The 69,563-nt window shown below is 48.8% G+C and overlaps 3 protein-coding genes across 4 annotated transcripts in view; all 3 read right to left on the bottom strand.

The window, feature by feature from the left end:
- Window positions 1-4,091: 4,091 nt before the first annotated feature.
- On the bottom strand, window positions 4,092-9,633 carry Znf436 (zinc finger protein 436). Its single transcript, XM_045149091.1, has 6 exons — window positions 9,578-9,633; window positions 9,431-9,469; window positions 9,119-9,168; window positions 8,962-9,015; window positions 8,635-8,748; window positions 4,092-5,003 (listed from the first exon to the last, which is right to left on the bottom strand). Exons 1-6 carry the CDS (start codon window positions 9,631-9,633, stop codon window positions 4,222-4,224), a joined length of 1,095 nt encoding a protein of 364 aa, XP_045005026.1. The 3' UTR covers window positions 4,092-4,221.
- Window positions 9,634-15,965: 6,332 nt separating this feature from the next.
- On the bottom strand, window positions 15,966-50,919 carry Tcea3 (transcription elongation factor A3). Of its 2 annotated transcripts, XM_004657528.3 has the most exons (11): window positions 50,792-50,919; window positions 42,807-42,869; window positions 42,057-42,162; window positions 41,484-41,622; window positions 33,936-33,998; window positions 24,471-24,634; window positions 24,265-24,321; window positions 23,068-23,222; window positions 21,319-21,465; window positions 19,040-19,111; window positions 15,966-16,085 (listed from the first exon to the last, which is right to left on the bottom strand). In XM_004657528.3, exons 1-11 carry the CDS (start codon window positions 50,858-50,860, stop codon window positions 16,077-16,079), a joined length of 1,044 nt encoding a protein of 347 aa, XP_004657585.1. In that variant the 5' UTR covers window positions 50,861-50,919; the 3' UTR covers window positions 15,966-16,076. The 2 variants fall into 2 exon arrangements, with proteins under 2 accessions (XP_004657585.1, XP_045005680.1); XM_045149745.1 differs by lacking the exon at window positions 33,936-33,998.
- A 5,048-nt stretch (window positions 50,920-55,967) lies between these two features.
- The window catches only part of Asap3 (ArfGAP with SH3 domain, ankyrin repeat and PH domain 3), a 15,237-nt gene continuing 1,641 nt past the window's right edge, over window positions 55,968-69,563 (bottom strand). Inside the window, exons 4-18 of the mRNA XM_045150118.1 lie at window positions 68,286-68,355; window positions 67,938-68,025; window positions 66,388-66,436; window positions 66,089-66,279; window positions 65,868-66,001; window positions 65,665-65,759; window positions 65,291-65,468; window positions 63,035-63,120; window positions 62,688-62,803; window positions 62,008-62,075; window positions 61,821-61,928; window positions 61,533-61,728; window positions 60,390-60,609; window positions 59,794-59,884; window positions 55,968-57,233 (exon numbers count right to left, since the gene is read on the bottom strand). Coding sequence (XP_045006053.1) covers window positions 57,159-57,233; window positions 59,794-59,884; window positions 60,390-60,609; window positions 61,533-61,728; window positions 61,821-61,928; window positions 62,008-62,075; window positions 62,688-62,803; window positions 63,035-63,120; window positions 65,291-65,468; window positions 65,665-65,759; window positions 65,868-66,001; window positions 66,089-66,279; window positions 66,388-66,436; window positions 67,938-68,025; window positions 68,286-68,355 — 1,765 coding nt within the window. The 3' untranslated portion in view covers window positions 55,968-57,158. The remainder of the gene's footprint in view (window positions 57,234-59,793; window positions 59,885-60,389; window positions 60,610-61,532; window positions 61,729-61,820; window positions 61,929-62,007; window positions 62,076-62,687; window positions 62,804-63,034; window positions 63,121-65,290; window positions 65,469-65,664; window positions 65,760-65,867; window positions 66,002-66,088; window positions 66,280-66,387; window positions 66,437-67,937; window positions 68,026-68,285; window positions 68,356-69,563) is intronic.

Here is a 69,563-nt window from a genome sequence, read left to right on the forward strand (position 1 = left end):
ATTTCAAGGGGCCTTACCCCTCCCCCCTTCTCATGAACAGGAACACTTTTTTTTTCTTTTTGGTTTTTCGAGGTAAGGCTTCACTGTACTTCAGACTGACCTGGAATTCACTATGTAGTCTCAGGGTGGCCTTGAACTCATGGTGATCCTCCTACCTCTGCCTCCTGAGTGCTGGGATTAAAGGCATGCACCACCACACCCACCTAGGAGCTCTTTGTACTCTTTTCTTTTTCTTTTCTTCATAAGGAAGCTTCACACTTCATGAATTTGCATGTCATACTTGCTGCGGGGGGGGGGGGGTGGGGGGGGAGGATGCTAATCTCCAAATCATTCCAATCTTAGTATATGTGCTGCTGAAGTGAGCACACTCCTCTTAATCTAACAAAAATCTCTCTAGCCCCTTACAAAGAAGGAAGCGAGTATAAAACAGGGATAAAGAACTTTGGGATAAACCCAGGAAAAACAGAAAAGGAATGCAGTCCAGGCCTGGGGGATCAAGAAAGATTTGCTGGGATAAGTCAGGTTGGACATACAGGAATACATATATCTGCAACCCCAGTGCTCAGGAGGTGGAGGCAGAAGGATTGAGGGTTTGGCTCCTGACAAAAAGTAGAAATGTGGGGGGGAGCTGGAGAGATGGCTTAGTGGTTAAGGTGCTTGCCTGCAAAGCCAAAGGACCTTGGTTCAATTTTCCAGGACCCACGTAAGCCAGATGCACAAGGGGGCGCATGTGTCTGGAGTTCACTTGCTGTGGCTGGAGGCCCTGGCATACCCATTCTCTCTCTCTGTCTGTCTCTCCTTCTCCCTCTTAAATAAAGAAATAAATAAAATACATTTTTTTAAAAAAGTAGGAATTGTCCCAGCAAGAGGACAGAAATGCACCTAAGGCGGGGAACTAGACCATGATGGCTTCCTACTCACAGTGAAGGAGCAGCCCTGGGTGCTGATGGCAATGGGAGACAGGACAGGCCCTCATTTTATTTGTTATTGTTATTAATATTTTTATTTATTTGAGAGAGAGCTTTTATTAATATTTTTTATTTATTTGAGGGAGAATGGGTGTGCCAGGGCATGCCAGTGGCCTCTGGCCACTGTCCACGAACTCCACACACATCTGGGTACTGGGGGAATTGAACCCAGGACCCACAGGCATTGCAAGCAAGCAGCTTTAAGTGCTGATCTGTCTCTCCAACCAAAGGACTTTATTTGAAGTTTTCATTTATTTATTTGTAGTGCTTAGGATCAAATCCTGGACCTCATACATGGTAGGCAAGTGTTCTGTCACTGAGCTACGTCCCCAGCTTATTCCTCTCTTTCTCTCTCTCTTTTTCAAGGTATGGGCTCACTCTAGCACAGGCTGACCTGGAATTCTCTATGTAGTTTCAGGGTGGCCTTAAACTCATGGCTATCCCTCTACTTCTGCCTCACAAGTGCTGGGATTAAAGGCGTGCGCCACCATACCAGGCTCCTTTCTCTCTCTTTTTGAGGCAGGATCTCACTCTAGCCCTAAGTTGTCTGGAACTCATGGTGATTCTCCTACCCTAGCCTCCAGAGTGCTGCTATTAAAGGGGTCCAATGACACCCGGCTTTCTTTTCTTTTTCTTTTTTTCCTTTAGTACTAAGGATCGGGTTTAGGACTGCGAGAGGGTTTTACACAAAGCATGGCATAATGGCGGTGGCCTTTTGGAGGCCCAGTAGAGAGAGACTGAGAGGGATCAAAATGGGTGAGATGCATTAGGAGTGCTTGGAGCACGTGCAGAAGCAGGCAGGGACGTGTGAAGAGAAGGCATGCAAAACGCATTAGCGCACAGGGACAGATGTGTGACTGCTACACCAAGTTCAGCACAGCCAACGGGCACCATCGGCAGAAAGAGAGGAGATAGAGCTGGCATGCCCATTGCCTCTGCAGCCTCCCAGCTGGAGTGCACATGTATGGAAAGAGGACTAGGCACACAGAAGCCTTCCCGGAGCCCTTCACTTCTAAGGAGCCAAAAGCAACAAGACCAGCATCACCTTCAGAGGAAGGTGGGGGTGGGGCGAGATATAATCGTTGCCTTCATCGTGCAGAATCCTGTGCACAAGAAGATGGAAAGATAGTATGTGAGTTCCTAGATGAAAAAGCCTTAAAGAGGCTATTCCAGTCACTTATTTCCCCTTGCAGTGTTTTTCGGGCCAAGGATAGGAGCAATAACTTTTTTCTTTTTAAAATTATTTTATTTGGGGCTGGAGGATGGCTTGGTGTTTAAGGTGCTTGTCTGCAAAGCCAAAGGGCCCAGGTTCGATTCCCCTGGACCCACATAAGACAGATGCAGAAGGGGGCGCACGCATCTTCTCTCTCTCTCTCTCTCTCTCTCTTTCCCTGCCTATTTCTCTCTCTCAAATAAGTAAAGAAAAACAAGATAAAATACATTATTTTATTTAGTCAGGCATGGTAGCACATGCCTTTAATCCCAGCACTCAGGAGGCAGAGGTAGGAGGATCACCATGAGGTCAAGGCCACCCTGAGACTACATAGTGAATTCCAGGTCAGCCTAGACTAGAGTGAAACCCTACCTAAAAAAACAAAATAAAACAAAATTTATTTGAGAGAGGCAGATAGGGAGAATGGGTGTGCTAGGGCCTCTAGCCACTACAAATGAACTCCAGATGCATGTGCCATCAACTTGTGCATCTGGCTTTATGTGGGTACTGGGGAATAGAACCTGGGTCCTTAGGTTCTACAGGCAAGCACCTTAACCGCTAAGCCAATCCCCCAGCCCAGGAGTAATAGCCTGACGTGGTGGCACACAGCTTTAATCCCAGTACTCAGGAGACAGACGTAGGAGGATCACTATGAGTTTGAGGCCACCCTGAGACTACATAGTGAATTCCAGGTCAGCCTGAGCTAGAGTGATGCTCTACCTCAAAAAGCACAACAAAACAAAACAAAAAAACAAAAACAGATTCTATCCATCTCCAGGCCTAAGCATTCATCAGCATTTGTCCTCAGGTAACAGGTTACTCTGATGAAGTAATCTACTAATAATGAATGAATCAAAATAATTTAACTGGGTGTAGTGGTGCATACCTTTAATCCTAGCACTCAGAAGGCAGAGGTAAGAGGATTGCTGTGAGTTCAAGGCCACCCTGAGCCTGAATAGTGAATTCTAGATCAGCCTGGGCTTGAGTGACACCCTACCTTAAAAAAAAAAAAAAAATTCACGATGTAGAAGGGAAGAACATGTTCCCAGAGCTGTGGGTCAGAACACTGGAGGGGCTGTCTTCTTCCTTCCTTCATGTTTCACATGGTGGTCTACAGCCAGAAATATCAGGCGAGTGAAAGGAGCTCTGTCTTTAGGAAGCTGTTTTCAAAAATATTTGTTTAAAAAGCCATTCATGGTGGCGCATGCCTTTAATCCCAGCACTTGGGAGGCAGAGATAGAAGGATTGCCAAGAGTTTGAGGCCACCCTGAGACTCCATAGTGAATTCCAGGTCAGCTTGGGATAGAGTGAAACCCTACCTCGAGAAACCAAAAGGGAAAAAAAAAGTTTTTGTTTATTTGAGAGAGAGGCAGAGAGAGAGAGAATGGACATGCCAGAGCATTTAGCCACTGCAAATGAACTCCAGACGCATGTGCCACTTTGTGCATCTGGCTTATGTGGGTCCTGGGGACTCCAACTGAATTGTTAGGCTTCATAGGCAAGTGCTTTAATTGTTAAGCCATCTCTCCAGCCCTAGGAAGTTCTTAATAGCAAACAGAATTTTACCTTCAAAGGAGTCAAAATAACAGGAAAGACTCAGTCACTATGAATCCTGCAGTGTCTAATAAGAGCTGCGCTGTCTGAAACTCCTATCATGTTGATTACATTCATAAGGCTTCTCTCCTGTGTGAACTTTCTGATGTGCGGTGAGAGAAGAGCTTTGAGCGAAACTTTTCCCACACTGCACACACTCAGAGGGCTTCTCTCCCACGTGGGTTCTCTGGTCCTTAATTAGAGCTGTCCTTTCACCCAAACTCTGCCAACACTTGTTACATCCATGGGGCTTCTGCCCAGTGTGAATCTTCTGGTGTGTGATGAGATGAGCGATCTGGTTGAACCTCTGCCCACAGATGGGGCATTCATAGGGCTTCTCTCCAGTGTGGGCCCTCTCCTGCTGAACCAGAGCTGAAATGTGGCTAAAGCTCTCCCCACATTTGTTACAGCGGTTCGGCTTTTCTCCCGTGTAGGCTCTGCGGTGTCCTACCAGTTCAGAGCTCTGACCGAAACTCTTCCCACACTCATCACACTTGGGATGAGATAGTGCTTGATGAGATCAGAGCTGTCGCTGAAGCCCTGTCCGCCCTCCTTACACTCATGAAGATTGTCACCCGCGTGTGTCCTCTGGTGCTGGGACAGGTGGGAGCTTCGGCTGAAGCTTTTCCCACATTCCTCACACTCGTATGGTTTCTCCCCATTGTGGGCCCTTTGGTGCTGGATGAGGTAAGAAATGTGGCAGAAGCTTTTCTCACACTCATTGCATTTGTGAGGCTTCTCACCCAGATGTCTGACACTGAATAAGGTAGGAGCTCCTTCCAAAACTTTCCCCACACTCACTACAGTCACATGCCTGCTCCCCATTGTGCACTCTCGGGTGCTGAAGAAGGTGGGAGCGATGGCTGAGCCCTTTCCACACTCGGAACATTTACGGGGTTTGTCTGCCTTGTGAGTTTTCAGGTGTCGATTAAGGTCTGAAATCTGACTGAAGGCCTTTCCACAATGAGAACATATGTGATATCGAATGCCTGTGTGGACTTCTTTGTGGACGAGCAGATCAGTGACTTGTTGGAGAGGGTAGCTAACCCACTCTTCTGCTGTCAAATCTCCCCACTGTCTTTCTGGCTTTTCCCCACTTTCAAAGGCCTCTTCACCTTCAGGATTTTCCTCAGCATTCCCCACGGGTCTTTCAGCTGTAGTGCCAAACTCCACATCTTCACTAATCTCCTGCTTTGGGTTCACTTCATTCTCACTCCTGATCTCAAAATCTGCAATAATGGATAAATAATAATAAGATTGGTGAGTGCACAAACAAATTAACTATTGTGTTCTAGGCATTATATTAAGGGTTTATAAAAATCCTTATTTATGGTGCTGGGACTGAATGGAGTATTTTGTGCATGCTAGGCAAGTGCTCTGTGACTGAGCTACATCTCCAGCCCCACTAATAAATTCTTTTCTTTTTTTCATTTTTGGTTTTTGAAGATAGGGTCTTTCTCTAGGCCAGGCCTACCTGGAATTCACTATGTAGTCTCAGGGTGGCCTCGAATTCATGGTGACACAACTACCTCTGCCTCCCCAGTGCTGGGATTAAAGGCGTGCACCACCCCCCCCAGCAACATGAAATATTTAATTAATGATTGCAGACAGACAGACAGACATGCAGACACTACACACACCCTACACACAGAGAAGCAAAAACAAAAATTTCTGATCCTCCTGGCTACTTCCTGAGCGTTAGGATTACAGGCATATGTGCCACTGCATCTGGTTTTATGTAGTGCTGAAGGAGCAAACCTGGAGCTTCTTGCTTTCAGGCAAACCCTATAACAAATGAATTCATTCCCCAACCCCATGAGTTGCCCTAATATTTTATATTGTTAATTTTTGTTGTTGTTGTATTTTCAATGTAAGGGTCTCACTCTAGCCCAGGCTGACCTGGAATTCATTATGTAGTCTCAGGGTGGCCTCAAACTCACAGAGAGCCTCCTACCTCTGGCTCCCTAGTGCTGGGATTAAAGGTGTATGCCGCTATGCCCAGCTCTCAATTGCCATTTTGATAGGATCTAGAATCACCTAGGAGATAAACCTCTGGGCATGTAAGTGAGAGATTAGCTTAATTAGGCTAGTTGAGGTGGGAAGACCCACCCTGTCAGCAGCACCATTCCATAAGCTGTTCTTGGACTGAATGAAAAGGAGAAAGGAGCCTGAGAAAGATGGCTTAATGGTTAAAGGTACTGCAGGCCAGGGTTCGATTCCTCAGTGCCCATGTAAAGCCAGATGCACAACATGGTGCGTGTGTTTGGAGTTCCTCTATACTGCAGAGTAGAACTCCACTGTATAAATGTGCCATATCTTCATTATCCACTCATCAGTTGAAGGACATCTAGGTTGGCTCCATTTCTCAGCTTTTGTGAATTGAGTGGCAATAAACATGGTTAAGCAAGTATTTCTAAGGTAATGAGATGATCCTTAGTGGAGTTCCTCTAGTACATCCATTCTCTCTCTCTCTCTCTTTCTCTCTCTCTCTCTCTCTCAAATAAAATGAGGGTTAGGGAGGTGGCTCTGCAGTTAAAGGTGTTTGCTTGCAAGCCTGCTGATCTGTGTTCAATTCCTCACTTCCCAAGTAAAGCCAGATATTCAAATAAAATGAATAAAATGTTTTTAAAAAGACAGAGAGCTGAACACCAGCAATCACCACTGTCTGCTTTTCTGACTGCAGACAATGCAATGAGACCAGCTGCCTTGCCTTCCTGTTTCCATTTCTTCCCACCATGAAAGACTGTAACCCTAGTACTGTAAGCAGAAATAAACCCATCCTCAAGTTGTTTCTTCTCAGGTCTCAGCAACCCGAAATGTAACTAATACATATAGCTCAGCTCCGAAGCACTTCCAGACCAGAACTCACCCAGGTAAAGAGCCTGAGGCAAAGCTGCCACTCCGGGGCCAAAACAAACACTAAAGGGTGGCTCCTGTCCTCCTGTAAACCCATTTCAGAACCCCTCATCGTCTAGTGCCCTAGAGAGAAAGCACCAGCTCCAGGGGCATCAACTCCTGGCAAGCACCTCTACGCCAGACCTGTTTGGCAGGCTGGAGAATGGCAAATGACTCAGGGCACAAGAAATCTGAATTCCTCTAAAATGCGCAGAAACTTTTCTTTCTTATTTATTTATTTATGAAAGAGAGAGAGAGAGAGTGCGAGCGAGAGAGCATGGGCATGCCCGAGCCTTCAGCATCTACAAACTAACTTCAGATGCCTGTGCCACCTTGGGCGTCTTAGGTGGGTCCTGGGGAATTGAACTTGGGTCCTTTGGCTTTGCAGGCAAGCACCTTAACCACTAAACCATTTCTCTAGCCCTTCTTTCCTTTTTAGACAACATGATTTGGAATGTTTCCATGTTCAAAGATTTGTCTGAGCAGTGAAGCTAATAACTAATCAATAATCCAACAACTAGGCTGTAGTCACAGGGGATGAAGCAATGAAGAAACCTTATCCAATGAGATATTTCCATAATTCCTCTGCATCGCATCCCTGAACAGGTCCCTTGGTGTAGGATTCAGAGGTCTCTGTTCCTCCTTGGTGAGACACACAGGCACCTGAAAGCACATAATGCCTCCTCACTACTTGCTATCTAGGAGTTTTACTTCTTGAAATTATCTCAACTGTAGAGTCCAAAGAAGAATCAAGAAAAAAGAAAAAAAAAAAAGACATGTGGTCAAAATGGGAGGGAGAAGGATAATTTTTTAGTTGGCTGCTCTGGAACCATGGATAGATATCCTACCCACTTGGAGAACTTTATGACCTTATCCTATATGTTGCAGTTAGCTTCAAGTTGTTGGCAGGAAATACCCTACCAAAAGTAGTTTATGGAAGGAGAGGGTTTATTTTGGCTTATAGATTGCAGGGCAAGCTCCACGATGGCAGGGAAAACAATGGCATGAGGAGAGGGTGGACATGACCTTCTGGCCAACATCAGGTGGACAACAGCAACAGGACAGTGTGACAAACACTGGCAAGGGGAAGTTGGCTATAACACCCATAAGCTTGCCCCCAACAATACATCATCATCAGAAGGATCCAATTCCCAAACGGCCAGCAGCTGCGGACCTAGCATTGAGAACACATAAATTTGTGGGGGACACCTGAATCAAACTGCCACACTAGAGCTGTGCCTTTTCCAAGACATTTCTAGAACTGATATTACCCCACATCTTTACATACTCTTCTTGGAGCATCCTTCTCAGGCTACTGTTTTTGGCCAGTAATGTGCATGGACTCCTTGCTTGAGTACAATAAATAGAATTTATCACTCACTCCTTTGCAGCCACGTTAAACCCTATTGCTATGGTAAACAGATCGTTTATCACAGAGCACCAAGGTTAACCAAATGCGTCTTTCTTATCACAGATTGTAAGGGGAAGAGATAACACCTCTCGGGCTGGAGAGATGGCTTAGCGGTTAAGCGCTTGCCTGTGAAGCCTAAGGACCCCGGTTCGAGGCTCGGTTCCCCAGGTCCCACGTTAGCCAGATGCACAAGGGGGCGCACGCGTCTGGAGTTCATTTGCAGAGGCTGGAAGCCCTGGCGCGCCCATTCTCTCTCTCTCCCTCTATCTGTCTTTCTCTGTGTGTCTGTCGCTCTCAAATAAATTTTAAAAAATTAAAAAAAAAAAAAAGAGATAACACCTCTCTAGTGCAGCTTTTGGCATTTTGTTTGGGCAGAAGTCAGAGAACAACTGGACGGGTTTTGTGCTCCACTTTCTTTGAGTCAGCCTCTCTGCTCCACTGCAAATGAGCTGCCAGACTGCCAACGACCAGCTGACCTGCTGCATTTCAGAATCTCCACTGAGTTTGGGATTCTCCTGGCTTCGCCTCCTATTATTTGGGTGAGTTGGACTCACAGGTGTATGCATCCAGCTGTGCGTGGGTGCTGAGGAATTGAAGCAGGGGCTGCAGGCTTTGTAAACAAGAGCCTTGAACCGCCGAGCCATAGTTCCAACTTTCTCTCTCCAGTACTTAAAGGCATACAGCAGAAATTCGATGCATGTTCGCTTCTGACTATCTTGTCCAGTACTAAGTCCCTAAGCAGAAGACCGAAGAGAGCCAATTACTAACTCCAGGGTATTTCCTAGAGGCTTTCAGAGAGGGGACGTGTTGGGCGAGGTCGGGGAAGCCACCCCAGGTTTAACTGAGACCCAGCTATTTATAAGCATGGTGGCTCAAGCTACAGGGGTTCGCCTCCCCGGAGGTGAGCGAGCAGGAGAAGCAGCTAGCAGACAGCGCTAGGGAGGCGAAAAGCAGGGCGTGAGGCTCGAGAACAGGCCCTGCCCACTCCCCAGGGCTGGAGTTCTGGCCACCTGGCGGCGGGGAGGGCCCTGCACCGGCCCGGGTCACGCTCCTCCCTGACCCCCGATCGTGGCCCGTCCTCGGTGTCTCTGCCACCACCGGGTGGAAGCGGTGCCAGAGTCCTCCAACACAATCCTCAGACGGCTCAAATTACGGCTCTCTGGGGCCGCGGGTCAGCTCCAAGCTATTTCAGGGAGGCGATCAACCCAGCCCTCGGTTCTTCCATCTGCAGGCTGGGTCCTTTCTGGCAGCCGCCTCAGCCAATCAGAGAACGAAACTCACAAGCCCTCTACCAATCAGAAGGCAAATCCTCGACCCGCCTCCTGCAGCGTGGCCGAGCAACTCTACTACGCCTGCACGCGCTGCGCCTGCCGGGAGTTGTAGTTCCACCTGGGCGTACAAAGGCCAGTTAGGGGCCACGAGCCAAAGGACAAAAGGGTGAGGGAAAGGAGCGGCGTCCTTCTAGCCAAGGCGAGTGTCTTCACTTTAATTTCTTGCATTTGATTGGTGCTGGCCAGCACGCGGACTACAACTCCCAACAGGTGCTGCGGCATTCGCACCCAGGCCGGATTCTGATCCTGTTAACCCTTGGAGGACGTCCAGCCTACTTTGGACCTGGGTTCCCAGTTGCACTCAGCGAAGAAACGAAACAGAACTAGAAGTCCGAGATGGGACAGGGAGGTCCTGTAAGGAGATAGCCAGGGCTCAGAGGAAGGCTTCCCCATCTCTGCGGGTCTTTTAGGCTCCTAGAGGCCTCCAAGAACAGAGACCCTGGGCCTTCGAGAGCCCGAACCCTGGCGGGTCCCTCAGTATATTAGCAGCCCCTGCCTGGCTAGGGTCGGGAAGCTGCAAACCCGAATTAAGGATGAACACACCTACCTCCAGTTCCACAAAAATCCACTGGATGGCTGGGTGCAAGATCCAAGAGGCCTGAGATCCCAAAGCCCCAGAGCTCTGGAGGCCAGAAGTGTAGCCAACGGTAGGGAAGGGTCTCTCTAAGGATCAGGTGTTTCCAGATTCTTGGCTGCTTTTTCAAAGAATCGAAAAAGTGCACACAAATAGCAAAGCAGCAAGAAGTTTTATTGAAAGACACAGTACAAGAATACACTGCAAAGTTGCAGTAAGTTACTTTAAACTGGCCTTGGTTACTGTTATGGACTTTTTATGGGGTGCAGGAGGAGGGGGAGGAGTTGGTTGCTAAGGGGCATGGTGTGACTATTTTGAATCCAGGCTTTCTACTCATGTTTGAATGGAAGAGGCAGTTGTCAATAAGGTTGCGAAAGGAGTAAGCTATTGCATTGTTTGAAGATGGATGGACAGACAGCTCAGTACAGATGCAGAGGTCTCAGGTTGCCAGGTTCATTGTTAGCAAAGACCCAAGCCCAGCAGAGTACTCATGGCCAAGTTATCCTTATGTTTGCCTGCCTCAGAAGATTCTAGAGATCATCAGCATGTCATGGAGATCTCAAACTGAGAGGTAGATTTTGAATTCATACACTTAGAAGAAAATGCCCAGAAATCCTCGGCTTGCCCCAAAGACGCATGGACAGCTCAGGGAATCCACAAGCTCACACCAACAGATCCCTGAAGCCTCAGCAGCTGGCCAAGAACCGCTAGCAGCAGCTAAGCTGCGTTCAGTCAGGAGTTCCTTCAGGCAGGAGTTCCTCAGAACGAAAGGACCTGCAGCCTGCCCTTTCCCCAGCCAGGATGAGGGAATTAAGACAATGGAAGGCGAGTGCTAGGCAAAGCAGGCATTCTGCATGGGGAAGAGCCTACTGTATGTAGCCTTGGAAAAGGAAGTTACTGAAAAAGAATATAACAGCTTATTAGGGACTCCCACCCTCTCCAGGTTACAAATATCCCTGGAATTTTTGGCTATGAGCCCAGAAGCTTGTAGTTTCTAATGGCACAGACTTCTTTTTGTAGACACATCCATCTACTGAAGGACTTGAATTGTTTTTCAAATATGACTCTTGTACATGCTTTCATTAGACTATCACTGTCCAGTTATTTATGTCTCAATTACTCGTGTCCAAAGTGATCCCAACTAAACATTATGCACTATCTTCACCTCGGCTTGTCTTCTCACAAAGATGGAGCTAGGAAGACTTTAGATGCCACAAAATCATATCATCTTACCTCGTCTAAAGTTCATCTGGAGCTGGGCGTGGTGGCGCACGCCTTTAATCCCAGCACTCGGGAGGCAGAGGTAGGAGGATCACCGTGAGTTCGAGGCCACCCTGAGACTACATAGTGAATTCCAGGTCAGCCTGAGCCAGAGTGAGACCCTACCTCGAAAAACCAAAAAAAAATAAATAAACAAAAACAAAATAAAGTTCATCTGGGAAGCTGGGAGATGGTTCAGTAGTTAGAGGCACTTGCTTGCAAAGCCTGATTGCCTGCCTGGGGTTTAACTCCCCAGCCACCAACATAAAGCCTGATGCAAAAAGTGGATAAGCATCTGGCATTGTTTCCAGTGGCAGGAGACCCTGGTGTGCCTACGTACACATACGTAAATAACTAAAAGTTTAAACATTGATCTTGGCACCCCATAAGTTAGAGTCCTGCTGAGGCAGGTCATTTCAGGAATAGCTTAGCAAACACCTTCCCCATCTACAGGGAGCCACACACACGTGCTTCCCAACAAAGCCATCTCCCACTCCTCCCTAGCAGCTCTCCATTTGTGGCTAGCTTGTGGTCAGACACATCCTGGTTTGTGTTCAAACACATCCTAGAACACACTGTGAAGCCGGAGGCCCTTCAAGCCTGAACCTGTGTTATGTCCACACACAGTTACCGCAGACTGTGTCCTCAGAGTGAAGATTTAGGTAAAGCTCCTATGTATCACCTCATGTTACACATTCTTGGGTGTACATATGATGGACACTATGGGCTACTGGCCACACTAGTGCAATTTGCCCAAGGCTGCATAACAGCCCATCTGTCAATCAGAGTACAAAACCACCCATGCCCTGCCCTGCACCTAATAACCAACTCTTCTTCAGTACCAGAATGAAGGAAGCCAGGGTCAGCTGGTGATAAGTATGAGAACTGGGGTTTGAACCAGAAAAGGCCAGGTTTTTTGGGGTGGAGGGGCTTTTTAAGGTAGGGTCTAATTCTAGCACTAGCTGACCTGGAATTCACTATGTAGTCCCAGGCTAGATTTGAACTCATGGAAATCCTCCTGCCTCTGTCTCCTGGGTACTGTGATTAAAGACTTGCACCATCAACCCTGGCTAAAGCCAGAGTCTATAGAAAGTGTCTGTAAACCCATCTGCAGGAGAGTCTGTTGTCAGCTCTTTCCAGGTGAGTTTTCTAGGACAACTTGGAAAGCCTTCTCTGTGCTCATCATTAGGTAAATAGAGTACCTACTGTGTGCAGACCCAGCAGTATAGGCTGTCCACTGGGAAAAGGACCAGGAGAGATGATTGTGCAGGGTTTCAAATTCAGCCTTATTTGCAGGGAGAAAAATAGAGTTAGAGGCAATAGGCATGCATGCACCATTTTGTGCATCTGACTTTATGCAGGTACTAGGGAATTGAACAAGGGCCATCAGACTTTGCTAGGAAGAGCTTTTAACCACTGAGCCATCTCTCCAACCCCAAATTCAGCCTTTTTTTTTTTTTTTCATTTTCTCAAGGTAGAGTCTCACTCTAGCCCAGGCTGGCCTGGAATTCACTATGTAGTCTCAGGGTGGCCTTGAACTCACAGTGATCCTCCTACCTCTGCTTCCCGAGTGCTGGGATTAAAGGCGTGTGCCACCACGCCCAGCTTAAATTCAGCCTTTTGGTATCGCCTCCAGATCAGGTTCTACCACCATGTGATTTGATGAAAGAGCCTCCTTGTATGTCCTTAACGTGTGTTCTGCTACCAGACTAGTATGCCTGGTGGGGAGGGAAGCAATGTAAATGATTAAAAAAAAAAAAAACCTTCTTAAATATTTTATTTATTTGAGAGAGATGCAGATAGAGAAAAATGGGCACATCAAGTCCTTCAGCCACTGCAAACAAACTCCAGACGCATGCACCACCTTGTGCATCTGGCTTATGTGGTTACTGGGGAATCAAACCTGGCTCCTTGGGCTTTGTAGGCAACTACCTTAACCACTATACCATCTCTCTAGCCTCTAAATAATTGTATTTTAATAAATCTTATCCTGTGAGCAGCCCAATTATAATGGAATTTTGTATCCAAGCATTGCTTTAAGGGTCTTATTTATTTATTTGGAAGGAGAGAGAAATGGGCACATCAGGGCCTCTTGAGGCTGCAAATGATCTCCAGACCCATCCATGCCACTTTGTGCACCTGGATTTATGTGGGTACTGGGGAATCAAATCCAGGCCTTTAGGCTTTTCAAGTAAGAGCCTTAAGCACTGGAGGGGGTTGGAGGGACAGCTTAGCAGTTTAGGTGTTTGCTACAAAACCAAAGGAGTACTTGGGAGACTGAGGCAGAATGATCAGTTCAAGGTCAGCCTGGACAATTTAATGAGACACTGTCTTAAAAAAAAAAAGTGCAAGCTGGGCACAGATTCATGCCTTTTAATACCAGTACTTGGGAGGCAAAGGTAGGAGGATCACCCTGAGTTCCAGGCCATCCTGAGACTACGTAGTGAATTCCAGGTCAACCTGGACTAGAGTGAAACCCTACCTTGACAAACCAAAAAATTGGGCTGGAAAGAAGGCTTAGTGGTTAAGGCACTTGCCTGTAAAACCTAAGGTCCCAGGTTTGATTCCCCAGTACCCACAAAAGCCAGATACACAAGGTGGCACATGCATCTGGAGTTTATTTGCAGTGGCTAGAAACCTTGGTGTGTCCATTCTATCTGCCTCTTTCTTTCTCTTTCTCAAATAAACAAAAAATAAGATATTAAAAAGAAAAGAAAAGAAAAACCAGGCTGGGAAAATGGCTTTTTTTCCCCCCAGCACTTGTCAGGCAGAGGTAGGAGGATTGTCATGAGTTTGAGGCCATCCTGAGACTATATAGTGAGTGAATTCCAGGTCAGCCTGGCTAAAGCAAACCCCTACCCTGAAAACAAACAAACAAACAAACAAATAAACAAACAAAAAAAGGTATACCATCATGCCCAGCTGTTTATGTATATATGTTTTTAGAGCACCTGTTTTCACTCTTCAGGATATACTAGGGATCAACTTGCTGGGTTAAATAGTAAATTCTAAGTTTAACTTTTTGAGGAACTGCCATACTGTTTTCCCACTCTCCAGGGTGAGTTTATTTTTCTTTTTTAAATATTTTATTTATTAGAGAGAGAGAGAGGGAGAGAAAGCAGATATACATATATAGAGAGAATGGGAGCACAGGGTCTCCAGCCACTGCAAACAAACTCCAGACGCATGCGCCACCGTGTGCAGCTGGCTAATGTGGGTCCTGGGGAATCAAACCTGGGTCCTAGTCATCACAGGCAAGCACCTCATCTGCTAAGCCATCTCTCCAGCCCTTTTTAAAAAAATTTTTTTTTACTTACTAGAGAGAGAGAGAAAGTGCGTTTCTTTTTGAGACAAGGTCTTACTCAGTTGACGGGTCGGCCTCACACTTCAGTAGTCCTCTTGCCTCTTCCCCAGTGCCAAGATGATTGTTATGCACCACTATATTCAGGGTTTTTTTTTTGTTGTTGTTTGTTTTTTTGAGGAAGGGTCTCATTCCAGCTCAGGCTGACCTGGAATTCACTATGTAGTCTCAGGGTGGCCTCAAACTCATGGTGATCCTCCTACCTCTGCCTCCCAAGTGCTGGGATTAAAGGCATGAGCCACCATGCCCAGCTTTCAGGTTGTTTTTATTTAAAATAAAACAGGGTGTTAGGATGGGAGTATGGCTCAGTTGGTAGAGTTCTTGCCTTGCATGCACAAAGCCAGGATTGGATCCCCAGCACTGCAAAAAGCTGGAGACATTGGCCTACACCTTTAATCCTTGCGCTTAGGAGGCTCGGAGTTGTTCAAGGTCATCCTCGGCTACATACTGAGTTTGAGGTAGTCTTGGCTACTTGAGACCCTGTCTCCAAACACACTAACAAACAAAAATTAGATTAACAAAACAAAACAAAACAAACAAACAAAAAAAAACAATCGAAGCACTCAGGAGGCAGAGCTAAGAGTATTGCTGAGTTTGAGGCCACCCTGAAACTACATAGTGAATTCCAGGTCAGCCTGGGATAGAGTGAGATCCTACCTTGAAAGATGAAAAAATAAAAAATAGAAAACCACACAAGGATTTTGCTATGTTGCTAAGGCTGGCTTTGAACTCCTGGGCTCAGACAATCCTCCTGTTTCATCCTCCCAAGCAGTTGGAAGTACAGGTATACGCCACCCACCAGTCTGCTTGGTTTATCACTCCCTTCCTTCCTCCCTCCTTCCCTCGTTTGACATGGAGCCCAGGGCCTGGTGCAGGCCAATCACAAGCTCTGTTACTGAGCTATGTTCCCAGGCTTGATCTGGGATTTTCTTTCACTGCAACGCCTATCAGGCTTTAATGGGCCACAGGGGAATTGAACCGGGTCTGGCAGGCTTTGCAAGAAAGTGCCTTTCACTGCTGGGCCATCTCCCCAGCCCCAGATCTGGAATTTTCAACAGAGGGAGAGGACTCTAAGCAAAGGTTAGCAGATGTCGTGAACCTGTGCTGTGAGGCTTCCTATAAGAGGTTTGTCAACACTGACGCATGCCATCCACCATACTTTAATCAGCCTCATAGGGTGAGTTCCTGGTCAGCCTGGGCTACAGTGAGACCCTACCTTGAAAAAGAAAAGACAAAAAAAGAAATTCCCAATGCTTGGTGTGGTGGTGCACACCTTTAGTCCCAGCACTCATTCGTGGCTGATAAGTAATTTGTGAAGGAATGCTCCCCTGATCCCTGTGCCTCCTCCACAGCTCAGGATTTAACTTCATTTAAACTTTTATTTTTGCTCCAGGTCAGATGGGTTATGCTTCCTCTTTGTTCTTCCTCACCTCGTTCAGGGGTTCAGGGCCATCCTGGAGACAGGGTCTGTCAGCAGAACTGCAAAACCAAAAGGCAGCCATGAGAAGTCTCCCTGAGTCACATGAGGAGGTCGCATGGGGCCAGAGTCACACAGGCCAGGGTTCAAAATCCCAGCTGTCTGTTATTGGCCAAATGACCTTGAGCCTATCGCTCGTCCATAAGATGGGGTCATAACTTTGGCCACTGTGAGAATAATGTCAAATAATGAACTTAATCCAATGCCAGGCACGTGGCGGGCTCCCAGATGAGGGAGCACATCACTACTGTTGGCCTGCAGGCCTCCGCCACAGCAATGGAAGCTTTATTGTCAGGGCTGGAAAGATTGCTCAGTGGTTGAAGGTGCATGCTTGCAAAAACTGCTGGCCTGGGTTCAGTTCCCCTAGTGCCCACATAAAGCCAGTTGCAGAAAGTGGCACATGCATCTGGAGTTCATTTGCAGCAGCAAGAGACCCTGACATGCCTATATTCACTCTCTCTCTCATAAATAAATAAAAGTTTTAAAAAAATACTGTCAGTAGACACAGCGGCAACAGGCAGGAAGAACTGGTTGGGAGCACACAGCACGCTCTTGCCCTTAGTGCCAGGCACAGTATTTAAACTCACTTTACCCTCAGGTTCCTCTATTGGGTAGTCACAGGAACAGGAGTAAGGCAGCCGCCATTGGGTAGGTGTTTAGTAATGGCCCCAAAGGAAAATCATTAATGACAACTCCACAGAACAGAGTCCCAGACTGAATTTCAAAAAGCCTTGACTCACCAAGATGTTGGGTGAACACCAACCCTGTACCCTTATTCCATTTTTAAAATTAATTTTTTGTTGTTGTTTTTCGAGGTAGGGTCACGTTCTAGCTCATGTTGACCAGGAATTCACTATGTAGTCTCAGGGTGGCCTTGAACTCATGGCGATCCTCCTACTTCTGCCTCCTGAGTGCTGGGATTAAAGGCATGTGCCACCATGCCTGGCTTAAAATTAATTTTTTATTATTGACAACTTCCATAATTATAGAAAATAAACCATGATAATTATCCCCCCTTCACAACTCCACTCTCCATCTTACCCCTCCCCCTCTCAATCACTCTCTCTTTTATTTATTGATTTATTGGTTTTTTGAGGTAGGGTCTCACTCTAGCCCAGGCTGACCTGGAATTTACCAAGGAGTCTCAGGGTGGCCTCGAACTCACGGCAACCCTCCTACCTCTGCCTCCTGCGTGCTGGGATTAAAGGCGTGTGCCACCACGCCTGGCTTCTCTTTTATTTTGATGCCATCATCTTTTCCTCCTATTATACTGGTCTTGTGTAGGTAGTGCCAGGCACTCGAGGTTATGGATATCCAGGCCATTATTTTAAAATATATATATATATATTTATTTATTTATTTATTTATGAGGAGAAAGCAGAGAGAGAATTGACACACTAGGACTTCTTGCCACTGTAAACAAACTCCAGATGTATACTCCACTTTGTGCTCATCTGGCTTTACCTGGGTACTGGAGAATCAAACCCAGGCCAGTAGGGTTTATAAGCAAGCACGTTTAACTACTGAGCCATCTTCCTAGACCTTTTATTCTTTTCTTTTTTACCAAAGCCCCAGACACATTCAAATCTACCCCAACTTGATTCCTAATTTACATCCCATAATCCATTTAAAAAAAAAACAAAAAAAACAATGTAGGCAGACAGACGTGGGTGGTGGCACACACCTTTAATCCCAGCAGTTAGGAGGCAAAGGTAGGAGGATTGCTGTGAGTGAGTTCAAGGCCAGCCTGAAATTACATAGTGAATTCTTGGTCAGCCTTGGCTACAGCAAGAGACCCTACCCCAAAACAAAACAAAACAAAACAAAAAAAGTAACCAATATAATATACCTTGACTTGATGCCTAATTTGTATCCCTAAGAGTAGGGTCCCCCAGTTCAAGTCACCAAGCAAGTTAAGGCCACTTTGTGGAATTTTCTGCTTTTCTTTCTTTTCTAAAATAAAATCTTAGCCGGAAAAAGAAAAAAAAAATCTTAGCCGGGCGTGGGCATGGTGGCACACACCTTTAATCCCAGCACTTAGGAGGCAGAGGTAGGAGGGTCGTCATGAGTTCAAGGACACCCTGAGACTACGTAGTGAATTTCCAGGTCAGCCTGAGCTAGAGTGAGACCCTACCTCAAACAAAGAAAAGAAACCAAGAAAATAAAGTCTTGCTTATCTTTCTCTTCTTCCATCATTCTTTGTGGATCACAGGACAGTGAACTCAACAGCCACTAGTGGATTTGGGGAATTTTAGTGACTGTTGAGTGTCCATTGCTCAACACCCAAGCTAAATTCCCGCAGAGCTGAGAATCGCTCCGCCACTCTCAGGACCTGCCACAGTTGAGGTACCTTTCCTTTCCTTCCTTTCTTCCCTCCGTCTCTCTCTTCTCCCCTCCATCCTCCCTCCTCCCTCCCGTGTGTGTGTGTGTGTGTGTGTGTGTGTGTGTGTGTGTGTGTGTGTGTGAACTCAGGGCTCCATGGATACAAGGAAGTGCTCTACCACTGAGCCACACCGCAGCAAGCAGCACTCAGAGTAGTCTAGTTTCCATGGCTGAAAACAAAAATCTCTGCCCTTGCAGAGCCGGGCCACAGCCTGAGAAGGAAAGGGCACCAGGGCCATTTGTGAACCACTTTTACCATGACAGGGCCTAGCATCCCCACCTCTCAGCCTCCTGTGAGCAGCCTCGAGGGCAGGGTCCTCTGCGCAGACACTTACTGGAAGCTGGTCCAAATGAGCGGTGCTGGGGCCTTTCCCCCGCTCTGTGGACCCAAGGAAGCTGAGCCCCTTCCAAAACCAACACTGCCCGCTGGTCCCAGCCTGGCACCGTCTGGTGCTGTAAGCTGACTCTGCGCAGGCTGGCACTGCCCTGCCCCTCCCTGCCTGTGGGCGTCACACTTCTTATGTGGGACGGGGTCTGGGGACGGCAGGGGAGGGAGAAAGATGGAGTTACAGACCTTCCACCGATTCCCGCACTCGTTGCACAAGACAAAGGTGGTCATGGGCTCATCGGCGCTGCGTGTCTGCACCTAAGAGAGAGAAGAGACACTGTGACGTCACTCCCCTGCTCTAGGGCCTTCCATGGCTCCTACTGTCTTTAGGGGCACGTCCACATCCTACAGATGGGCACTGGTATTTGCCCGACTTTGGCAATTCTCTTACCAAATGCTTTTAAGTGGGTGCTGGGATCAAAACTCGGGTGCTCATGTTTGCACAGCAATTACTTTTACTCACTGAACCATCTATCTCCCCAGCCCCCATGTTTTCTTTTATTTCTTTTTGTTTTATTTTTCAAAGTAAGGTCTCACGCTAACTCAGGCTGACCTGGAATTCACTATGTAGTCTGAGGGTGGCCTCAAACTCATGGCGATCCTCCTGAGCGCTGGGATTAAAGGCGTGCACCCAGCCCAGCCCCCATTTTAAAAAAAAATATTTTTTTTTATTTATGAGAGACAGAGAGAATGAGTCAGTAAGGATGGGCACACCAGGGCGTTTGCCACAGCAAACAAACTCCGGTGCATGCGCCACCATGTGCATCTGGCTTACATGGGTTCTGTGGAGTCAAACCTGGGTCCTTAGGCTTTGCAGGCAAGTGCCTTAACTGATAAGCCATCTCTCCAGCCCATTTTTTTTGGGGGGGTAGGGTCTTCTTCTCTAGTCCAGGCTGTCACAGAATTCACTATGTAGTCTCAGGGTAGCCTCGAACTCTCAATGATCCACCTACCTCTGCCGCCTGAGTGCTGGGATTAAAGGTGTGTACAACCACACCCGGCTCCATTTTGGGTTTTTTGATACAGGGTTTCATTACATAGAACAAGCTGGCCTTAACTCATATTCCAATCCTCTTGTCCTCCTGCCTCAGCTTCCCCAATGCTGGAATTACAGGCATGTGCCACCACATCTGGAAACTTTTATAAATCTTGCTTGCTGAGGTGATAGAGGAAGGAAGAGTGATCTAGAAAGACTAGAACATGTGTAACTCTGCAACAGGCCGTTCCCAGATCTTCCAGGAAGGGCCTTCCACAGCCCGCCATGGCTCCCTTGTATCTTCATCTTCCCCTCAGGGACCTATCACTGACCAAGTTGGATGGACTACAGCAGAAATGGTTGATCTACTAGCTGGACATAACAGTGCACACCTGAAATTCCAACCCTTGGGAGGTGGAGGCAAGAGGATTAGGAGTTCAAGGTCAGTTTCAGCTACATATTGAATTCAAGGCCAGCCTAGGTTACATGAGGCCCTGCCTTAAAAAATCAAAAACAATGGGCTTAGCGGTTAAGGCGCTTGCCTACGAAGCCTACTGACTTGAGTTCGATTCCCTAGTATGCATGTAAAGTCAGATTCACAAAGTGGCGCATGCATCTGGAGCTTGTTTGCAGCGTCTGGAGGCCCTGTACACCCATTCTCTCTGTCTCTCTTCTCTCAAAAGCCAGGTGTGGTGGCACACACCTTTCATCCCAGAACTTGGGAGCCAGAGGTAGGAAGACAGCTGTGAGTTTGAGGCCACTTTCAGACTACAGACTGAATTTCGGGTCAACCTGGGCTAGGGTGAGACCCTATCTCAAAAAACCAAAATACCAACAAACAAACAAAACACTCAAAAACAACAAAAGGAAAAGAATTTGAACATTGTTCTGTTAGTCTCCTTGGCATTGCCCTTGCTAGACCCTGAGCAAAGCTGGAGAGCCCATCAGTCCATCTGGGCCTCAGTTTCCCTGTCTGTATGATGAGAGCTGGGTTTCACATTTCCCATGCTCTCACAGTACAGGGGGACACGTGAGCCCAGCCTCATGGACACCCAGCAGTTCCACCCTTGGAACACTTTCCAGAGGCCACAAGCACCATAGCGGCGTCCCAGGCTTGCACTTCCCTCTGCAATCCAGAGAGTTCTAGCTGCTGCTCCCTGCAGCGCCTCCAGGGCTCCTCCACTCTCAAGCTGCCAGGTTCCGGGCCTTGCCCACCCAGGCCCTCTGCACATTGCCCATTCGGCCTTGTCCGCCTGGCTCTGAGCCTTGTCGACCCAGACCCCGTGTGCTGCCCACCTGGTTCTGCAGATTGCCCACTCTGGCCCCATCCACTGCCCACCTAATCCTGGGCTTAGCCCACCCAGGCCCTGTGCATTACCCACCTGGCTCTGAGCCTTGCCCACCGGGCCCTATGCATTGCCCACCCATGCCCCACATTCCACCCACCTGGTTCTGGGCCCTGCCCACCCAGGCCCCCTGTGCTGCCCACCTGGTTGTAGGTGCAGTTCTTCTTCTTGCACTTGCTGCACTGGAAGAGGTCGGTGGTGGTGCCGCCAGTCTTGGCCATCTGGTGCTCCCGGATGGCCTCCTGGGTCATGGCGTTCCTCAGCTCCCTGAGCTCATCACTGGCCATTTCCTGGTGAGAAAACAGTCTGTCTCTCAGAGGTGGGGTGTCCTGGGGCTCTACATCACTCCCAATTTCTACAGCCTAACTGAGCAGGAAGGCCAAGGCTGGGTCGAGAAAGAGGAGGCAGGACCCCCTGGCTTTGCACCTGCTGGGAAAAAGCGAGTCCTCCGGCCAGAAAGTCGAACCTGAGGGCTGTGGTTGGGCCAGGGTTACCTGGCCACATGGGGATGAGCACACCTCTGTGAGAGTTACTCTTTCTTTCTTTTTAATATTTTTATTTATTTATTTGACAGAGAAAGAGGGAGAGAGAAAGAGAGAATGGGCGTGCCAGGGCCGGCCTCCAGCCACTGCAAACAAACTCCAAACACATGCACCCCCTTGTGCATCTGGCTAATGTGGGTCCTGGGGAATGGAACCTGGGTCCTTTGTCTTTGCAGGCAAATGTCTTAATCGCTAAGCCATCCCTCCAGCACAGTAGTTCCTCTTTCTTAACATCATGACAAGGGATGCATGACATGTTTCATGAAGGAGCAGGTCATGTATTAATTTTGAGGGCAGACAGTTTTACATGTATTAACCTTTAACACCACACACAATTTAATCCTTTACTAAGCAGCTATGATTTATATCCTCAGTTTTTGTTTGTTTGTTTGTTTGTTTTCTTTTTCAAGATAGGGTTTCACTCTAGCCCAGGCTGACCTGGAATTCACTATGTAGTCTCAGGGTGGCCTTGAACTCGTGGCAATCCTCCTACCTCTGCCTCCCTAGTGCTGGGATTAAAGGCATGTACCACCATACCCAGCCTCACATGCTCGTTTTATACAGGGGGAAAACCAGAGACACGGAGGTTGAGCAGCCTGTGTGAGAAGACCACAGCGCCATGTGGCAGGAGATGAGTTCAAACTCAGGCAGCTGACCAGCTCCCCATGACGGCATGATAGGACCATTCCCCTTTCCTTCACTACTGACCCCTCCAAGCCTGATAGACCCCTTCTTTCTGGCAGTTCCTATGTGGACAAATACCCCATTTGCCTCTCTGTGGTGTCCATGTTTGTAAATCTGTCTGACTCCTTACCCAGGTCTCCTACCCTGGCTGGGCTGCGCTGGGTCTGGGATGAACAAGAGAAGAGGGGACGAAAACAAAGCACTGAGGAGCAGGTCTGCAGCCGCCCAGCTGCCTCCTTGGCTTCACTGTTCTCCGGCCCTGCATATGGGTAACTGTTTCCTGCCCTGGGCCTCCGTGTCCTCCGCTACAACATGGGATGACAGACATTTCTATCTGGGCAAAAGAGAAAACTGGACAGACAGCATGCTTTAAAAAAACAAACAAACCCAGTTACCACTGTGCCAGGCATGGTGGCACTCACCTTTAATCCCAGCACTTGGGAGGCACAGGTAGGAGGATTGCCACAAGTTCAAGGCCACCCTGAGACTACATAGTGAATTCCTGGTCAGCCTGAGCCAGAGCAAGACCCTACTTCGAAATAAAAAAAAACAACCCAGTTCCCTCCTTAATATATATGTATATATTAGCTGTGTTGGCTACCCAGCCAGTGGGAGGCTGAGGTGGGTCTGTTGGAAAAGGCCCTGCCCCATCCCCACGACCCTCACCTCTGCCGTCATCTTGGCAATGAGTCCTGTGGAAATAGCCCCACTGAGCACGTTCCGCCTCAGGCCCGGGTTCCTGGGGTCCTTGAGGTTGCTGATGCGGCTGCGCACGCGGTTCCGGTACTTCATGTCCGTGCTCCTGAGCTCTTGGTAGATATGTGACAGGGTCAAGGGCCAGCCAGCCACTCATGGAGGGACATTGAGGACGAGAGCCCTGGGCCATCCCTTCCTCTCCTTGGACTGCAGCAGGCATCATAGGGTTTTGTTTTGTTTTTTTCTTTTCCAGGTAGGGTTTCACTCTAGCCCAGGCTGACCCAGAGTGAGTATGCAGTATGCAGTATGAGACTACGTAGTCTCAGGGTAGCCTTGAACTCACAGGGATCCTCCTACCTCTGCCTCCCACGTGTTGGGATGAAAGGTGTGAGCCACCAGGTGTCATGTGTATTACTGTGGTCTCTGCCCAGTGGGGATCTCACTTGGCATTGGGGTCACTCACATATGAAACAGCCTTGAAGGTGACATTATTATGGTAAATTCCATGTCAGAGCCTCTCTTGTGACTTCAGGACATTGCACTCACCTCTGCTATCTCTGCAAGGCCAGTCTCAGATAAGCAGTGGGAGGTGGGGTGCATGCAGAGTTCAGAACCTGCAACCCACGACTAAAGCTTCCAGTTCAGCAGCCAGAGCTCCTGAGCCTCAGTTTTCTCATCTGGACAATGGAAACAACAGCCCCTGCCTCATCAGAAATCACTGGCAGCATTAGCGGAGGCAGGAAGTGCTAGTTGCCATGCACAGTGCCGGCCCGGTGACTTCAGGCCGTGAAGCATAGAAGCCGTGACCATCCAAGGAGAGAATGAGAGATGCCTGACCGTGAGGTGAGCTGTCCTTCTTCCACTAGGGCTAGAAATGTACCACAGGGCCTTTCGGACAGTGCAGCTGAGCCCTTAGGTTCTGAAGTCTGTAGCTCAGCATAGTTTTGTCAGGGGATGAACCCTCCCTGGGCTGCTGTGACCTCACCCAGTATCACATGGATCCCAGGAAACCATCTTGTGGGGTTGCTCTCAGAACCTACTGATTTGAAGGGGCAGCATGTAATGTGACAATGTCAGCTGCACTCAGGGGCAGAGCAGGGGGCTGTCCCCAGACACCCCATTACCACACGGTCCAGGCACCCACAGTCCCACAGGGCTCAAGGATATGATCTTCAATTTCTGATGCCAGCTTGTCACAGTTGACTCCATAGTCCTTGAAATCTTCTAAAAGATCCATAAACACACCCATCAGCCACACATGACCTCCCCAGTCCTGGGGACAGGGACACTCCTGTACCACTGATAGCACAGGAGACTGAGGGTATCCCATCTGTTGCTTCCCCGCCCCCCATCCTAGGCCCAAGTCCTCTCACCTTCTGCCCTTAGAGCGGCAGACAGCATCTCCACGCACTTGTCCCTCACCGAGTCCCCAGTGAGATAGCAAGGGGCCAGGAGGCAGACGGACGGAGCGAACGTGGGAGTCAAAGGGCTGCTGGGGGTCTTGGGGGTCTCTGCTTTCGATTTGCAGCTGTTTGATCTGTGGGTGACAATCAGTAATGGCAGGTCAACATGAAACAAACAACCCAATTATGGGGTAGCGTTCTGCACGGTCACATGCTTGTGTTCCTTTCATCCCTATAACAACCCTGTGAGGCAAGGGCTCTGTAATTGTGTGTGCGTGTGTGTATGTGTGTATGGGTGTGGGCGTGTACATGGAGAAGAGGTCAATTTCAAGTGCCTTCCTCAGTTGCTCTCCTACATTATAATTACTTTAAAAAATTTAACATTTGGGTTGGAGAGATGGCTTAGCGGTTAAGCGCTCGCCTATGAAGCCTATGGGACCCCAGTTCGAGGCTCGGTTTCCCAGGTCCCACGTTAGCCAGATGCACAAGGGGGCGCACGCGTCTGGAGTTCGTTTGCAGTGGCTGGAAGCCATGGCGCGCCCATTCTCTCTCTCTCCCTCTATCTGTCTTTCTCTCTGTGTCTGTTGCTCTCAAATAAATAAATAAAAAATGAACAAAAAAAATCTTAAAAAAAAAGACACCTGGAGCTACCTTGCCTTCAGGGAAGCCACTTTAAAAAAAAAAAATTTAACATTTATTTACTTATTTGAGAGAGATAAAATGGGTGTACCAGGGCCTCCAGCCACTGCAAATGAACTCCAGATGTTTGCACCACCTTATACATCTGGCTTACATGGGTACTGAGGAACTGTTCCTGGGTCCTTAGGCTTTGCAGGCAAGTGCCTTAACCACTAAGCCATCTCTCCAACTCAGTTGTTCTTTTTTGAAGCAGAGTCTCATTGTAGCCCAGGCTGGCCTGGAACTCACTCTGTAGTCCCAGGCTGGCCTCGAATTCATGGCATCCTCTTACTTCTGCTTCCCTGGTGCTGGGATTAAAGGTGTGTACCACCACACCTGGCCTACCTTATTTTTTGAGACAGGCTCTCTCACTGAACCAAGAGCTCACGGGTTCAGTTGGACTAGCTAACCACCAAGCCTCTTCATTCCTCCTTAGGCCTAGAACGACAGGCACACGTGGTATCACACCCAGCTTTTGTGTGTCCTTGTACTTGCTCAGGTCTGGACGCTCGCATGACCAGCACTTACCCACTGGGCCATCTCCCAGTCTAAGGGACCATTTTAGATACTTGACATAGATCGTCTCATCCAGTGTTCATAACAATCCTATGAGGTCCATGTTATTATCCCACAGCAGAGGTGCATCTTAGAAAGAGATGCATTTAGAAATGGGCTTGATGAGCTGGAAAGGTGGCTCAGCGGTTAAGTGATCTTCCGGAGCAAGCAAGAGGGCTTTAGACTGCCTGAGTTTGAAACTCCAGAACCCACACAAACAGCTGGGCATGGCCATACATGCCTGCAACCCTCATCCTGTAGTAGAGCAGGGACCAAGGAATTGCCAGAACTTAAAAAAAAAAAGAAAAAGAAAAAGAGAAAAAAAGAAAAGATTGAGCAGAGGAACAAGGATGGAGTAGAAGTCCTGACTTTCTGTTCCAGCCACTGCAGGTGAGTGCACCTCACCCCAGACAAGGGCACATATATGTGCATACACTGTAGCACGTACACACACACACACACACACTCTCACACACACATTAGCAAAAACAAATGAGCTTGATGTCAGTCACGTATGTGGGTGCTCAGACAAACAGAACAAAACTTTAATTAAGGCATTTGAACTCCTTGGCACCTCTACTCTTTTCTAAGTATTGTGCTCTACTTGTTACACAAATGGCCATGCTCCCATCTGCTATGTACTAGGCTGGTTTCTCTCATATATATAATATGGTCTTTTAAAAATATTTTATCTGTGGGCTGGAGAGATGGTTAGGGCACTAGCATGCAAAGTCTAACAACTGTTTGATTCCCCCATGTAAAGTACCCATGTAAAGCCAGATGCACAAAGTGGCACACTCATATGGAGTTCATTTGCAGCGGCTAGAGGCCTTGGCAAACCCCCTCCTTGCAAACAAGTCCATAAAAATATTTTTAAAATATTTTATCTGGGCTGGAGAGATGGCTTAGCGGTTAAGCGCTTGCCTGTGAAGCCTAAGGACCCCGGTTCGAGGCTCGGTTCCCCAGGTCCCACGTTAGCCAGATGCACAAGGGGGCGCACGCGTCTGGAGTTCATTTGCAGTGGCTGGAAGCCCTGGTGCACCCATTCTCTCTCTCTCCCCCTCCATCTGTCTTTCTCTCTATATCTGTCGCTCTCAAATAAATAAATAAAAAATGAACAAAAAAAATTAAAAAAAATATTTTATCTATCTACTTGAGAGACAGAGAATGAATATGGGCATGCCAGGGCCTCTTGCCACTGAAAATGAACTCCAGACACATGCACCACTTTTGTGTATTTGGTTTTATTCATTTATTTGGTTTTCTGAGATAGGGTCTTGCTTTAGCTCAGGCTGACCTGGAATTCACTATGTAGTGTCAGGGTAGCCTCGAACTCACAGCAATCATCCTAACTCTGCCTCCCAAGTGCTGGGATTAAAGGCGTATGTCACCACGCCTGGCCTTACATTTGATTTTAAGTGGGAACTGGGGAATTGAACTTGGGCTGGCAAGCTTTGAAAGCAAGCACCTTTAACCACTGAGCAATCTCCCCAGTCCTTCTATATTATGTTCTTATAAATACATGCATTATCCATCTACAATTAAAACATCCATCCATCTATCAAAACAGATTTAGAGAGTCTGGCCATGGAGATGTGCCCAGAATGATGCACCACAGGGACTAGAGCCCAGGGCCATGTGATTCTAACCCCTTCGTGCCCAGACACACTGCCTACAAATGATCCTGCCTTGCTTTTCTGGAGAAAGGGTCTCATATAGCCCAGGCTGACCTTCAACTTTTATGTAGCTGAGGATGACCAATAACTCTGATCCTCTTGACTCTACCTCCTGAGTATTGGAATTACAGGTATGTGCCAAAATACCTGGTTTGTAGAATTAAGAGGCTCATGTAAGCACTCTACCAACTGAGCTACATCCTCAGACTTAAATTTCTTTTTTGCTTTTTATTTTTAATTATTATTATTTTTGGGGGTGTTGAGGTAGGGTCTTACTCTTAACTCAGGCTGACCTGGAATTCACTATATAGTCTCAAGGTGGCCTTGAACTCAGGGTAATCCTCCTACCTCTGCCTCCCTAGTGCTGGGATTAAAGGCGTGAGCCTCCATACCTTGCAAGTTTTGCTTTTTAAAATATTTTTATTATTTATTTGCATGTATGTATATTCACACCAGGACCTCTTACCATTGCAAATGATCTCCAAATGCATATTGCCATTTTTGTGTCTGGCTTTAAGTAAGTGGGCTAGCAGACTTTGAAAGCAAGGACCTTTAACCACTGAGCCATCTCCCCAGCACTTTTTTTTTTTTTTTCAAGGTAGGGTCCTCACTCTGGAATTTACTATGTAGTCTCAGAGTGGACTCTAACTCATGGCAATCCTACCTCCCAAATGCTGGGATTAAAGGCATGCACCACCATAACTGGGTTATTTTGGCTTTAAAAAGACACAAATAATAGGCTGGAGAGATGGCTTAGCAGTTAAGGACACTTACTTTCACAGCCTGCTGGCCCAGGTTTGATTCCCCAGTACCCACATAAAGCCAGATGCACAAAAAGACACAAATAATATATGCATGTGTGCTCAAATAACTGGCAGGCTAACTAGTCAGCTCAACTTGCAACCATAAAATATGAAAGACTGGGCTGGAGAGGGCTTAGCAGTTAAGGCGTTTGCCTGCAAAGCCTAAGGATCCATGTTGTACTCTCCAGATCCCACGTAAACCAGACACAAAAAGGTGAGTCAAGCACAAGGTCATATATGCCCACTAGGTGGCGTTAAGTTTCTGGTGTTAGACTGCAGTGGCTGAGGCCCTGGCACATCAATTCTCTCTCTCTTGTTCTCTCTAAATAATAATAATAATAATTTTAAAAATATGAAAAACTGAGTGGCTTCAATAACAGAAATTTATTTCTCTGAAGTTCTACAAACTAGAAGCTCAACTGAAGCCCATGGACAATTTGGTTTTTGGAGACCTCACCTTCTGGCTCATAAATGTTCCCTTTCATATCTTTTAGAAATGATGCTGAAATAAAGATATCTAGCTGGAAAGCTGGATGGTTAATCCCCGAGTGCTTTAATCCCAGCACCTGGGAGGCAAAGGTAGGAGGATCGCCATGAGTTAAAGGCCACCCTGAGACTACCTAGTGAATTCCAGGTCAACCTGTACTAGAGTGAAACTCTACCTCAAAAAAAAAAGGGGGGGGGGCTGGAGAGATGGCTTAGCAGTTAAGCGCTTGCCTGTGAAGCCTAAGGACCCCGGTTCGAGGCTCAGTTCCCCAGGTCCCACGTTAGCCAGATGCACAAGGGGGTGCACGCATCTGGAGTTCGTTTGCAGAGGCTGGAAGCCCTGGCGCGCCCATTCTCTCTCTCCCTCTATCTGTCTTTCTCTGTGTGTCTGTCGCTCTCAAATAAAAAAAAAAAAATTAAAAAAAAAATAATAAAATTAAAAAAAAAAAAGGGGGGGAGGGCTGGAGAGATGGCTTAGCGGTTAAGCGCTTGCCTGTGAAGCATAAGGACCCCGGTTCGAGGCTCGATTTTCCAGGACCCATGTTAGCCAGATGCACAAGGGGGCGCATGCGTCTGGAGTTCGTTTGCAGTGGCTGGAAGCCATGGCGTGCCCATTCTTTCTCTCTCTCTCTCTCTGCCTCTTTCTCTCTCTGTCACTCTCAAATAAATAAAAATGAACAAAAAAATTTAAAAAAAAAAGGGGGGGAGGGCTGGGCTGGAGAGATGGCTTAGTGGTTAAGTGCTTGCTGTGAAGCCTAAGGACCCTGGTTCAAATCTCAATTCCCCAGGACCTAGGTAAGCCAGATGCACAAGGGGGGGGGGGGCGCAAGCATCTGGAGTTCGTTTGCAGTGGCTGGAGGCCCTGGTGCACCCATTCTCTCTCTATCTGCCTCTTTCTCTGTCTTTCGTTCTCAAATAAATAAATAAAACTAAAAATAAAAAAAATGGTATCTTCCCATGGGCAAAGTGAAGACCATTGCCAGCACACATGTTCTAAAGTCTTGTGCTGCTAACAATAGCTGCAGTGAGGTCATGAATGCCTGCTTCAGAAGACAGCATTTCACAGCCCCGTCCCCATCCTCTGGCTCTGACATTCTTTCCATCCCTCCTCTGCAGTGGCCTGGAGTCTTTCAGGGTGTGGTAACAATGTCTCATTTATCACTGAGCACGTAACGATCACTTTTTTTTGTTGTTCTTTTGAGGTAGGGTCTCACTCTAGCTCAGGCTGTCCTGGAATTCACTACGTAGTCTCAGGGTGGCCTCGAACTCATGTTGATCCTCCTACCTCTGCCTCTCGAGTGCTGGGATTAAAGGCGTGCACCACCAGGCCCGGGTTTTTCACAGCACTTTGATGAGTTTTCTCCAATAGTCACTGCCAAGTGAAAAAGAATCTTCTCTGACCAAAGCAGCCTGCATAACTCTTTCCAGCACTATGACAAGCGAGTCAGCCGAGAAGAGGCCTCCGGCTCAGCTCCAGCTTCGTTTCTCAGTGTCCTGACACTGAAGCATGAGTTTTCCACAACAGGGTCTTTCCATCGCCTTCTGGTGGACAACCAAGAGCATTGGCAAAATGCTCTGTGTTATTCTGGAAGCTTCAGGGGCCTCACAGGATTTTGTTTTGTGTCCGTGCTTTATGTAGCTGGCCTTACACTTGCTATGTAATCAGGGCTGACCTTGAACTCCTGGTCTTTTCGCCTCTACCTCCTAAGAGCCTGGATTACAAGTGTTCACCACCACACCCAGCATCACAGGGAAACTTGAACCAGCAAGAATGAAGGATGGATCACAGAAACAATACACTTCTGCTTCTCTCTCTCTCTCTCTGATTTTTCCAGGTAGGGTCTCACTCTAGCCCAGGCTGAGCTGGCATTCACTATGTAGTCTCAGGCTGGTCTTGAACTCACAGTGAACCTCCTACCTCTGCCTTCCCAGTGCTGGGATTAAAGGCATGCACCACCACACCTGGCCACTTCTGCTTCTCTTCAGCTGTCCAAAGCAAGACTGATACTTGGAAACATAAATTACTATAGCACTGTTCAATAAGGTTTCCAAGGTAAACCTAATATGATAGCTATAATATGAAGACTGAAGTGCAATTGGGGTTACATGGTGCTAAGACTACTGCATTGTCTGAAGGAGTATAAAGTAGTCAGTGGAATGTGAGGAATCTATATTAAAATTTTTAAAACCACCACCAAAATGCCTAGAGATATAGAAAAAGTATAATAAAATATCACTACCAATGTTTTTTTTTAACGTCTGGAAGGTCCCACCCTCCTCCAGGGAAGGCTCTTCCAGCTCTGACTGCTGCCTTCCTGTGACAGAGCTTTAGGTGGGCGTGTGCTAAATCTCTGTTGTACAAATGAACGTGAGCATGATGGATGGAGGGAGTTGATCATAAAGAGAAAGGCACATCCAGGGCCCCAGATGGAGCATCACTGGAGGGGCAGGCCCTCTTTGGAAGTTAGTGGCCCCGTTGCCTGGCTTATGAGAAGGCTCATTTGTTCTCTCCTCTCCTGCCAGGAAGGAGGCCTTGCTGACCTGAGGCCCAGCGTGCATCTGAAAGTCCAGGGTTCACTCACCAAGGAACACCTAGAGGGAGCCCACGGGCTGGTGCTTTGTAGGAGGCAGGATGACAAACAAGGGCACAGCAAGCAGCTGCTGGAAGGCCTCCACTGAGGTGGGATGTTCTTTAAAAATCTAAGTTCCTCGGCTGGATGTGGTGGCATACACCTGAAGTCCAGCACTCCAGAAGCAGAGGCCGGAGAGTCGTGAGTTCTAGGCTCAGCCTTGGATACAAAGTGAGTCCCTGTCTCACACCATCACCCCAAAAAGATTCTGGGTTCTAGAGCCCAGAAATTAGGTTCAAAGCCTGGCACACTGTAGCTATATAACTTTGGGTGACTTCCTTAACATTCAGGTGTCTCAGTTTTCTCACATACAAAATGGTAATAAGAAGATGACAATCGCCGGGTGTGGTGGCGCACGACTTTAATCCCAGCACTCGGGAAGCAGAGGTAGGAGGACTTCCGTGAGTTCGAGGCTACCCTGAGCCTACATAGTTAATTTCAGGTCAGCCAGGACCAGAGTGAGACCCTACCTTGTAAAACCAAAAAAAAAAAAAAGAAGATGGCAATCCATCTTATGGGGTTGTACAAATGATTGAGAGAATTCTAGAGGGTAACCAACAGAGATAAACACATTTTATGAGTATTATTACCACACATTACACATTTATAGAGAATTTATGTATGTTGAGGACAACAGACATTCAATCTCACCATTTGATCCTCACAATGACCTTGAATAGCCAGAATTATTCCCATTCCATAGGTCAGTAGATTAAGTCTCATTCAGTAGAACTGACTTGTCCAAGGGCATCCATCCAACTTCCAAGAAGTCAAGTCAGACCAGGAAAGTGTCTGACTTCCCTGTTCTGTCTAACACATCTCCCTGTCGCTTAAAAAGTGTTTTCCAGGGCTGGAGAGATGGCTTAGCGTTAGCCTGCAAAGCCAAAGGATCCTGGTCTGATTCTCCAGGACCCATGTATGCCAGCTGCACAAGGGGGCGCATGCACCTGGAGTTCCTTTGCAGTAGCTAGAGGCCCTGGCGTGTCCATTCTCCCCTCCTCCCACTCTCTCTGCCTCTCAAATGAATAAAACATTATTATTTTTTTTTTTTAAAGAGCTTTCCATAGTCCTCTGATCCAAGCAAGGAGTGGCTGCTTGGAGCATTCCCCATCCTCCATGTCCCATCCCACCTTCCTGCTGGATGCCAGCCTCCAGGCCTCCAGCTTGCCCAGGAGCTGACAAGCTGGCTCGGTTTGGGGGGGAGGGGTGGGCTGCATTTCAGGCAGCCCTGCCCATTGGCTTTCAATGCTTGGGTTGGGAAACTGCACATGGCCTCAGCTGCAGGGAGCGGGGCTGTCTGTACCCACACCTTCCTTCTGCTCGGGGATCTACAAGCCCAGCCCCAGCTCCAGAGCATCCCGCCCCAGGTCTGGGCGGAGGCACCAGGAGGCTCTGTTCGCTGCCCCTGCGCGCCACCTCCAGGGCATTTTGGTGACTGCATCGCCAGGCACGCAGGAGCAGCGGGGCAGGCAGCCCAGGTTAAGGGGACTGATACAAGTGCAGTTCATTCAGATACCATGGTGCCCTTCGGTTTCTTGGTCCCCAGCTATCGTTCCCAGAGGACTATGCTCACTCCCGAGGCCACACCTTTGCCCCATTCCTATTACCAGGCACACTCCTGTATGTCTTCCAGCTCAATTCTCCCTCTCCAGAAGCATCTATTCACTACTCAGTCTACACTAAGACAGCAGTTCTTTGTTCCCACTGCGTGGTATAGTCAGCCTCTCTCTCCTAAAAACAGGCATGTTGGTGCATGGCTTCTGCACTACGGTTACATCCACAAATCAGGGGTCGTGACTGTCATTCTTTGCAGGTCTTACAGGTTACAACCAACCAGGCAGCTGGGAGGGAGGGATCAAAAGAGAAAGAAAAATAAAGTAGAGAGGGCCCTTTGCTGGCTATGACCCAATCACTGCATAACCACTTCGCTCACTCTTCTTCCTCCCAAGCGGTCCAGGCTGGCCTGAAGCTTGCAGTGATCCTCCTGCCTCTGCATCCCAAGTGCTTGAGTTGCTCACCTGCTCTGATCAGAGATTTAACGGTTAAGGCATTTGCCTACAAAGCCAAAGGACCCAGGTCCGATCCTCCAGGATCCACGTTAGCCAGATGCATAATGAGGTGCATGCATCTGGAGTTCCTTTGCAGTGGCTGGAGGCCCTGGCGCACCCATTCTCTCTCTCTCTCTCCTCCCCTTTTCTCTGACAAACAAATAAATAAAAATAAAATGCTAAAAAAAAGATTGCCTCCAGAATAAAAGGGCACCTGTTGCACCTCACTAGAATAGAAGCTACAGGAACCCCATTTCTCTTCTCCACGCCTATACTCTGGCCTCCTATACACACGTGGGAATGAGTAACAAGTGGATTAATTATGCTACCTTTGGCCACACATTCCAACCAGTACTGCCCAAACCAGAAGTGCCGTTCCAGGTACAAGCTTCCAAGGCCTCTGTCCTCAGTGGGCTCAGCATGACCTCAAGAATGGCACTCAGTGATGGAGGGACAAGCAACCACTCAGCCGTCACACCTGTGCGTGCTCCAGGAAGCTGAGAGAGGGTCCTCTGCTAAATAGGACCTTTGTGATGGAGAATCCAGTGAGCGCCTTTACCTTTCCACCGAAGGCCTTTTTGGAGAAGAGGTGGTGGGAGACTTGGAATCCACAGAGTCTCTCCTGAAAAAGAAAACTTGAAGATGAGGATGTTGGCAGCTCTGGTCCCTTGGTAGAGACTGGGAGAAGGTACCCTGGGGTAAAGCCTGCTGGCCAGAAGATGAAGGAGCCCTCTGGGACCACAGCCATCTGAAGTCCAACAAAGCAATACAAGGGAAGGAAGCCCGTATCTGTGGCAAGGTTACATGGGTTCTATCTTGTTATTATTGTATATATTGTGTCACACACGCTTGTTTCTCGTATTCCTCATAAGTGATTCTCCGCAGGCCTTGCGCAGCGGGAGGGCCTGGAGGCTGGATTCCTGGGATTGCTATTTACATCTAGAGAATGAGAGACTGGGATGGGCTCCAGGCCCCCCGCAGGACACAGGACAGAGGAGAAGCTCATGGGCTTTGGAGCTGAGTTCAAATAACAAGTGTGTGCAATGCCTAAAGTCTTGCAAGGAAAGAATGGCTAGGAGGAAAAAGACAGAAAGAAAATACATCAAGATGCAGGACCACTGTTATGTTAGGATGTTGAGATTAGAGGCGAAAAATGTCTTCACCTTCCCAAATGCATGAGCTCCTTCTTTTCATTTTTTCAATGCAATTTTTATTTATTTGCACATGTGGGGGGATTTTAGCCACTGAGCCATTTTCCCAGCCATATATATGTGTGTGTGTGTGTGTGTGTGTGTGTGTGTGTGTGTGTGTGTACACACACACACATATACACACACTGTGGTGGTTTGATTCAGGTGTCCCCCATAAAACTTAGGTGTTGTGAATGCTAGCTCCCCAGCTGATGGAGATTTGGGAGTTAATGCCTCCTGGAGGGAGTGTATTATCGGGGGCGGGCTTAAGGGCTTTATAGCCAGTTTCCCCATGCCAGTGTTTGGCACACCCTCCTGTTGCTTTGTTCCACCTTATGTTGGCCAGGGGGTGATGTCCACCCTCTGCTCATGCCATCATTTTCCCCTGCCATTGTGGAGCTTCCCCTTGAGCCTGTAAGCCAAAATAAATCTCTTTTTCCCAGAAGCTGCTCTTGGTTGGGTGAATTCTACCAGCATTGTGAAGCGGACTGCAACATACATACATACATACATACATACATATACACACACACACATATATGATAGGGTCTTATGTGTCCTAGGCTGGCCTTGAACTGGCTTTGTTGCTGAGGGTGATACTGAATTTCTGATCCTCCTTCCTCACCCTCCTGAGGTAGGATGAGAGAGGGATCAAGCTCAGGGCCTCCTGCATCCCCAGGCCCCTAGTTATTTCTTTTTATGATATCTGATGTCATTTTCTTTTATTGATTTTATATTTTTCTTTATTTTCAAGCAGAGAAAGAAAGAGACAGAGAGAGAGAGAGAGAGAGAGAATACTTCAGGGCTTCTTGCCACTGCAAATGGACTCCAGATAAATGCACCATTTTGAATATCTGGTTTTATGTGAATATTAGGGATTTGAACCCTGGCCATCAAGTTTTTCCAGATAAGTACCTTTAACCACAGAACCATCTTTCCCGATCCTTTTATTGATTTTTATAAAATTAATATTTGTAAACTGCAATTTCATTTGCATGTCACTTTCCTAATTCTCCAACTCCATAGCACACACCACCTAACACATTATATCTTACTTCCTTATTATGTTTGTTGTGCAATTACCATCCATGAAATTCTGCAAGAGCAGTGCGGTGGTCTGAATGTAAAATGTCCCCCACAGCCTCATGTGTCTGTGATGAAGCCTCCTACCTAGTCCCCAGCCGCAGGAGCTTTGGGGGGTACAGCCTTGCTGGAGGAGGGGTGCCACTGGGGGCAGTGGGCCTTGAGGTGTATTAGTCCAGCCCACTGGGTGTTTGGGCCAGTTCAGTCTTGACGCTTCCTTCTGCTGCTGTGACAAGATGTGATGCCTGGCTGTCTACTCGGCATGCTTCCCACCCCCACCATGCAGCTTCCTCTTTAAACTGAAAGCCAAAACGAACGCTTGCCTCCCGTAAGCAGTTTCTGGTTGGGTGTTTTGTCTATAAGCAGAGTTGCAAGGGGGGGGTGTCCTGGGCTGTAGCTCAATTGGTAGAGTGCTAGATGCTCAAGGCCCTGGATTCCATGCCTAGAGCCACGGAGAGAGAACACAGGGGTACAGACAGACAATAGGAAGGAGGAGGAGCAGGAGATAAAGACAGAGAGGAAGAAGAGAGAAAGGAGGAATGGAGAGAGTCACACACAGATTTTGTTCTCCAAGGTGGACACTGCTGAGCCTGTTCATTTCGTCTGGGGCACACACTTTCCTGGTGGCTGGAACCCATAGGCATTCTTACACTCCCCTGGGACTCTGCTTGTGGCCTTTTCCAAGTCAGCCAGGAGGGCAGCAAGTCCTGGAGACTTACCAATTCCCGGAGCAGTCCCCACCAGGCACCCAGAGACTGGGAGTAAATCCCCTCGTAACTCGGGGTGTGCGCTCCACTGTCACCCAGAATTCCTAACAGGGAGCAAGCCTTGGTGCATACCACAGTAGGCCTGTGTTGGCTTCTCCTCTCCCTTGCTACACCCCCACCCCCTGTTTCTATCTGCATTTACTGCACCCCTATCCTGGCACTTGAATTCATGTGTTGGGATTAGCTTCTGAGCAACCTGAGCTACACTCTGTTCCTGGACTTAAAAATATGTATTTGTACATTTGTGTGTGTGTTCCCTTTCTGCTGCAAACAAATGCCCAACTGATTTATGTAGGTGGCTAAGGAACTTAACAGGGTCTGCAAGCAAGCACCTTTAACTGCTGAGCTGAGCCATCTCCCCAGCCCCTGTTGTTCCTGGATTTATCTCAAGCACACACCACAGCGCCTGGCACTGAGCAGGTGCTCTCTACACAATGGTAGATGAATGCTGTGTCAGAAAACAGTACAGAAGCGAGGAAACTACAAAGGTAGAAAAAGAAAGCTCCCCAGAGGTGACAGCTATTAAGTCTTATGTCTTTCCTTCCAGGTCTTTTAAAAAAATTATTTATGTGTTTGTTAGAAAAAAAAAAGAGAATAAAAATATATTGGTGCACCCAGGGATGGGATACCTTCCAGTGAGTTGTTGGCCAGGGAGGTCCCTGATGCCCTCAAAACATTACAGGCCATTGCCGAGGCCCTTGGTTTCCCACCAGGAAGACATGGTAAGACCCTATTGCTGAAGACTGCACATACTTGGGCTGCAAGATCACTGAGAAATCCTGCTGGAACTGAGCTGAAGACCTCCTCCACATAGACCAGCTCACAGAAAGCTGGAAAAAGTCACACTGCATGCAGCTCAATGGGAGAGAGAGAAATCACCAGTGAAGATACTCCACAATGGATACTGCAAGCCTTATATTTGGCCAAACAGGCCAAATGAGCCAAGGGGTACAATACTGGCATGTCTGTTGGGGGAAACCAACTGCCCTCTAGTTGGATTGGAGGGCCCCTGCACCATGGGAGGGAATACATCCCTGATACTGAAAACCTACAACAGGGGGAGTCATGAGCCTCAGGGGTGTAACATCTGCTGCTGTCTGACTAAATGTATACACTATGCTCATCAAACTGCCCAGTAAGCACTTCTCTTAATGTTCATACCCATTTATTAATGCTACTCTCATTTTTTCATTACAGAACTTTCTCTTTTCAGATGGTGGTGACCTTGGGATGAATCAGAAGGCATCATGGTGCTGAGAAGTGACAGAGGAGTGCTCAGCACTGCAATATCTCTATCACACCTTCCAAGGATCAGGATCCATTGCAGAAGAGGTGGCAGAAAGAATGTAAGAGCCAAAGGAAGGGTAGGACTCCTTACAACATGCTCCTCCAGGCATGAAATGGCCTGGATATCCATGACCTCACAGTGCATGACACTACCTAGATAAGACCATCATAGGGGCTGGAGAGATGGCTTAGCAGTTCAGCACTTGCCTGTGAAGCCTAAGGACCCCGGTTCGAGGCTCGGTTCCCCAGGTCCCACATTAGCCAGATGCACAAGGGGCAGACGTGTCTGGAGTTCATTTGCAGAGGCTGGAAGCCCTGGCGCACCCATTCTCTCTCTCTCCCTCTATCTGTCTTTCTCTCTGTCTCTGTTGCTCTCAAATAAATAAACAAATAATTAAAAAAAAAAGACCATCATAATAGGAGGAAAAGATGATGACATCAAAATAAAAGAGAGACTGATTGGGAGGAGGAGGGGATATGATGGAGAGTGGAATTTCAAAGGGGAAAGTGGGGGGAGGGAGGGAATTACCATGGAATATTGTTTACAATCATGAAAGTTGTTAATTATAAAAAATTAAAAATTTAAAAAAAAAAGTTGGTGCACCAGGGACTCTTTGTCCCTGCAAATGAACTCCAGATGCATGAACCACTTTGTACATCTGACTTTTTGTGATTACTAGGGAATCAAACCCAAGCTGTCAGGCTTTGCAAATGCCTTTAACTGCTGAGTCATCTCTCTAGTCCCTCCTGCCAGGTTTTCCCAACATTACTTCCCAGAAATAAGACCATCTCTGGCCTTTTTTCCTGAGTATATTTAAAAATCCAATGACTTCAGCTGGGTGTTGTGGCACACGTCTTTTATTTCAACACTCAAAAGGCAGAGGTAGGAAGATCATTGTGAATTTAAGGCTGGCCTATGACTACATAGTGATTTCTAGGTCAGCCTGGACTAGAGCGAGACCTCAAAAAAAAAAAAAAAAAAAAACCTCAAGGCTTCATCTTTATAAAAATAGGCTCACACTATATGTACTATACATATAATATACACTATATTGGCTGGAGAGATGGTTTAGTGGTTAAAATGCAAAGCCAAAGGACTCAGGTTCAATTCCCCAGTACCCACATAAAGCCACACACACCAGGTGGCACATACACCTGGAGTTCCTTTGCAGTGGCTGAGGCCCTGGAGCAGCCAATTCTCTCTCTTTCTATCTTAAATAAATAAAGAAAAATAATATCTACTATATCACTGACTTTAATGCTTAGTGAACATTTTCCCATTAAATATTCTTCTGCCTACAGTATTTCTCTATGGGGGGCTCAGGCCATTGGCATATTAAATTTAATAAACGCACTCTTCAGAATGAATTCCAGGTCAGTCTGGACTACAATGAGACCTTGCCTCAAAAAATCCACAAATTAAGGCTGGGTGTGGTGGTGCATGCCTTTAATCCCAGCACTCGGGAGGCAGAGGCAGAGTTTGAGGCTATCCTGAGACTACATAGTGAATTCTAGATTAGCCAGGGCTAGGGTAAGATCCTACCTCAAAAAAAATTTAATTTAAAAAAAAAATACACTCTTATTTGAATACCCATAGGAGATTGTTCCAGAACCTCCAACAAATCAATAAAATCTGCAGGCACTCAGATACCCTATATAAAATCCTATAGTATTTTGAAGTAATCTAGTCACTTCTTCCTGTATACTTTGTAATAATCTCATTATTTGTATAATTTATAATTTTTATATAATAATATAATAATTTAATATATATAATATATATATAATAATTTGTATAATCTGTAATTAGGTGTTATCTAAACCACCATTATCTACCAGATGAAGAAATAAACTCCAAGAAGTTAAGTGATCTCCTCCTACTCACATAGGGAATAGGGAGGACTTATTTACTTTAAAAAAATTATTATTGTGTTGGGGCTGGAGAGATGGCTTAGCGGTTGAGCGCTTGCCTGTGAAGCCTAAGGACCCCGGTTCGAGGCTCGGTTCCCCAGGTCCCACGTTAGCCAGATGCACAAGGGGGCGCATGCGTCTGGAGTTCATTTGCAGAAGCTGGAAGCCCTGGCGCGCCCATTCTCTCTCTCTCCCTCTGTCTGTCTTTCTCTCTGTGTCTGTCACTCTCAAATAAATAAATAAATAAAAATTAAAAAAAAATTATTATTGTGGGCTGGAAAGATGGCTTAGCAGTTAAGGTGCATGCCTGTGAACCTAAGGATCCAGTTTCGATTCTCCAGGTCCCATGTAAGCCCGATGCACATGGTGGTGCCTGCATCTGGAGTTTGTTTGCAGTGGCTGGAAGCCCTGGCACACCCATTCTCTCCCCCGCCCCATCTCTAACAAATAAATAAAAATAAATCTTTAAAAAACTATTATTGTAGCCGGGTGTGGTGGCGCACACCTTTAATCCCAGAACTTGGGAGGCAGAGGTAGGAGGACTGTTATGAGTTTGAGGCCACCCTGAGACGACATAGTAAATTCCAGGTCAGCCTGGGCTAGAATGAAACATTACCTCACCCCCCCAAAAAAAAAATTATTATTGTGATGGAGGTTCACTATGTCACCCAGGCTGGCCTCTAACTCCTGGTCTCAAGCTCCCCGCACACCTCAGCCTCAGCCACTTATTTCCATGTCCACGAGGGCTTTGATCTACTGTGGTGGATAATGGGAAGGTTGGAAACAGGGCGCTGGGCATTGAGTTAAGACAAAATGCTCCGATCCCCTCTGCAGAGTCAGAGGTTCAATACCACTCCATCATACAGCAGGTGTGGGACCCTGGACAAATCCTGCTCCCTCCCCGCAACCCCTCCCCGCCCTCAGCGTCCCCTGAGGTTCAATGTGAATGCCCCATCAAGACTTAACCAAGCATTTTTCCCTCTCAGTGGACAAACAAGGTCCTAGCCCCACTGTTCCTGCAGACCTGACAAAGGTGGGATGTGGCCTGGGTTGCCAGGCAACATCTCTTCTGTCTAGACAGAGAAGGCTATGAGTGAACTATAGAGACTTTGTGGAAAGCCACAGGTCGTGCGCAGGGAATCCTGTCAGCGGGTACTACCCTTACAGGACCCCAAAGCTTTGTCTATGGGGCTTCTAAGTAGGGGTTCCTTCCCACTGTGGTCTTGCTCCCCTGCACCTGGGTGGGGATAGAGTGGGGCAGAAAATAGTCTTGGGTAGCTATTTAGTCTCCTGTGAGGGCTCTCTCTCTCTCTCTCTCTTTCTCTCTCTCTCTCTCTGACATCTTCTTGCTATGTAGCACAGACCACAGACTGACCATTAACGCATGATCCTCCTGCCTTTACCACCCAGGTGCTATGATCACAGGCATGTGCCACCATGCCCAGCTCCTGTGAGTGAGTCTTATAAGTATGCCCAGGGCTGCTGGCACATTTCCCACCCCTCCAACCTCCTAGGCAAAGCCAGTGCCATGTGAGTCTGTCAGGCTCCTAGAATGAGTCCTAGAGTGACCCTGTAATCCTTCCAGAAATTCTTATTTGTTTATAAGAGAGAGACAGAGAGCAAACGGTCATGCTAGAGCCTCCTGCTACCACACTCAGTCCACAGGCACGAGCCACTTTGTGCATCTGGCTCCACACGAGTATGGGAGAATTGAACCCAGGCTGTCATGCTTTGCAAGCATGCACCTTTAATGGCTGAACCGTCTCCTCAGCCCCCTTCCAGAAATTCTATAAACAGCTGCTGACGGGATGTGACAAGCATCAGCCCTCTTCTCTCTATCCCGGGGCGGGGGTGGGGGTGGGTAGATACCTGTTTTTGGGCTCTTCCCCTCCTTTCTTCCTGGGTGAGGAAAGGCCTGCCTCTGGCTTCCAATCTGAGCAGTCAAAGCTTTTTTCCTTCTTCTTTACTTTCTCTCTTTCTTCTCCTCCTTTGGGGGCTCCAGGAGAGTCTGAAAACAAAAGGGTGGCATTGTCTCTTCACTGAAGCTCCTTCTCAGCCAAACCCCGAATGACTTTCAGGAGAGGGGAACAAAGGGCTGGGACTAGGACAGCTGTACACACTCCCATCTCTCTCTCACACACACACTCTCTCTCTCGCTCGCTCTCTAACAGAAATAACATAAGATGTACATCTCACATGGCACTATGAACACACCGTGACACGAGCCTAGGCACATATGCACATAGGCATAGACATGTACTCTACACACAGGCACAAAAATAGAAACACACATGGACACACGCGAGAAAGCTCCCGTGCTACCAATCTTGCCCCTGTGCTGATTATTAAGTCACCCCGTGGACCTAAGATAAGCACCCTCTACGAGCCCAGCACTGTCTTTCCCACATGCTAGAAAGCCCCCTTCAACCTTGCCCCTCTCACCCAGCAGCCGCTTCCAGTTTTTGATGAGGACTTTGGCCAAGGACACCACCTCCTTGTCTGAGCAATGCTTGCGAACCCCATTCACAGCAATCCCAATCCTGGTTGTCTGTGAAGGAGAGGATTAAGGGCTGCTCTGGGAATGGACACACAGCACTGCCATTCTCATTGGAAGGACTATAGCCCAGCACAACCGCCACCTCCCCCCCCCAACAGACTCCTCTGTGGTCCTTACTTGACCCCCCCCCCCAGCATGGGGGATCACCCTGATCCCATGTCTACCCTATAAGAAGACTCTGACCTGACACCGAGCCTAAACTGATAGGTGACTTTGATGGAAAACGAGGGAGGGCCTGAGGGGTATTGGCTATGGTCAGGACCATGTTGTCCATTTCCAGTCCCATAGTGGCCGTGAGCTCACGCCTCACCACACACCCACCTCTGGCTACTGTGCCTTGGTCTCTGCTCTTACTTCAGAATGAAAAGTCTCGCGTGAAGTTTGGGGTTATGTGGGAAATCCACAGAGAATTAGAAAACAGAGTGGCTCCTCCCTCTCTCTGGGCTATGGGTCTTTTGTATCCCTCAGACCTTGGGAACAGAGTGGAGGTTCAAGGAAGGTGGCCTTTCCCCAGACCCAAAGACCCTGAGCCCTGAGCTTAGGAAAGAGCCCATTCACATGTCTGCACTCCCTTCAGAAACTCCCCCGCCAGGTCTTTTCCTCCCACAGAGACAGTGCTCCAAGGGCCCCCACACCTGCAGCAGCTGGATGGACATCTGACAGCTGTTCAGCTTCTTCAGAAGGTCGAGGGCTCCTTCCTGTGGGAGGCCGTGAGAAGAGCAGTCACTGGAGCGGCCTTGGGCCTCGGATGATTTTGGGTTTAGGGGACAGGGTAGAGCATGCAGACAGAGGACAGGCACGGGGCACCAAGGAAGGATTCTGCCCCAGACCAGCTTGCTACCTGCACCTCCTACCACCTCACTCAGCTAAGTTGGGGGCCAGTCAAGATGTCTCCACCTACCCTTATCCTTTGCTGCCACAGAGCCCTCTGCCCAAAACGCTCCCCAATCCCATGTTTACCTCTGCCCAGCCCACCATTGTCGGTTATGTATCTGTAGCCTCCATGCCCACCTTTTCTCCTCCCTACCGTGAGCCTCTACAGGCTGAGGACTGAAGGGCTTTTGGGGAGGGGCAGGTTGTTGAGGGTCTTGCTGTAGCCCAGGCTGACCTGGAATTCGCAATGTGGTCTCAGGGTGGCCTTGAACTCACAGTGATCCTCCTACCTCTGCCTTCCGAGTGCTGGGATTAGAGGCGTGCGCCACCAGGCCCAGCTTGAGAGGCTTTTTCATTTGCATGTGCAATTATGTGGTGCATGTGTGTGTGGACACACAGGTGTGTACACTTGCATGTAGAGGTCAGAGGTGGACATCAAGTGTCTTCCTTGATGATCCTTTATTTACTGAGTCAGGGTCTCTCACTGGACCCTCACCAATTCAACTACTTTAGCTAGTCAGCTTCCCTCGAGGATCCCAACTCCACCTCCAGAGCACTGGAGTGCTGGAATGCCTGACAGGCTGCCACACGTGCCTGGCATTTATATGGGTGCTGGGGACACAAACTCAGGTCCTCTTGCTTGTGTGGCAAGTGCTTTAGCTGCTGAGCCATCTCCCCAGCCCCGAAGGGCTTTTTGTTTGTTTGAGATGGGGGGGAGGGTTGTCTTATGCTGTTACTCAGACTAGCTTTGAACTCCTAGGCTCAAGTGATTCTCTTGCCTCAACCTCCCCAGGAGTTGGGATTAAGGAATCATGCCACTGCACTGGCTCTTGTAGGCTTTTTCTTTCTTTCTTTTTTAAATTTATTTTTAGTTATTTGAGACAGAGAGGGAGGAAGGGAGGTAGAGTGAGATTAAGAGAATGGGCACTCCAGGGCCTAGATACGGGTGCCACCTTGTGCATTTGGCTTACATGGGACCTGGAGAATCGAACCTGGGTCTTTTGGCTTCGTAGGCAAGTGCCTTAAATGCTAAGCCATCTCTCCAGCCCCCCCCTTTTTTTAAAAATAGAATGAGTGAGTGCGTGCGCGCGCGCGCGAGAGAGAGAGAGAATTGGTATGCCAGGGTCTCAGCCACTGCAATCAAACGCCAGACCCTTGTGCCACCTACTGGGCATGTGTGACCTTAAGCTTGCTTCATCTTTGTGCATCTGGCTTACATGGGATCTGGAGAGAGATGGAACAGGGGTCCTTAGGCTTCACAGGCAAGTGCCTTAACTGCTAAACCATCTCTCCAGCCCACTTGTGGGCTTTTTTTTTTTTTTTACTTTGGAATTCCCCTTTCTCCCTTTTATTTTGAAAATTTTTTATTAATTTATATGAGAGAGAGAGAAAGGGCCTATCAAGATCTCTAACCACTACAAATGAACTCCAGAAGCATGTGCCACCTTGTGCATCTGGCATGGGTGTTAGGGAATTGAACCTGGGTCCTTAGGCTTTTCAGGCAAGTGCCTTAACCACTAAGCCATCTCTCCAGCCCCATTTTCTTTTATATGGGTTGAGAGTTCTTTACAACAGCTATGTGGAAGAAATTATCTTCTAGTTTTGTGGTAAAATGACCATCCTAAAATTTCACAATGCACAAGTTATGTTTTAGAAAGTTTTTACTGTGTCACTGGGCAGGGTGACGCAGACTTATAATTCCAACGTTTGGAAGATTGAGCTAGGAGGACCTGAAGTTCAAGGCCAGCCAGAGTACCTTAGAGTGGCTCTTCACTCAAAATATGAGCAAGCATAAGACTCTGCCCCTCTTGTGGGCTTTTTAAATGGCTATATTGAGGAATAACTGATATGTAATAAACTCCACATATTACAGTATACAAGTTTAAAAAATGTTTTCATTTATTTGTTTGAAAGTGGGGGTGGGGAGAGTGTATGGGTGCACGAGGGCCTCTTGCCACTGCAGATGAACTCCAGATGCAGGCGCCACCTTGTGCGTCTGGCTCCGTGTGGTTACTAGGGAATCTAACTCAGGCCAATAGGCTTTGCAGACAAGGACCACTGGCCACTGAGCCATTTCCTAAGCCCAACTTGATGAATTCTGACATACATATAAACTCATAAGGGCTGAAGAGATAGTTCAGTGGTTAAGTTGCTCTTCTGCAGGACCTGACAGTCTGGGTTCAATTCCCCAGTACCCACATAAAGCCAGATGCACAAGGTGGTGCATGCATCTGGAGTTTGTTTGCAGTGGCTAGAGGCCCTGTTGTGTCCATTCTTTTTTTCTCTCTGTCCTTGCAACTAAATTTTTAAAAAAGAGAACTGTTTTCATCTCTAAGACCTTAGGGTTCTGAATGGAGCCAAATTCTCCCTGAGTGAATGAATCATGAGCAAATACAGTAGAAAGAAAGAGGGAGGGGGGAAAGGAAACTCAGAGTTGGAAATCTGTCTGCCAGGCTCTGAACACACCCCTGGCCCATCTTAGCTTTTTTCCTGATGCCCACTTCCTAGTAGGCAGCCCTATAACCTCTCAGGGTTTTGGCTGTAGTGTCTAGAAGCCAGTCCTGAGATTAGATCCTTGGGGAGCAGGAGCTAGCTCTGTCCTCTATGTCCCTTGAATGGTTCCAGCTCCCGAACCTCACCCTGCCAGGACCTGGGCCACATCCTGTGGGCTGCCCTGTCAGTCCTGAGCCTCTCTTAGCACTGAGGTTTCAGTGTGTTTTCAGAGAGTGACCTGCAGTGAACTTGCAAGCACACAGCTTCACGTGTAACGTTAATTAAAGGTTTGCCATGTGCCAGAACCTCTTTTAAGTGTTTGTTTTTTTTTTTTTTCTGCATTAAACTCTCACAAGAAGGGGCTGAAGGATGTAACTTAGTTGGTAGAGTGCTTGTCTTGAATGCATGAAGCCCTGGGTTTAATTCCTAGCGCTGCTGAAATCCAGTACAATGGCACATGCCTGGATTCCTAGCCCTCAGGAGGTAGAGGCAAGAGGGTCAAAAGCTCAAGGTCATCCTTGGTTACATAATGAGTTAAGGGGCCAGCCTGAGCTACATGAGACTTTGTTTCAAAACAAAATAAAACAAGGGCTGGAGAGACAGTAGTGGTCAAGGCACTTGCCTGCAGAGCCTAAGGTGATGCAAGCATGCAAGGTCACACATGAGCCCAAAGTGGTGCACACATCTGGAGTTTGATTACAGTGGCTGGCAGCCTTGGTGTGCTGTCTCTCTCTCTCTCATTTAAAAAAAAAAAAAAATCAGGCATAGTGGCACACGCCTTTAATTCCAGTACTCGGGAGGCAGAGGTAGGAGGATTGTCGTGAGTTTGAGGCCACCCTGAGACTACGTAGTAAATTCCAGGTCAGCCTGAGTTAGAGTGAGACCCTACCTCGAAAAACCAAAAAAAGAAAAAACCAACACAAAACTCCACTCACCTCTCATAAGGATCCTGGAGAATACTTCATTTACTATTCTACTTTTTTTTTTTCAGGCTGGCCTAGAATTCCTGATCCTCCTGCCTCTGCCTCTTCAGCAATTTCCTACCAGGGTGTGCCCCCACAACCGGCTATCCACTTTTAAAAAAGATTTTATTAAAAAAAAAAGATTTTGTTTGTTTATTATTTGAGCGAAAGAAAAAGAGGAAGAGGCAGATAGAAATAGAATGGGCGCACCAGGACCCCTAGCCACTTCAGTTGAACCTCAGATGCATGCACCACCTCATGCATCTGGCTTTCCGTGGGTACTAGGGATTCGAACCTGAGTCCTTTAGCTTTGCCTTAACTGCTAAGCCATCTCTCCAGCCCTACTGTCCCACTTTTGTAGAACAGGAAGTCAAGAAACTTTGTAAGGAGTTGAGCTGGAATCCACACTCAGGCTTTGGACTCTGGGTACTACAGAACTTGTGCTGGGATGGACACAGACCTGCTAAGCTGGGCACAATGATGGAAAACCAGCACAGGTCTGTGTTGGGCACATGTCCACATCTCACAGCCTGTTAACCCCAATCTGTAGTGTTTGCCCGTTTTGTGGTGTGAATATCCTCCCATGATCAATTTCAAGCAGCCAACATGTTGTGCTCCAACTAGAGTCCTTGTTATCTATATATGTGTGTGTGCGCGCATGTGTGTGTGTGTGTGTGTGTGTATATATATATATATATATATATATATATATATTGTTGTTGTTGTTTTGTTTTTCAAGGTAGGGTCTCGCTCTAGCTCAGGCTGACCTGGAACTCACTATATAATCTCAGGCGGGCCTTGAACTCACAGAGATCCTCCTACCTCTGCCTAGTGAGTGCTAGGATTAAAGGAGTGCGCCCCCACGCCCAGCTGTTGTTGCTTTTTGAAACAGAATCTTATTCTAGCCCAGGCTGACTTGGAATTCACTCTATAGTCCAGGCTGGCCTTGAACTCATGGTGGTCCTCCTATCTTAGCCTCTTGAATGCTGGGATGATAGGTGTGAGCCACCCGTACTTGGCTATAAGATCTTCTCAATTGTAAATATATGATATTAAAAAAAATATTTTATGCCAGGTGTGGTGACACATGGAAGCAGAGGTAGGAAGATTGCTGTGAGCTCAAGGCCATCCTGAGACTACACGGTGAATTCCAGGTCAGCCTGGGCTAGAGTGAAACCCTACCTCAAAAAAAAAAAAATTTATATATACACATATATATTTCCAAGGAGAGAGAGAGAATGGGCATACCAGGGCCTCTAGCTGCTGCAAATGAACTCCAGATGCATGTGCCACTCTGGATTTATGTGAGTACTGGGGAATCAAACCTGGGTCATTAGGCTTTGCAGGCAAGTGCCTTAACCAATGAATCATCTCTTGAGCCCCTATATGATATTTTAATTTTTAAATATGTTATTTATTTGAGAAAGAGAGAATGGGCACACCAGGGCCTCTAGCTCTGCAAATGAACTCCAGACACATGCACCATCAGGCTTACGTGGGTCCTAGGGAATCGAACCTGGGTCCTTTGGCTTTGCAGCAAGCACTTTTTAACACTAAGACATCTCTCCTGCCCCTATATATTTTAAAATAATATTTACTTATTTTAAGAGAGAAAGAGAGAGAGAGAAAAAGAGAGAGAATGGATGGGCATGGTGCCAGGGCCCCTAGCCACTGCAAATGAACTCCAGATGCATGTGCCCCTTGTGCATCTGGCTTACATGGATACTGGGGAATTGAACCTGAGTCCTTTGGCTTTGCAGGCAGGTGCCTTAACTCCTAAGCCATCTCTCCAGCTTACCCCCAACATGCTATTTTTATAATGGTTCTGTTCAACAAACAGCTTGTAAAATTCCTGAAAATTCCACAATCAGCATTAAGCCAGGTACAGGTTCATTGCTAGGTTCTTCTATCCCCACCCCACCACAGCGCTGGTTCTCACTAAGCCCAGGCTGACCTAGAACTGACTCTGTCGCCCCAGAACTCATGGCAGTCCAACCACCTCAGCCTCGAGTGCTGGGAAGAAAGGCATGCCCCACCCTCGCCTGGCTCTAGGTTCCTGTTTGTTCACAACTGAGTCAGACTGGAGAGTTAATAATCGTGAGTCTACACCGCGGCTGGGCCGATAAAGCCGTGTGCCAATGCTGTCAGATGAGTCCAAGAGTGTGTGGCGGCGGGATCTGTGGCTTACGTGTGTAGCTGTGAGGATGCAGCCCCGCACCCATCTGTCTGCCTGCCTCTGTGGGATGACAGCTGAATGTGTCAATGCCACTGACCGCTTTGCACATCAGGTGGTGCTGTGTTGTGTGTGCACACACGTGTGGTGGTCTTTTAGGGTGTCTTTCTGCAACTCCAGTGGTCAGTGTGCATCACGGCTATTACAGGAATGTTAGTGGCCACAGCTCCCATACAGTCCTGGATTGAAGCGACTTGTTAGGCTGAAAGTGAGTGGCTCTGACAGTCATGTGCCATGTGGGCACGTCCAGCTGTCTGCTGGAAAGTGTTTAGCTGCTGCACCCGCACAGCATCTGACAAAGTCTGAAGTCACCAAGACTCTGGGACTGGCAATAAACTCCAGGTCTGAGCTGCAACGTGGAGGATCCGTCTTCTTATAGGAAGTGTGTCCTCCGCCTAACCCACACTGGGCGGGCCCACTTTCACTCTCAAAACAGACCCGCCTTTCTTGGCCAGAAGTCCAGAGTTCCATGCCCACCCAGATGCTGCCAGAACCCAGGCGCAGACGTGGCTGTTACAACGCTCTGAACTGTAGGGAACCAGCCTCCAGACTTGCTGATTTCCTGCAGTTGACTCTGGGTACTTCCATGAGAGCCCATTCCCAAGGGGCACTTTCCCTTCTTCCCATTTCACAGACGAGGAAACAGAGGAAAGTAGAGTCTCCTGGCTAAGAACCATACAAGCAGTAAAAGGGAGGCCAAATCTGGCTGATCCCTGAGCTTCCTCCTGAGCTTGCCCCATGTGCTGACCCTCACCCAGAGACCCAGCATTTCTCTCCTGGCTCAAATCCCATTCAGGACAGGACAGGCTGAGGCACTCTGTCCACCTGCGGTAGCATTCTGCCTAGGATAACTGGCAGAGCTCTGCCATCTCCAGCTGGGAAAGTGCCCTGTGACTGGGGACTCAATGTTACTAAAGACTTGGGGGAAACCTAGAGCAGGTGGCTGAGGCTGGGAGAAGCTGCAGAAAATTCCAGCACTGTGGAAGCTCACCAGCTCTTCCCTGGCACCTGTCCCAGTCCTGCCAAAGGCTCTATACACTTCCCTCACCTCCTCTGCCCTCCCCACAGAGATGCCCCTCCCAGAGACAGAGAATCTTATCACCTTGCAGCTGAAGAAACCAACCGAGGCTCTCGCCTTTGTACCAACCCCACCAGCTCATTCATGTCCCATTCTTACTCTAGGACCCTCTGCTGAGGCCTGACCACTCTTCTGATTCTGACATCGCTTTCCTTGGGGCCCCAAACTGTCCGAAGTTCCAGGAATGTTTGGGTAACTGCACGTACTGATGCAGCATCTGGTTCGGGATGGTGGGAGGAAAAGGACCCCGGAGCAGGGCAAAGAGAGGAGCTTCTCACCTACAGGGCGAGCACACTCGCTCCAGAACCCAGAACCCCATGGGGTCAAGCTTGCTCAGACGCCAGTCTCTAGACCAAGGCAAAGATCACTGAGAGGATCAAACATTAACTTTTAGTCTGACCCACACAGTGCTGCTGGGACAGAGCCTGTGGGGAGGTAGACCCTCCTAATCCTGCAGCTACATCTCGGGCTCTCGGGCACGGGCACCTCCCCCGTCCCGGGGCCTCCAGGTCCCCTTCCCCCGCCCCGCACCTGTTCGCCTCCTCCCGCCCCGCCCCGCCCTAGCCAGCGGTCAAGGAAAAAAGTTGCCAACAGATCGCTCCTGGCACGCACGCCGCCGCGGCCCTTCGCAGGTCCACAAGTTTCTCCGCTCCGTCTGGAGTCACCCACAGTGTACCCCTCCAGCTCCCACCGTCCCCGCCACTCCCCCAGGCTGTGAGCACGCCGTGAGTCCCCGGGTTCGGGTCTCTCGGCCCGCTTTTCCCCCCCTCTTGGCCCGGCACGGGCTGCCCAGGAGCGAACCGTCCGGCACAAGCCGCGCCCACCCGGGGTCCCCCGGAGTCCTGCGCTCCGCACCAGCCCGGGTCCCTCGAGTCTCCTGGTGTCCCTTGCACGTCCTCCCCCACCCCACTCCCTCAAGCCCGCGGCTGTCCGCGTCGCGCCCCGTTGGCCAGGAGGTGAAAACCTTGCGACCTCCCTCACCGTGTTCTTCCTCGCCACCATCTTCTCCAGCCTTTTGGCTATTCTCAGCAGCTCCTCTTCCTGGCCCATGTCGTCCGGCCGAGGGGCGCCGGGGCGCGGGGCTGCAGCGGGCGCCGACGCTGAGCGCGCGCAACGCGCGCGGGCCGCGAACACACACGAAACTCACACGCGGGGGCGGGGCGGCGCGGCGCGGGGGGAGGGGCGCCGCTCTAAATATAGATGTCAAGGACTCGCCCGGGGAAAGACTGCCCGCCGCACCTCGGGGGAGGGACGAGGCGCCAAGAGGGGGCCCTCCCCCTCTTCCAGGGGTCCCCGGGAAGGGGAGGTTGGATAGTTGTCGCCAGGGCTCCGAGAGGCTCGAAGGGGAGCCTGGGGGTGGGCGAGGGCTCGGGAACTGAAGAACTTTTTCTGTGTTCCCGCTCGTCAGCGTCCAAGCGGGGGGTGGGGATTTGAGCTCCACGTTTGTGTCCCAACGCGGGACCGGGTTGGTGCACCGGAATCACATCTTCGTGCAGATCCCGAAGTCAGCACCAGCCCATGCCCACGGCCTGTGCGCGCGCGTCTCCGGGAGTTTGGGTCCATACACTGTTTGCTCCGAGGCTACTTTTTTTGAAGGGAGGAGGTTTTGCATTTCTGACAAGCTCCCAAGTGCTGGGGTGGTGCTGGTACCAGGGCGATAATCTGAGAGAAGAGACTTTGGGAGGTTCTGAAACCTTCACAATTCCTCAGGTGTGTGTGAGTGAATGCTTGGGCCTCCCAGGGGGTTTGGACTTGGAAGGGTAATTGTGGATAGAGGGAACTATAAGATTTTAGGGTTGGGAGTAAGGCAATAAGACAAATGGTTTCTTGAGTTTAACGGGTGTGAGAAAGGGGGAAAGGGAGACAGAAAAGGGGAGAGGGGCTGGAGGGATGGCTTGGCACTTAAGGCGTTTGCCTGCAAAGCCAAAGGACCCAGGTAAGCCAGATTGACAAGGTGGTGCATGCGTCTGGAGTTTGTTTGCAGTGGCTGGAGGTCTTGGCGCACCCATTCTTTCTCTCTCTCTCCCCGCCTCTTTCTGTCAAATAAATAAATAAAAATATTAAAAAAAAAAAAAGAGAGAGGGGGAGAGAAATGAGGCGTGCACACCAGAGAGCCAGCGAGCAAGAGGTGCCCAAGTGAGGAAGAGAGAGAGAGAAAGAGGGAGAGAGACGGGGCAAGAGAGGAGAGAAAGAAAGGCGGTCCAAGTACCAGGGAACGGGAAGCCAAGAAGTGAGCGGGCCGGAAAGTGGGTTTAATGGGACGAGGAGAGAAACTAATAGGCAAGGAAGGGGCTTTGGGTGATGTGCTGAGGTAGAGGCTGGAAGGAGGTGGTCTTCCCTCTTCTGAGCTCAAAAATCATTAACTGGGGGTGGTTCCAAAATCCCAGACCAAGTCTGGCCTGGCCAGGTGAGAGGGAGGAGAGAGCTCTGGGACTCTCACAGGAACAACCTGTGTCCACCTCCCAGCTGTGCTCACATCTGCCCATCCATGGAAAGACTTTCCCCTGTGGGACCAATTTCCTTCCTAATGGCCAGAAAATGACCTTTCAGTGAAACAGTTCTGATCTGGACAGGAGGAAGAAGTGTGCCTCAATGTGTGTGGGGTTGGGGGGGGGGAGGAAGCTGCTACAAAATCTCTAGGTTTCTCAAAAAAAACAAACATGGCCCTCAGAGAATCCTGGTATGGATACTTGTCTCCCAGCTGTTGCTGTGCGACTTGAGTCAAGGATGAGTTTTTCATTCACTCAACATATATCCCAAGGTGTCCATGTGAGCAAGACAGACACCATTCTAGCAAGTTGGGCAATCAACCCTTAAACTGTGGCTTGATCAAGGATTGTGTTCACCATTGCTAATGTGGCGGGAAAGGTGGAGGGGACTTTAAAAGACACAATTGCAGAGACTTGTTCAGGCTGGGAGGTAGAAATGAAGTTTATTGCACCCAAAGGCAGAATGACCTGGGGGAAAGGGAGTAAGTATGTCCATATGAGAGGAAGAGTCATTCATTTATTTTATCCATATTTAGTGAGCATATGGTCAGGCAGGACATCTGGAGAGGAGCAACAGTCCTCCTGGAGCCCTCAATGCACACAGCTTAGGGGTGGGAGGGTGACTGGTGTGTCAATGCTAAGGAACTGAAAACCCCGTGGCCACAGCACAGGGGTGAGCAGAGGGGTGGTGGGGCCTTGTCACCCAGTTGCTAAGGCCAGACGTTCTTGATTTGGGTATTTGGGAGGCCTCTTGGCCAACCCTGCACCAAGCCTTAGGGTTGAAGGGATGGCTGCTTACAGTTTCTTAAAATTGGGGGTGGAGACACCACCATACTCCTGCCTCAGCTTCTGGAATGCTGGGTTTACAAGTGTGTACTGTCTTGCCTGCAACCTTCATTGCTTTTTGACCTTCTGTTTCATTTCTCTACTCCCTTATTTTGCTATCAAGTATCACCTCACAAACCACTACTTAAAAAATCTGGGGATGGCTGAGCATGGTGCACGCCTTTAATCCCAGCACCTGGGAGGTAGAGGTAAGAGGATTGCTGTGAGTTCGAGGCCACCCTGAGAATACATAGTGAATTACAGGTCAGCCTGGGCTAGAGTGAAACACTACCTCAAAAAATTTAAAAAAAGGTGTGGGCCAGGTGGGTGGCACACCTTTAATTCCAGCACTTGGGTTGGGAGGAGGCAGAGGTAGGAGGATCACTGTGAGTTTGAGGCCACCCTGAAACTACAGAGTGAACTCCATGTTTGCCTGGGCTAGAGTGAGACCCTATCTTGAAAAAACAAAAATGAAAAACTGAGGATTTTGCCGGGCATGGTGGCACACACCTTTAATCCCAGCACTTGGGAGGCAGAGGTAGGAGGATCGCCATGAGTTCAAGGCCACCCTGAGACTACATAGTGAATTCCAGGTCAGCCTGGACTAGAGTGAGACCTGACCTCAAAAAGCCAAAGGAAAAAACAAAAAACTGGGGATGTAACTCAGTGGTGGAGTGTTTGTTTAGCATTTGCAATCCCCAACAGTGCACTCAAATAAAAACCAATGAAGGGCTGGCAGTGGTTAAGGCACTTGCCTGCAAAGCCTAACTACCTGAGTTTGGTTCCCTGGTACCCATGTAAAAGTGGTACATGCATCTGGAGTTGGTTTGCAGTGGCTGGATGCCCTCATGTGCCCATTCTCTCCCTTTCTTTGCTTGCAAAATAATTTAAAAAATGATTTTAAAACGATGGTTTTTCCTTTAACTTCCACCCAGTTCCCACCTGTATCATCAGAGCTTGCCAACCCTAAGAAACATCCAACCCTTTCATCATATGAACAGGAAGACTGAGCCCAAGTGGTGTGAGCCCTCAAGGATACCCTTCTCAACTATGGCAAATGGTGTTGGTACCCACCAGATCCCCTCTGCCCACCTTTTCATCTTGTAGGTCACCTGCAATTGATTCATGACACACAGTTGATCACTTCCACATCTATGAGCTTTGGGACAGCAGGGAATTGACACTCCCAGAGAGGATGAAAGTGAGTGGTAAACATCCCATTCTATCTCCATGAGGCAGCCTGAAGGGAGTTTTGTTTTTGTTGTTTTGCTTTTTAAGATAGGGTCTCTCTCAAACCCAGGCTGACCTGGAACTCACTCTATGGTCTCAAGCTGGCCTTTAACTCACAGCCATCCTACCTCTGCCTCCCTAGTGCTGGTATTAAAGGCGTGCACCACCATGCCGGTTTGAAGGGTGTTTTAAATATCTAAATACCATTTCTCAAAGGTCCTCAACACGATTAAGACCACTTGCCCATAGTGGCCACCTCTCAGCATGTCTATTGCTTGTTTCTTTTGATATTTTCGATTTTGAGATATAATTAAAAAAATTATTTTACAGAAAATGAATAAGCATACTAGGGCCTCCTGCCTCTGCACATGAACTCCAGATACATGTGCCACCTTATGTATCTGGCTTACGTGGGTTCTGGGGAATTGGACCTGGGTCCTTTGGCTTTGCAGGCAAGTGCTTTAACTGCTAAGCCATCTCCCCAGCCCTAGTTTTTTTTTTTTTTTTTTTTTTTTTTGATAGGGTCTTAATTTGTAGCCTAGGCAGGCCTTGGACTCACCATCCTCTTGCCTCAGCCTCTGGAATGATGGGTTTACAGGTGCATGCTGCCACACCTGCATCCTTTCTTTCTTCATTTTATTTTTATTTGTATTTATTTATTTTTGAGGTAGGGTCTTGCTCTAGCCAAGCCAGACCTGGAATTCACTATGTAGTTTCAGAGTGGTCTCAAACTCACAGTGATCCTCCTACCTCTGCTTCCCAAGTGTTGGGATTAAAGGCGTGTGCCACCACTCCCAGCCATCCTTTCTTGCTGACCCTCTGTTGGCTTCTCTAGTTCCCTTGTTAGGCTACCTGGGATCACCCCACAAACTACTTGCCCCCAAATCCTTGGCTTAGGCCTATCAACAGGGACTGAGGCAGGGACCATGGGAAATCTAAAACTTCAGGTCTCCAAACCTCTAGTCCAGTGCTTTTTCCTGCACACTAGGGGTTCTGGGCCTTGGACTGGATTATCGTCACTGTGGGGATGACCTGTTGCTGTCTGGACATGCTCTGAGTTTTTCCCAAAGGTTCATGTGCTGAAAACTTGATCCCCAGTGTGGCAATGCTGAGAGGTGGAAGATAATCTGGTAATGGGGCACTGCCTGGGAAGGATTAACTCTTAGTGACTTCTGTTGTTATAATATAAAGTGAGTCCTGCCCTCTTCCCCACACACTCCTTCCTGTTTCTCTGCCATATTAAGGCAGCTAGGGGTCCTTGCCAACATGCTGACATCATGCTGTTTGGACCCTCCAGTCACCAAAATCCTGAGCTAAATCTCTTTACTTGAGAAAGTACCAAGCCTCTGGTATTCTGTTACAGTAACACAAAACAGACTGAGGCACAGTACTACAGATTATTTCTGCAGTATCCCTGACCTTTGTCCACTAGATGCAAGTAGCAGACTCCAGTTGGGAACAATGTGCTATGCCAAGTATCTGCTGGGACAAAACTGTCCCTACCTGCTCTATAACCACTGCTGTACATTGACTGAATTACTGGATCCAGGAAAAGAATTCCAAACCCCAAGATTCCTTTCCTTTCCTACTACTTACTCTTCTTACCCTATGAATGAAGGCAATGGGGCTTGACCCCCCACAACCCTTTATTAGAGATGTATGATATGACAAGATTGAGATGAATGAAAATCCTGAAGGCTCTGAAGCGATCATGTTGCTGTGGGACCTAGGAGCCAGGCCTTCAGGGTGAACAGCCCAGCCTCCAGCCAGACTTCTGGTTCTGGGTGCCCTCTGGTCTCTCTGATTGGCCTGGCATATCCCTACAAGGGGCCCAGGGCCAAATGGTTGTAAAGTTGAGGTTCTAGTGGCTGGTGATGACTTCAGAGCCTCTGCTTTCTAAGTGGGGCTGAGCAATGGTGGTATTTTCTGGTCTTTGAGGTCTCTCCTCGATCACTGTTTTCTCTTCGCCGCCCTCTGCTCCTCTATATGGAAGGCTCCTGAGTTGACCAAAAGGAAGATGACAGAAGTGGCATCTGTCAGCCCAGACCATTCCTTTCCTTCCAGCTCATCAAGTACTCTACTTACTGGCTGGAGAACAGAGTCAACACCCCAGGGAGGACTGGGCTGTCCTCCTAAGGGAGTACCATTCAGAATATTTACTGCATAGGCCGTGCAGCACAGGTCTTGGCCAACTAGATTAAAAATACGCTACAGACACCTGTCATGATCAGACAGAAGACCAGCTGATTGTCCAGCTGCTGAGCCCGGAGCCATCCCCTGGAATCTGGCCCTGCGTGCCCCATGCTGGTCCTCGAGACCACCTTTCTAGCAAGGGACCATGTTGGCAGGATACTTGTCTTATTCCTGTGGCATCCACAGTGCCTAGCATAGGTCTGTACAGAATACTGGAATTCCGTGAAGGAAAACACTAGACAAATAAATGGCCAGAAGACAGTGCCTGGGCTGGCAGAGCCCCTGTCTAGAAGTAAGAGATGAAGGGTGGTCCCTCGCCCTTGTAGAAACACAGCCCTGGTCTGCTGAGAGTCAGAGAGTGCAGGTGATCCCGGAGCAAGAGTTCTCACATTCAGCGCAGGGCTGTTGCCCTGGGCATCGGTTTCAACATGGAAGGGCAGTGTCCTTGGCAGGGGGTGGTTCACACCAGGAAAAAGGCTAGTCATAGAGGTCAGAGGGACAGAGGAAGTGAGACTACAGGGAGCAGATGACTCAGCTCCCCAGTTCTGTGGGTTCAAGTCTCAGCTCTGGATGTTGCTTTCACCATGGGCCTTGCAGGGGTCCACAAGGGGCTAGTCTTGCAAAAGTTGTACAGAACTTGCAGGGAGAACTCCAGTCTTTGGGCCATCTCCTTCGCTGAAGCTGACCTGGGGAGAGAGGAGGAAAGTGGTATTTCTAAGCACCTATTATATACCAGCTGTGTATCTCAGTTTCATGACTGTCCTGTTGTGGGCCGATTGAAATCTCATGACAGATGAGAAAATAGGATTTAAAGAAGTAAAGCCATATGAGCTAGGTATGGTAGTGCATGCCTTTAATTCCAGCACCCGAGAGGCAGGGTTAGCAGGATTGCTGTGTTTGAGGCAAGCCTGGGCTAGAGCAAGAGCCTGCTTCAAAAAACTAAAAACAAAACAAAAAAGTAGTCATTTGCTCAAGAGATATCACTCCAAAGCCCAAGCTCTTTGTATTAATTTATTTATTTGAGAGAGAGAGAGAAAAGCAGACAGAAAGAATGGGCATGGCAGGGCCTCCAGCCACTGCAAACAACTCCAGACACATGCGCCACCTTGTGCATTTGGCTTATATGGCTCCTGGGGAATTGAACCTGGGTCCTTAGGCTTCGCAGGAAAGCACCTCAAATGCTAAGCTATTACTCCAGCCCCCCCCCTCCTTTTTTTTGAGGTAGGGTCTCTCTCTAGCCCAGGCTGTCTTGGAATTCATTATGTAGTCTCAGCATGGCCTCAAACTCACGGTGATCCTCCTACCTCTGTCTCCCAAGTGCTGAAACTAAAGCCATGTGCCCACAGTGCCCAGCAGCCCAAATTTTAAAATATTGTACTTATTTATTTGAGAGAGAGGTGGAGAGGCAGATAGAGAATGCTCTTATTAGCTATCACACACACACACACACACCACAAAGACATCAGCTAAGTGCAGGATGATGGCCACCTGGTCTTCAGGATGCAGATGCAGACTTGTCTGGTGCTTGACTGTGACAGGCTGCTCACTCCCTGCAGACACAGTTTCTGTCTCTGCCACGCCCCTCTGCACAACCAGTGTCACCCCTGATCAATCCCTAGGGGTCTAGGGACACAGGAGACTGCTTTCTCCATAGGCTCTGAGCTGTGCCCAGTGGCAAATGTCAGGACAACTGGACGTGAGTACTACGTGGTGGAGGCCTGTTCAGCAGGGAGAAGCTAGACTAAGGCTGACAATTTTGTTTGCTTTTCAGACAAGTTCTGAATACTGGGCTGGCTTCAAACTCACTATGTAACCATGACTAGCTTTGAACTTCAGACCCTCCTGCTTCTACCTCCCAAGTGCTGGAATTACAGGTGTGAGCTGCCTGGTTTGTTTGATTCTGGGGATCAAACCCAGGGCTTCTTGCATGCTAGACCAACTTTCTACCAACTGAGTTACATCTCCAACCCCAAGGATGACAACTCTTGCCCTGTCCTTGTCTAAGTCTTCTATGCCTGGGGTCTGAAAGTCCCCCATAGGCTCCAGGAGTCTTCTGTATAAGAGAAAAGTGACCAAGGCCTCCTCCCTAATCCTGCTTCTTCTACATGAAGGCCACAGTTCCTTCTTTTTTTTTTTAAAGTTTTTTTCAAATATTTTATTTATTTTTATTTATTTATTTGAGAGTGACAGAGCGAGAGAGAGAGAGAGAGAGAGAGAGAGAGAGAAAGGAGAATGGGTGTGCCAGGGCCTCCAGCCACTGCAAACAAACTCCAGATGCATGTGCCCCCTTGTGCATCTGGCTAACGTGGGTCCTGGGGAATCGAGCCTCGAACTGGGGTTCTTAGGCTTCACAGGCAAGTGCTTAACCACTAAGCTATTTCTCCAGCCCCACAGTTCCTTCTTTTAGCAACTATCAGGCAGATATAGCCTTGCTCATCTTCCCCTGGGACATGGGCACAGCTTGGTCTGTCACTCTGCTGTCCCTGCCCTACAGTGACTGTGATCAGCTTCACACAGCCCTGGGCTGAGGGGTGAGGGAGGGAAGGAGCAGTACCAGGGCAGGAACTGACCCAGTGGTACCTACTTGGCCCCATTGGCGCTCCCATCACCTACCTGGCTTTTATTTATTTACTTATTTATTTAGAGGCAAGACCAACAGATTGGCCTTTTTTAACGCAAAAGAGCAAGAGCAAGCAAGAGAAAGAATTGGTGCACCAGGGCCTCTAGCCACTGAAATCAAACTCCAGACATGTGTGCCACCTAGTGCACATGTGCAACCCTGCACACTTGTGTCACCTTGTACATCTGGCTTGCGTGGGACCTGGAGAGTAGAACATGAGTCCTTAGGCTTCGTAGGCAAGCACCTTAACCACTAAGCCATCTCTCTAGCCCACATCTGGCTTTGTTGTTGTTGTTGTGGTTGGGTTTTCTTGAGGTAGGGGCTCACTAGCCCACGCTGACCTGAAGCTCACTCTGTAATCCCAGGCTGGCTTTGAATTCATAGCGATCCGCCCACCTTTGCCTCCCAAATGCTGGGATTAAAGGTGTGTACTACCACACCTGGCTACATCTAGCTTTTTTTTTTTTTTTTAATGTGGTGTTATAAGGAATGTACTCCAGTCCTCATGTTTGTGGAGCAAGCACTTTAATGGCTGAGCCATCTCCCCAGCCCTGTGCCTGTTCTTGACCAACTCTGCAATCCAGACTCCTGTCACTGCCCCCAGACCACAGTCCCAGAGCGCTTACCGGAACGCTTCTTCTGGGCAGAGGCTGCCGGGCAGCGACACTGTCTTCCACATTCCGACCGCCCCGCCGATAGGAGCGAGTGCTCTCCGAGCTGGAAGGCAGGGAAGCCCAATATCACCCCAACTGCTCAGAGCCCATCAGAGTGGGGATAAAGGACCTGGGTAGACAGCAAAGTTGGGGGCTGAGGATAGAGGGGGAGCAGCCCCAAGCTGGATCCATCACAGGCCCTGCAGGTCCAGAAATGACTCACGAGAGAGCTCTAGGGACGTTTGCAAGTCCAGTTCTCCCCAAGTCTGAGAGAAATAAAAGGGTGGGCAAGGACGGGAGAGAGCCATGCAGAGCCCAGAACGGGCCACATAAGTAAAGCTGGGCGTCTTCTCACCAACCTCAGAAGCAGGGCCCCAGGCTCCTCCCTGGCTCTCGTGGCCAGACTTGGAGTGGGGTGGGGTGACGGAGGAAAAGGTCAGCCACCCTCCACCCGAGTCTAATGCATGGCTTCCAGAGCCAGACCTTGAGGCAGTAGAGATGGGGAAACCAATCGACACTCAGACAGGTCAGGGATCTTGCCCAGGATGCACAGCTGAGCCCTCACCAACCTGAACCTCACAGGAGGATACACCTCAGCAGGAGTGGGCACAGATAGCAGGCCAGGTCGGGAGGTGCCTGGAGGCTCCCGGACACCTTCTTCAGGGTTAGGCTGGGCTTGGCTGGGCCCCCTAGGCTCCATAGAGCTGGTGAAGCTGGAGGGAGAGGAGGAGGCTGGGCTGCCCAGGCTCTCAGAGGCCTCAGAGGACTCTGAACTCAGGCTGGGAACATCTGGAACCAGAAGTGATAAGGCCTGTTTGGATCATTCCCCAGTGATAGGAAAGCTGGAACACTTTCCTTGCGCACAGTTTCTACACTGACCTTGGCCTCTAGGATCCATCAAGGCTCTCTCCCAACCCCCTGCCCTCCAGCACACTCCTGCACCCAGCTGGCTCGGCTCGCTCTGCTACAACTCACCCTATCTCCCCAGCCTCTGCTCTGCTGCCCCTCAGGCTCAGCTCAGCAGTTAGCTCCCCCGCCCCCAGGAAGTCCACCTAACCCACCCCCGGCTCCAACAGAGCCTGACCTCCCTCCTTCCCCTTGCCTCCACAAAAACAAGCTGGACTCATGCAACAAACAGGTCCCCAAGTCCAGCCAGGTTCCCTCCTCTATTTTTTTTTTTTTTAAAGGTAAGGGTTTCAAGGTAGCATCCCTTTCTAGCCCAGGCTGACCTGGAACTCACAGTGATCCTCCTGCCTCTGCCTCCTGAGTCAGCTGGGATTTGTCTATTAAAGTGAAGCACTGGGGAATTTGAGTTAAGACACAGCTGGGTTTGTCTCCCACCTCAGAGGCTTATTAACTGTGGCAGCTTAAGCATGTCACTTAATGTGGGTTCCTGTACCTGAGGATGGAGGGAAGATGGCAACTTCCCCTGTAAGGTAACTGTGGGGACAGTATGGACTGGTCACCACGCACATTTTTTTTTGCTATTATTTTGAGACAAGGTCTCATGAAGCCTAGCCTGGCCTCAAATTCACTATGTAGCTGAGGAAACCTTCAACTCCTGATCCTCTTGCCTCCACCTCCCAAGTGCTGGGATTTCAGGCATGTGCCACCATGCCCTAGCTCCACTAGGTGCTCTCAGCTCAGTGCCCTGCAGAACAGGCCCTCAATGAATGGCATAGTGAGCCATTTTTCTGGGCAGTCAACTATACCTCCACTGGTGTGTCCCGTTTGCCCCTGGGCTGTGGTCCGAGAAGAGTTTTTAACCGGCAGAGGTGGAGGGCAGTCTTCACTCTGGCTCTGAGGGGCGGCTGGTCCCAGGCTGGTAATGGTCTCATAGGTCTTGTTGTTGATGTCCAGCCTCCCACTGGCCCAGTGTGCCTGGGCTGGGGGCTTCAGAGAGCAGTGCTATGGGAATGAGGATAGACTGTTTTATCTAGCTCAGCCTGCATCTCCAGGCCCACACCTGGCTCCATCCAGAAGGGCAGAGCTGGGCCTACCTTTTCCTCTTCATCCTCCTCGCTGTCAGAGCCAGGCACCGTAGAGAGTACCCACGGATAGTACAACTGGAGAGGGAAGGTGAGGGTCCCCGCCTGTGCCTGCTCCAGCTGCCCGGAACAAAGGCACACCCGGGTCAGAGGCCCAGCAGGGTACGGGTCAGGGGACAGCTGCCACCCCCAGACTCACCAGCATCTCACACTCCTTGTGCTGTGTCCTCCTGGCTATGTCCAGAGCTGTCTCTCCTGCCTCATTCACTATGCAGGGGGGCAAAAGTCCAGGGGTCATGGTCAGAGTCAAGGAGGTGTGACAACTTACACTGAGATGGGCCTTTGTGAATCAGATTGTGAATCGGACTGTCTGGAATCCTGACTCTGTCACTTTCTGGCTGTGTGACCTGGGGTAAATGACTTAGTCTCTCAGCGCCTAATTATCTCATCTATTAACTAAATACAATACTTGAAACTATCTGACCGAGTTGTTGTGGGGAGTAATTAATAAGTGTAGCTTGACTGTCACAGGACCAGGTACATGATACACTATGTGGTGTAGCAGTTGCCATCCCTGCTATTGGAGCCTCAGCTAATGCTTACTTGGTTCAGTACCTTCAGAAGCACTATTTCCTTTTTATTCTTTTAGCAGGTCTACTCGACCCATGGTGTTACTCCTATTTCACAGACAAGTAAGTTGAGGCTCAAGAAATGAATGACAAACCACCCCAGGTCACAGAGACAAGTCAGAAGCAAGCCAGGATTAGGATCCAGATTGCCTGAGAAGCTCATGCTTGCTATCAGTGCTCTAGGTGTGAGGAAAGAAGCCCTCATAAGGGGGTGCTTGGAAAGGGGTCTGGAGGAGGCGTTGGACTGCACCTGCGCCCACTGGAGCTCGCCCTTTCAGCAGCAGCTTGAGGCATTCGGGCTGGTCGTGGAGTGCAGCGTGGTGCAGGGCGGTGTTCCCCTCGGCAGCCTTGGCGTCCAGGTGGCCGCTAGGGGGAGAGGAGTTCGGGGAGGGGAGCAGAAAGGTGTGTGTGTGTGTTGGGGGGGTGTCAAGGTTCCATGCAAGTGGGGACGTGGGGTGGTGAGCAGGCAGTAAGCAGGCTCTCACCAATTTTGGATGTGTGTGTGTGTGTTGGGGGGTGCCAAAGTCCCATGGAAAGAGAGAGGGAAGAAGCAAGTGGGGACATGGGGTGGCGGGCAGGAAGCAGGCAGGCTCTCACCAATTTTGGATGATGAAGTCCACCAGGGGCAGGGAGGCTTGGCTGGCAACTCTGATGGCCAAGTGCAGGGCAAGCTCTCCAGGTGCCTGAATACATAGCCACACCTGAGTTTTCCATCACCTGCCACCAGCCCAATGCTGCCTTCTTGGACCTTCTCTGACTCCTCTGGACAAAGAATCCAGAATCCCAAAGAAATAAGATGGAAAGGAGGGAGCCTCATGTGAGGGAAGAGTGGGAAGACCTGATTGCTCCTTTACTGCTTTTGTCCATGGTTCTTCCTTGGCCCCATTGGGAGGATGAGTTCCCAAGTCTGGGTCTGGTTCAGGATCCCGCCTGCACTCTTGTCCCCCACTGAGGCCTCCATGACCTTGGTCTTTGTACTGAGCTCATGCGCTGGCTGGTCCAGCTTTTCACCTAAGTACTCAGTGTCCAGTGAGCAGCCTGCCAAGATCTCACAGACAACTCAAGAGACAGCCAACTTCCCCCCTTCCCCCGCCTCCAGTCCTGTTGATGTGACATCCATTTTTTTAAAAATATTTTTATTTACTTGCAAGCAGAGAGAGAGGGAGAGAGGGGGAAGGATAGAATGAGTGTCCAGGGCTTCTAGTCACTGCAAACAAACTTCAGATGCATGTACATACCACTTTGTGCATCTGGCTTTACTTGGGTACTGGGAAATTGAACCTGGGCCATCAGGCTTTTCAAGCAACGCAAGTATATTAACCATTCATTGAGCCATTTTTTCCAGCCCATAACATCTCTCTCTCTCTCTCTCTTTCTTTTTTTTTTGAGGTAGGGTCTTGCCCTAGCACAGTATGTAGTCTCAGGCTGGCCTCAAACTCACAGAAATCCTATCTCAGCCTCTCCAGCTGGGATTAAAGGTGCATGCCACCACACCTGGCAATGTCAATTTCTTTCTTTTCTTTTTGAGGTAGGGTTTCGCTCTAGTCTAGGCTGATCTGGAATTCACTATGTAGTCTCAGGGTGGCCTCTAACTCTTAAGTGATTCTCCTACCTCTGCCTCCTGAGAACAGGGATTAAAGGTGTGCGCCACCATGTCCGGCAACATCCAATTTTTAACTAATCAGAAACTTCTACTGATTGGCTCTTCCAATGCTTCTGAAATCCTTCCTTCCTCAAACATGGTATTTATCGTTAAAACAGCTAATACAGTGGCTTTCCCTACTCTAATGAGAAGTGCTCCTCCGGGCTGGAGAGATTCTTAGTGGTTAGGGCACTTGCCTGCAAAGCCAAAGGACCTCAATTCAATTCCCCAGGACCCACATAAGCCAGATGCACAAGGTGGTGCATGCATGCGTCTGGAGTTCATTTGCAGTGGCTGGAGGCCCTGGTGCGCCCATTCTCGCTTTCTCTCTCTCAAATAAATAAATAAAGTAAAAGTATTTTTAAAATTTTAGGGCTGGGAAAATGGTTTGGCTGTTCAGGTACTTGCCTGCAAAGCCAAAGGACCCACGTTCATTCCACAAGTACCCACATAAAGCCAGATGCACAAGGTGGTGTATGCATCTGTAGTTCATATTCAGTGGCTGGAAGCCCTGGTATACCCTTTCTACCTCTCCCTTTCTCTATCTGCCTCTTTCTGTCTCTCAAATACATAATTTTTTTTTTAATTAAAAACAAGGAGGTGCTCTTCTCAAACTGGAGAAATGGCTCAGCCATTAAACTTTGTTTGCAGTGGCATGAGGTCCTTGTGTACCCATATTTCTCTCTCTTAAGTAAACAAATAAAATACTTAGAAAAATATCTAGGCTGGAGAAATTGATCAGTGGTTAAGGTACTTTCCTACAATGCCTAACAACCCAGGTTCAATTCCCCAATACTCATGTAAGCCATATGCACAAGGTAGCATGTGTGTCTGGAGTTCGTTTGCAGTGGCTAGAGGCCCTGGCACACCCACTCATATTCTCTCTTTCTTCTTGCAAAAAAATAAAATATTTAAAGAAAAGAAAAAAGAAAATCTTTTTAAAGTGTCCTCCATTTCCAAGGCTATTATCAACTCATCTTACAGATGAGGAGATGGGACACACAGATGTTAGGTAACTGCCCTTGATTTTACAGACAGGAAGAGACAAAAACCAGAGGTCTGGCCCAGGTGTGCTTGGCCAAAGTAGTTATCTTTCCCATTTGGTACTGGAGGCGAGGCATGGGGGTGGTGGTGGTGATGAGAGCTGCTCTTGGAGGAGACCTGAGGAGGAAGTGGAGGTAGGTCATAAGTAGCCCGGCAGGGACTCTCACCTGCCCATCAGGCCCAGGCAGCAGCTGCCCAAAGTCTTGTCCATTAGCAAAGGCCTCCAATACCGACAGGAGGTCCCTACTGCAGATGGCTGTCCGGAGTTTCTGGGGTTCAGGTGTGGCCCGTCGAGCAAATCTGTGTTCCACGTACTTGGCCACGATGTAGCCCCTGCGGACACTCCTACCAAAACCAAAGTGTCTCTCAAAGAAAACGTTTCCACCCATAGATCCCCCTGCAAGCATCCCTCCAGGGTGCTCTGGTGTCCTGGAGACTTCTAGGTCAGAGGGTCTCCTCTCCACAGCCTCCTGATGGCAGGTCCCTCTGACACCCTGGGAGCTGGGGGAGACAGAATCCCCCCTCCCGAGCACGTCCTTACATGTCACTCTCAGCGGAGGGTTTAGGGCAGCCTTGAGAGGGCAGCTGGGCCTCCATGACCTCATTGAAGCGAGTGTTTCCGATGCTCAAGGCCAGCTGGAGGCAGGGGGTAGAATCCAGGGTCAGTACAGCGCTGGGATCTCCCTCCAGGCCCCGCCCCCGGGATAAGCCACGCCCCTGGATGCCCCCGGGCCACGCCCTCACCAGCAGCTCGGAGGTGCCCAGCAGGTCTAGGGTGAGGGACTGCATGCGCGAGAACCGCACGCCCAGCTCGCGGTGGACGCCAGAGCACTGGATGCACGTGAGCACGCCCAGGTTGGTGCTGAGCCACGTGGGGTCTGCGGAGGGACGCCGCTGGAGCCTGGAGCTTGGGGCCGCGGGTCCCGCCCTCCGCCCGCCCCGCCCCGCCCCGTCCCAGCGCCGACCTGCGGCCCCGCAGTCGCAGCACTGGCTGTTCCCGGGCCGGCTCTTCACCTCGGCGATGAGCAGCTTCCTGAGTTCCGGGGGCTCCACGTCCAGCCCCGCGCCGCCCCAGGACCCCGCACTGCCGCTGGGTTCCCCGAGGAACGCGCTGCTCAAGGCCTCGTCCTTGCTGTTCTGCAGCACCGACACCCACCTGCGCAGACGGACAGGGTGGGGCGGGTGGTGGGGATGGGAGGCCAGGTGGGAACCGGGCTCCCGAGGGCCCCGCCCCGCGCCTGGATGGCCCAGAGGAGGCACTCACGCCTCACACTCGTGTTCATCCTCTGCCTGGAAGTGATAGGTCCGGTTATCTGTCAGGAGGGAGAAGGGCGTCAGGTTCACAGGTCAGGCAGGTCTTGGGTGTGTGCTGTGGGACGGGGGTGGATCAGGCTCTCCTAAGCCAGGAGCTGCGAGCAAGGGTGTTTTCTCCAAAATAGGGCCTTAGCAAGGCTTCCCCTGGGTGCAGTCTCCAGGATCCAGAGTCAGGACACAGCACCCCCACCCAATTCAGGAAGGGCGTGATCAGCCACCACGGCCACCACCCTGCAGGCCCCTCAGCCTCCTGTCTGGTCTCCAGGCTTCCCACCTCTCCCAGCACCACCAGCTCCCAGGCTGCTCTGCCTGGGCTCTAATCATACTGCTCCCAGACCCCATGGTTCCTACCACCAAGAAATAAAGTCCATACTCCCCCCCCCCTTTTGTGGCAAGCCTAACAGACTGGTCTTTCCAAAATGTGCTACAGAGCAGCAGTGAGAGAAAGAGAGGCAGAAAGAATTGGTATGCCAGGGCTTCTAGCCACTGTAATGGAACTGCAGATGCTTGCGCCACTTGGCACGCATGTGCGACCTTGCGTGTTTGCGTCATTTTGTGCATCTGGCTTGTCTGGGACCTGGAGAGTCGAATATGGGTCCTTAGGCTTTGTAGGCAAGCGCCTTAACCACTAAGCCATCTCTTTAGCCCTGAAGTCCATCCTTTTAAGAGGCCTTCCCAGGCCTTGCCCTTCACCACTGCTCGGTGAACCTCCACTCAGGACAGACAGGCCTTTGGTCCTCCTAATCCCATCTCTCTCCTGAGACCTCCCTTCTCTGGTGTCTTTCAAGACTAAACTCAAATGCTAACAGCCCTTCTCAATACTCCACAGCAGGGCAGACCTTCTACAAGGCCTGTGTGGACATCTCTGCTCTGGACTTCCTCCTCTCATCTTATGGCCCTACTCAGCCCCTCACCCCTGCCAGAAAGGGCTCCCAGAGGATGAGAGGCCAGGTCTTTCTCAGCCTGCTTCCACTTCAAAGGGTCCACAGAACACATGGAAAATTTAAATCATGGGCTGGAGGGATGGCTTAAAGGTTAAGGCATTTGTCTGCAAAGCCACAGGACCCAGGTTTTATTCCCCAGGACCCATGTTAGCCAGATGCACAAGGTGGCACATGTGTCTGGAGGTCATTTGCAGGGGCTGGAGGCCCTGGTGCACCCATTCTCTCTCTCTCTTTCTTCCTCTTTCTCTCTGTCAAAATAAATAAATAAAAATTTAAATATATTTTAAAAAGGAAAAGAAAATTTAAATCATAATCGCAAAAGCCTAGATAAGCCAGAACCATTCAAATATGCTCCACATGACCATCACACTTAGTGTAGAAAGTGGGTGTGTTTTATCTTCAGTGGACTGGGAGATGAAGCTTCCCAAGTGTTCAGGAGCCTGCAGAGCCTTTGGCTACTGGTGGCACTGGACACAGAGCCCTAGCTGCAGCCTCCCAGGAGAAGCACTGGGCAGTGTGGGGCCGGGCAGTCTTGAGCCAGGCAGGGACCACTCACGGGTCACCAGGTCGAAGCACTTTTTCTCATCAGGGTTTGGCCTCACTTGGCAGGTCAGCAGGGTCAGCTTCACTGGGGGCCGGTTGATCTGCGGGAATTTGGGATAGAGGCTATGTTATCCTCTGAGCCTCTGTTTCCCAGTCAGTGAAATGGGCATGAAAACCCTGTTCCTTAAGAGTTCCTGGTGTGATAGGTGGTAGCCTGGTGTGTAGACCAGGCTAAATGGGGCCCTTGGGTACCATCCTTCTTCCTGAGAAGGGTCTCCAGCTCCCTGGACACATTTCTGGGGCCCTGCCTTGGAAGAAGACTTTGGTATCTGTCTGCTCAGAACCCTGGGCTAGGCCTCACCGTGCTGTGTGAGATGGTCAGGCAGCCATACTTGACTCCACACTTCCTCTTCTGCCAGACTCTCCGAATGCTAAGGCCAGGAAGGACAGAAAGACAAGATCAGGCCATACTTAACTCCCCTGCATCAGAGAACCCAATCAGGCCCTGCCTGTGTGACCTCTAACCACATCTCTTCATCTCTTCCCTCCTAGGGGCCCCTAGTTCTCCCCTTCTGTTGGGGAAACATTCCTGCCCTCCTAGGGGAAAAACAGCACTCAGTATTCTCACTTAAAAGGGGGGTGATATTAATGGTCTGAAGGATGGACACAGCTCAGCCTCAAGAAGCTGCTAGTCTAAGAGAAAAGGAACAATCTCTTCATAACAGAAATGTGGTTAACCTAAACAATAAATTGAGAGATCTCAAATATGAATTGAAGTCAGGCGTGGTGGCTCATGCCTTTAATCCCAGCACTTGGGAGGCAGAGGTAGGAGGATCACCATGAGTTCAAGGCCACCCTGAGACTACATTTAGTTAGTACAAACATGAGTATATCTTTAAGGACCTTTGTATTTTACAGACTTTTTTAAAAAAGTTAACACAGGGCTTCAACATATTGGTTTTGGCAAAGACTTTCTGAATACAACCCCAATTCCTCAGGCAATAAAACCACAGATTAATCACTGGGACCTCATGAAATTACAAAGATTTTGCACTGCAAAGGACACTGTGAATAAAGCAAAGAGGCAACCTATAGAATGGGAAAAAATCTTCACCAGCTATATATCTGATAGAGGATTAATATCTAGGATATGCAAAGAACTCAAAAAGTTAAATAATAAGGAATCAAACAAGCCAATCAAAAAATGGGCTATGGAGCTAAATAGAGAGTTCTCAAAGGAAGAAATATGAATGGCCTATAAGCATCTAAAAAAAAAATGTTCTACAACACTAGTCATCAGGAAAATGCAGATTAAAACTGCATTGAGATACCATCTCACTCCTGTCAGATTGGCCACCATCATGAAAACAAATGATCATAAATGTTGGTGGGGATGTGGAAAAAGAGGAACCCTTCTACACTGCTGGTGGGAATGCAATCTGGTCCAGCCATTGTGAAAATCAGTGTGGAGGTTCCTAAAACAGCTAAAGACTGATCTACCATATAACCCAACTATAGCACTCCTAGGCATATATCCTAAGGACTCATCTCATTTCCTTAGAAGTACGTACTCAACCATATTTATTGCTGCTTAATTTATAATAGCTGGGAAATGGAGCCAGCCTAGATGTCCCTCAAC

This window comes from Jaculus jaculus, chromosome 5 (genome assembly GCF_020740685.1).
Source record: "Jaculus jaculus isolate mJacJac1 chromosome 5, mJacJac1.mat.Y.cur, whole genome shotgun sequence".
In the NCBI taxonomy this organism is placed as follows: domain Eukaryota; kingdom Metazoa; phylum Chordata; class Mammalia; order Rodentia; family Dipodidae; genus Jaculus; species Jaculus jaculus.

What these genes read in the sequence shown, in the direction of transcription:
- Znf436 (XM_045149091.1), bottom strand. Translation starts at nt 9,633, where the DNA reads ATGCCGCAGCACCTGTTGGGAGTTGTAGTCCGCGTGCTGGCCAGCACC. An exon ending in CTGGCCAGCACCAATCAAAT is followed by an intron (nt 9,470 to 9,577) that starts GCAAGAAATTAA and finishes TTGTACGCCCAG; the next exon opens with GTGGAACTACAACTCCCGGC. An exon ending in CAGGCGCAGCGCGTGCAGGC is followed by an intron (nt 9,169 to 9,430) that starts GTAGTAGAGTTG and finishes CGGTGGTGGCAG; the next exon opens with AGACACCGAGGACGGGCCAC.
- Tcea3 (XM_004657528.3), bottom strand. Translation starts at nt 50,860, where the DNA reads ATGGGCCAGGAAGAGGAGCTGCTGAGAATAGCCAAAAGGCTGGAGAAG. An exon ending in TGCCGCTCTAAGGGCAGAAG is followed by an intron (nt 24,322 to 24,470) that starts GTGAGAGGACTT and finishes TGGATCTTTTAG; the next exon opens with AAGATTTCAAGGACTATGGA. An exon ending in TTGCCAAGATGACGGCAGAG is followed by an intron (nt 21,466 to 23,067) that starts GTGAGGGTCGTG and finishes TTTTCTCACCAG; the next exon opens with GAAATGGCCAGTGATGAGCT.